This window comes from Ananas comosus, linkage group 16 (assembly GCF_001540865.1).
Source record: "Ananas comosus cultivar F153 linkage group 16, ASM154086v1, whole genome shotgun sequence".
Lineage (NCBI taxonomy): Eukaryota > Viridiplantae > Streptophyta > Magnoliopsida > Poales > Bromeliaceae > Ananas > Ananas comosus.
In genome coordinates, this window is record NC_033636.1 from 8,055,254 (window position 1) to 8,125,976 (window position 70,723).

Genomic DNA, 70,723 nt, shown 5'->3' on the forward strand with positions numbered 1-70,723 from the left:
CGATGTGTGGGTCCCTCCTGCTTTTGGGGTTTCCGACGTGGGTCCGACAGTTTGGTGTGGTTGGCGTTCGGTTTCTTGGGCAACGTAAAAACGGTGGGCCCACGGAGTCCACGATACCCTTCCGTGCGTCGGTGCCGATTTGGGAAATGGAAACATTAATTATTAATTAATGAGTAAACTTAGAATACCATTTATTTGTGGGGCAAAAATTATATGAGTATCGTCCTCCAAACTAACCAACTATCAGTTTGGGGATGATGCCGATGGGCGCCGCGTAGTCCATCCTCACCCTCCATTCCTCTCCATCACCTTTTCCTCTCTCTTTCTGAAAAAATCACGCCGACAAAATTTTTTTTCCCTTTTCTCCCGTTTTCGGCCGTGCGATGGGTGTGCGCGGACCACACGGCGCCCAGCGGCATCATCCCCAAATTGATAATTGGGGACGACGCCCATACAATTTTTGTCTTTATTTATGTGGTTTCGTATTTTCTCACTTTAGCATCTTGTAGTTTAAAGTGTATCAATTTAGTACCCTGTGATTTTATTTTTCTCTTTTCGTCAGCTTCATCGTTAATATTTCGTTAAATTATATAAAAAAATCACTTCACATACCCCACCTAAGTTTATCGAATATTCACTTTAGTTTCTTTTCGTTTTAACTTTATCACTGATTTAACGAAAAGAATTAGTGAAGAGAATAATAAAAAGAGAAAAATAAAATTACGGGGTATTAAATTGACACATTTTAAACCACAGGGTATTTAAATAAAAAAATGCGAAACCACAGAGGTGATATTTAAAATTTTTTCTTAATTAATTAATATATATTTATAATAAAATAAAGTAAAATAAAAATATAAAACATACAATACTTACTATCTATTTTTTTAATTTATTTAATTTAGATTAGTCAGTAGTACTTTAATTTGTTAATCTAAATTAATTATTTATTTTAATCATAAATATATAGTTACGAAAATGGTATGAAATATACTAACTAAACCTGAAAAGGCAAACGGCATATTTAAATTTTAAAATTAAAGTACTATTGTTTGACTCAAATTAAACAGATTCAAGTAATAAAATTAATATTTCAAAGATTGGATAGGCTGTTTAAAATGATTTCTAATTAAGATAAATTATGTATATTTTTATCTTGAATAAATTATTGTGGGTTTCATAAATAGAATTTGTGTCTCTAACTTTTTGAGTTTATTATTATTGCTTATATACATTTATATGGAAACAAAAAAAAAAAAAAACAGAAGAAGAATGAGGGGTGATTGAGATTAGCTTTTTTTTTTCCTTTAAAAATCTAGGTAAGTCGCAATGTATGCACTTATNACATTAATTATTAATTAACGAGTAAACCTCCAATACCATTTATTTGTGGGGGCAAAAATCAATGAGTCTTGTCCTCCAAACTAACAAACTATCAGTTTGGGGATGATGCAGATGGGCGCCGCGTAGCCCATCCTCACCCTCCATTCCTCTCCATCACCTTTTTCTCTCTCTTTCTAAAAAAATCACGCCGACAAAATTTTTTTTTCCCTTTTCTCCCGTTTTCGGCCGTGCGATGGGTGTGCGCGGACCACACGGCGCCCATCGGCATCATCCCCAAATTGATAATTTGGGGACCACGCCCATACAATTTTTGTCCTTATTTATGTGGTTTCGTACTTTCTCACTTTACCATTTTTGTAGTTTAAAGTGTATCAATTTAGTACCCTGTGATTTTATTTTTCTCTTTTCGTCAGCTCTATCGTTAACATTTCGTTAAATTATATAAAAAAACCCTTCAAATACCTCACCTAAGTTTATCGAATATTCACTTTAGTATCCTTTAATTTTAACTTTGTCGCTGATTTAACAAAAAAAAAATAATAAACTTCAAATATCACTCTTGCGGTCTCGCACTTTCTCACTTTAGTACCCTGGGGTTTGAACTGTATCAAAATAGTACCCTGTGATTTAAAGTGTTCTCAATCACTCTTTAAGCCCATAGAAAGCCGAAGCCGGACGGACCACAAATGAGTACATGACCCAACATCATCATTGTAGAACATGATTTGAAAATAACATTGATTAATAAAGGCAAAAACGTAGGAATAAGAAGGGAATATGAATAATTGGAACTCAACGAGTTGCAGAGAGAATGTCTTGGGTAAACTTCAAATATCACTCTTGCGGTCTCGCACTTTCTCACTTTAGTACCCTGGGGTTTGAACTGTATCAAAATAGTACCCTGTGATTTAAAGTGTTCTCAATCACTCTTTAAGCCCATAGAAAGCCGAAGCCGGACGGACCACAAATGAGTACATGACCCAACATCATCATTGTAGAACATGATTTGAAAATAACATTGATTAATAAAGGCAAAAACGTAGGAATAAGAAGGGAATATGAATAATTGGAACTCAACGAGTTGCAGAGAGAATGTCTTGGGTAAACTTCAAATATCACTCTTGCGGTCTCGCACTTTCTCACTTTAGTACCCTGGGGTTTGAACTGTATCAAAATAGTACCCTGTGATTTAAAGTGTTCTCAATCACTCTTTAAGCCCATAGAAAGCCGAAGCCGGACGGACCACAAATGAGTACATGACCCAACATCATCATTGTAGAACATGATTTGAAAATAACATTGATTAATAAAGGCAAAAACGTAGGAATAAGAAGGGAATATGAATAATTGGAACTCAACGAGTTGCAGAGAGAATGTCTTGGGTAAACTTCAAATATCACTCTTGCGGTCTCGCACTTTCTCACTTTAGTACCCTGGGGTTTGAACTGTATCAAAATAGTACCCTGTGATTTAAAGTGTTCTCAATCACTCTTTAAGCCCATAGAAAGCCGAAGCCGGACGGACCACAAATGAGTACATGACCCAACATCATCATTGTAGAACATGATTTGAAAATAACATTGATTAATAAAGGCAAAAACGTAGGAATAAGAAGGGAATATGAATAATTGGAACTCAACGAGTTGCAGAGAGAATGTCTTGGGTAAACTTCAAATATCACTCTTGCGGTCTCGCACTTTCTCACTTTAGTACCCTGGGGTTTGAACTGTATCAAAATAGTACCCTGTGATTTTATTTTTCTCTTTTCGTCAGCTTCATCGTTAATATTTCGTTAAATTCAAATCTATAATTTATTCTAGAATTAATTATAAATTAATATTTAAATTTAAATATTAATTTATAATTAATTCTAGAATAAATTATAGATTTGAATTTAACGAAATATTAACAGAAGAGCCGATGAAAAGAGAAAAATGAAACCATAGGGTACTAACTTGATATACTTTAAACCACAGGGTGTGCAAAACTACATAAATGGTATTTGAAGTTTATCCAAAAAAAAAAAAAGGAATACAGCAAAGTTTAAGGTGGGATTGCGCTTAGGAATTATGTTAAGGTGGACTCTTATCTTGTTCTCACACNTTAGCTGGATGGCAAAATCCTTGGAGTGATCGTACTCAACTAAATAACTTATATTTCAATTAGCTGGATGGCAAAATCCTTGGAGCGATCGCACTCAACTAAAAAACTTATATTTCTATTTTTGCTAAACTTAATTTATCGTTGAATTATAACGAGGCCAAACGAAATGCCCTCTCAATTTAACAATAGCTAGACCATGTTCACAAATAGCATCTACGTGGCAAGAACGAAAAATCTAGAATTTAACGAACAGAAGATCTGCATTGATTGGTACTTTCGTTACAGCTGTAACTAGAAAATAAATATAGAATCTTATAAGGACTTTTGTTTATTTATTTCTGCCTATTATTCAAAATTTTTAATTTTATTTTAAAATTATTAAAATATTCTCCTAAACTTAAATTCTATTTTAGTAAACTCTACACAGGTTTGAAAATATTTGCAGAATTTTAATTTATCAAAAATAAGATATTTTTAAAATTTTAAAGAATATATTATATGTTATTTTATGTTTTCTTAATAAGAGTTTGGATTTCGAAATTTAGCTAAAGCTACAGAGAGTTAGCTACAGAAAAAAAAAAAAACTGTCAAAATACTTTTTCGTACAGTTCTTTTCATCGATAAGTGTGCCTCACCATACTGTGTAAATTTACCATTATACCCGTGGAATTTTGAGTGAGGTGCATTTTAAAAGGGTAGTACACTTATTAGGGGTGTTCACCAATCACTTTCCATATAATTTTTTTTTTCAGGGAACTAAATTTGTGGCACCGAATGCGGAGTCCACAACTTAATTAGAAGAGCAAATCACGCTTGTTGATTCTAACAAAAGTTGGCGTGCAATTAATTACTTATATTATATACTGAGTTGCACAAAAGTGCCCTTCAAACTAGTGCTTCTCCAACAAGCACTTTTTCAAAGAGAAATAAGACAACGTTTGGAATTACGGAAAGATTATGTTACGTATAATGAGAAAGTACGATGGCAATAAAAAAATATCTTATTTTTTTTTCCGTCGTACGTAATATTATGTTCCGCATATTACAATGAGTCAGTTAGATATATTTTCTACGGTTTCATCGGAGAACGTAGAAGCATATTCTTATATACTTTTATCCCAATTTCATTTTACCTAATAGTGTCATATGGGCCTCAATACCAAACTAAGGCTTCGTTTGGGATTGCAGGGAGATTGCGTTACTTGCGATGAGAAAGTACATAATATTGCGTTCCGCATATCGCGATTAGTCGGTTACGATATATTTTTTGCGGGCCCACCGGAGAACGCAGAAGTATATTTCTATATGTTTTTACCCTAACTCCATTTTATTTAATTGCTTTAGATATATTTCAATATGAAACCAAGCCTAAGCCTAAAAAAAGAAAGATGCTTCATCCCATGAGATCTGATTTTTCTTTTTTTAAAAGAAAAAATCTCATTCTTCCTCCCCATGATACTCAGTAATTTTTATTAAATTAATTTTTTCGAGTAATATGATATCAAAGTCAATTCTAAGCACACTATTTAGTAACCATCCCGAACACAATTATAACTTACACATTTATTTAATAAATGTGGCGGATACAGATCACGTCCGACAATTTTAATTTTGAATTTGAGGTTTCTATGATCAAACATTTATAATTGTATAAAAAATGTGTGACTAATTAGAAGTCATTGATCTTTACTATTTACTGAGTGGAAATATTAAACTTTGCCATCATTATTGTGGAGATTTCTAATTAAATGCCATTTAAGTTTTTATTTATTGTTTTTCTTTTAACTTCTCCCTTTCAAGCCCAAATTGTAGCCTAGAGCCCTAATGGGCTGGGCCACAAGGAGCCTTGGGCCAAAATTCTAACAAAATTTCTAATGTTGTATTGGTAGATAAAAAACTAGGGATGTCAGGATTCATAATGGATTTTCCAAAATCCAAACCCGAACCCGACTACCAAACCTGAAACCCGAACACGACTGCCAAACCTGAAACCCGAACACAAACTCAAATCCGACGAATTTTAAAAATCCATATCCAAACGCGATTACGCGAACACGACCAGCTATCCAAAACCCAAACCCGAATCCAAAATAATTATTTCTCTTTACCATATTTCAAGGCATATTATATTAAATCTAAAATTTTAAAATACAAATTAAAATATAACATCAAACATTTATATATACTTCTACACCATTAAACATGTAAACGGCACACATCAATCATTAAAAATTGTTAATTCTGAACCCTTTCGATTACTAGGTAATGATATCGAAAAATCATAAAATTTATTTTCTAGATACTTCACATGCGCTAGATCAAATCTAATAGAGCTGATCGTCAATTAGAAAGTTCTATCATTGAAAATAACTTAGGAGCAAGAAGGCCTCCGTACTCCTAATAGGTCACAAGTCCTACTCTATATATATCTGTGTGTTATATAATATAAAATCAATTCGAGTTCAGGTTGGGGTCAGGTTCGGACAAGATCTATATCCGAATCTCAATTCTATCGGATTTACATTTTTTATATCCGTATCTAAAGCTATATCCGTTTAGCATTAAATAAATCCACTCCTTTTGGGTTCAGGTTCGGATAAAATTTCGGGTACCCGTAGCCCTTGACATCCCCTAATGAAAACTCTAATTTTTTTGCACCAAGTAGATTCTATATTGTATAGTTTCTGAAGCTCATCAGATGGAGAGGTTAAAAGTAGCTCCTACTTATAACATTAACAATGTTCTCCACACAAGATAGAGAGTTCAATCAGAATTCAAGCACACACACAATTCTACATCCATCCAATGCACAAATGCAAAACATACAATTAGGAAAATGTCATCTTTCTCTATCCTGTCATTATACTCTTCTGTTCTTCTCTGTTCCCCTTTTCCCTCCTTTATCTCTCTTCTCTCACACGGCGGCAGCAGACTGCATGCTCTCCTCCTCTCCTCCTTTACCATAATCTTTACAAACCCTCAACATATCAAACTGACATGGTTGACTCATGCAAGACAGCAGAAACTAACTGAAGGAACACAAATACCACGAATTTGTGCCACTGATGGCTAATAAGCGCGCTTCTGTAACTTTAGGTGTCATTTATATTGGCTTAAATGGATCGGCATCCCGCCCTGTGGTGGGGAGGCCATGTTAGGCCGAGTCATGTTCAAAATGACGTGAGACTGGGTAAGCCGAGTCATGTTCGAAGTGGCGTGAGGCTGGTTGGGCCGAGTCACAATCGAGACCCGTGGGCGCTGTATCTGTACGCTTAAAGTGAATTAATTACGTATTTCTAACGGCGCGAGCTTTTGGGATTAATGGTTAGCGCCAATGATTCGACAAGTGATATCAGAGGGAGAGGTCATAGGTTCGATTCTCACATGCTGCAAATGTATGCAGGTGCTGGAGGAGGGATTATTGGCTTAAATGGGTCAGCATCCTGCCCTGTGGCGGGGAGGCCATGCTGGGCCGAGTCATGTTTGAAATAGCGTGAGGCTGGGTGGGCCGAATCATGTTCGAACTGGCGTGAGGCTGGTTGGGCCGAGTCACAATCGAGACCCGTAGGCGCTGTACCTGTACGCATTAAGTGAATTGGTTGCGTATTTCTAACAACTCGAGCTTTTGGGATTAATGGTTAGCGCCAACGATCCGACAATTTACTGATTAAGTCAATCAATCCTACTACTTTGTCTGCGCTTCGTGCAAGGACAAAATGCTTGTGAACAAGTAATGCGAAAAAGAAACTTTTTTATACTTCAAAAGATCGGTTCACTCAACGGAGAAAGATACTATAAGGCAACTGGCAAATAAGAATCAAATGAGAATATATATATTTTTGAAAAAAAACAAGGAGAGTTTTGAGGGAACATACCTGTGCATGATGCAAACAAGTTACTCGCCTTGCAGATAAATTGTACAGCATATATGTGTGTAGAAACAGTAAGTAATCAAAAGTACATATTACCATTTACTTGCGCCTCCCTTATAATTGCACCACTCAAGTGAAAAAGACCAAAATTTCTTCATGATCCTTGCATGTTCCATACTATAGAAGGACCCCTTCTTTCAAATTTGCATGGCCGGACCTTGTTCATCACTTTTCCCATCATCGCCAATGCCCCGATGCTCGGAAGTTGCCTCTCGTTGAGAAGGTCACGAACATTATTAGATTTTTCTGAATTGCTTTTAAAGCACCATCTTCCGATCCAAGATTGCATAGTCTTTGTCGATACCTCGGAAGATTTCTGACAGTTGTTCGGCACCTGCACCGCTTTGTCGAGCAGCTGATGCTCTTCAAGATATTTCAACATATCGGAGTTGGACTTGTTGTAGTGAAGCACTTTGTTGAATAAGCTACACATTTCTCCATTTGAAGAGCATTCTCCGGTTTTCAGTCTCTTGGGGCTGGAAGGAAGATTTTCTGAAAGGTCTTTTCTGAGGCGCTTAACCCATCGACCGTTTGGTTCAATACATAATGGGGTTTCCGATCGAATGGGGAGATTTGGATCTTTCGGTTCTTGTAAATGGGAAAGTATGCAATTGGCATCCATGGTTGCTGCTCTTGATGTGCTCAGTTCTTTTGTTCTGGAGTCTGTTCTCTTCGAAGAATTGAAATGTTCTGTATCTCTGCTAATAGTGTGCTCAACTGGGCCTGATTTTCTCGAGTTTGGGCATGTGATGTCCTGGGGAATCAATAGTTAGTTATGAGTAAATAATGCAGGAAATGATATAATAAGAACGAGGATGCAGTGCGAAGAAAATGAAAGCGTTTATGTAAAGCAGGCATATTTGGTGTCAAAGGAAGTAAACAACATAGGAAGACAGGTGAAATTCCTTTTCTACTGAAGATGCTTATTCTCAGGGGCTCCACCAATTCTTCTTCTAATTAATATTCTTCAGACCCATAACAGACTATGTAAAAGCAATTTGTTCCAAAAAGATTCTTTTAGATCAGCTTCCTTTGCACAGCTTACATCACACCGCTGTATTCGTTAGATATCATTGGAAGAATTAAGCTTCCTGCATCTACCTTCGCTGATCTACTCAATATGAATTCTTTGTTTATGGTGCTAAAATTGGCTCAAACATGCTGACCGAGAAATCAATGATGATAGCAGATGTAGAAATACCAGCTAAGCTAGTTGTTAAAAATCGGCAAGAGAACGAGTAAATGAAATACGATTGTTCAATGAGAAAGACGAGACAGCTAAAGTGACAGCTTCTATGCAAATGGGCACATTAAATTAAATACCAAAATGCAAAAATCCTATAGGGGAAAGAGAGTATTCTGGGACAACTGTGCATAACAAGGAAAGCAAAAAAAACTGTAAAACATATCTAACCATTTAAGAACTAACAAGGATACAACATTACATGAACGAAGATCTGCCTGATTAAAATATAACATTATTGCCTTTGTGAGAGAAAAATTCATACATAAAGTAAGTATCTTGTCGCTTTTTGTAATAATATGAATAGCAACAATTTAGGTTTTTTTTTGGGGGGGTTTTCAAAGATGTATTTTGAGGATATAGGGATGATATTTCAACTTGTCTAACAAGATCTCATTTGGACTCTATAAGAGAAAACTGGCACTTGATTATGGCTTATTTGAAGATAACTTGATGCGCTATCGGATATAAAGGTGCAGTCCAGAGTGATGTATTAAAATGCTGCAATATTGTGAACCGTATATTTGTGTAGCTTTTGTACCTTCAGAATAATTATATGAAAAATGAGTAGTAGCCATATGAAAAAGGAGATGTGACATGTAAGGCTACGGAGAGGTAAAGCACCTAAGAACTCAAATGATTTCACACCCAAGAACAGATGCAGTTGCAAATTTTCAATTCATAAAGGATAAGAATACTTCTATAATGTCACTTCACCTAACTAATTGACCATATCATGAAAATGAATATAGGAATCATAGAAACTATACCTTCCGGGTTCCAGAAGAGCCTATACCTGTAAAGCACAAAAAAAAAAAGGAAAATCAATCAGGGAAGAGAAACACCTTAGTTTAATTACAATATTAACATTGATGCGACTGTGCTTTTTTTTTTTTTTTGCTAGCTTTCGGCACACATGATCAACTGATAAAACTAGAAAAGCATCTTGCCATATTACTATAGCTGATTTTCCTATTAGTTAATCTCATATATAATCATATAACTACTCATACCTGTGAAGGAACTTGGTGCCTGGAGATCAGCAATTTCCATAGTTCTATTTCTAACTGATGATTTACTCTGTGCTTTCAACAGCTGATCATGTGTGCCAATTCTACCATTGCCATACACCTCACAAATCTTTGATTTCTGGGGACGTTGTGAATCTTCATTTTGCGCGTCATGTGATGCAGCAGGTAATGTTAGCATTTCAAACAAGGAAGGTCTTTTGCCATTACCAAAATCTGTTGAGCCCACAATCAACCGCTTCCGATGAGACGAATCATTGGTTAAAGTCTTTTCCGTCAACAAAAGTTCAGTTTCATTTGACAAATTGATAGATCCTCCTCTTTCACTGTCCATAGAATTCATTTCCTGTGTCTCAAAAGAATGAAGAGACGAGAAAGGATTGTTCTTCTTAATTGAATCATTTAATATCTCTGTATCACTTTCACTAGATATCGATGGAAGAGAAATTTCACCATTCATTCGTGACCACCGACTCCTAAAACTACTGGCTACAACTTTGTTGTCACTTCTCATCCCCGAAAAGGAAAATTTACGATGGCCAGAGCCACTATTTAATTCATGTTTCAAGTTAGTGAAATTAGTGTTGATAGAGTGTTCTCGCACTAAATGTTGCGAACTTGATGAGATGTTCTCCTCGCAGCAAGAATAAGCCTTCATTTTTGATCCATGACCATTAAATCTACTAGGATCCACCTCTTCATTAGCTTTTTCTGTCGACCTCTGGGCTCGAAACTTATATCTTTCTGATGCAAATGCAATTAGATGGGAAGATGACATGGTTTCATTCAGCTCGGCAATTCTGTCATGTACAGAACCATTCCCAGACTTCCTTTTTGGATTTAAGATACTATCGATCTTCCGATTGATATCCAACATCGGGAAATGATTCCACTCAGAGTCTAAATTCTCGGAACTCGAAAAGTGGTAAGTATTAACATTTTCCCAATTCACAGAAGAACCTGGCAGTTTATGGACTGATACGGTATTTGATACTACTGCCTTAGCATGAAACAAGTTCACATCTTTCTGCGTCATGGAATTGTTCAAGAATTTGTTACCTTTTTCGCCTTTCTCAGTTCCAACTGACTGTTGAACATCATATACCACATCCAACACATTAGTGTTGCATCGCCATACATTCTTTGAACAGGTCCTTTCATGATTCTTAATTGCGCTTATAAATTCCCGTCCTTTAACATATTCTGCTTCGTTGCTTTCATCAGAGGCAGTAATGTTTTTACAACCTTGGGTCGAAATGCTGCTTTCTTTCATCCAATGTGCCATCCACGGCAAATGGCATTGACGATGAGATTTCCCATTGTTTCCGTTGTGCAATATAAGTTGCACGTCTTCCCTATTTTCATATTTATGCGCAAAGTGTTCTGACATGATCCTATATTCCAATATAAAGAGAATTCGCAAGGGGTGATCTTCGCACTCAAATGTGGTTTATTTTTAGCAGCAAACTTTCTGCGATATTAAACAAAACTCAACTTAATTCTCATAGAGAACAGCAAATCAACTGTAAAATCTCATAGGTAAAAACTAAAGATAGCTTTTCCTGCGAGAAGAAGCAAATACTAAAAGACAGCAATTTCTATAAATATTGAAATATGTTGTGAGACAGCAATCTGATCATCACAAAGCTTCAGCTAATTAAAAACGGAAAAGGATGATATAAGACAAGAGCGACTAAGTTCCTTTCTTTCTTGGGAAAGGAAGTGATCTGGAAAACAATATATTTAGCTTCCTCACTAACAGAAAACGTCATCCATTTATACCTTATCTTTCTGTTTGTTGTCGAGCTTGCATGGAAAGATGGCTCATATGGATGAAATGTGTCAAAATAATCATGACTGCACTTCGCTGCATAAATCAATATTGATTTTCTTAGATAGGTCATGATGTACAAAATTATTGGTCTGAAAGAGAGACCCTGGAGGTTCAAAATCATCATAATTTCATAAGCAAATCAATTTCAAAAAAAAAAAAAAAAGAGGATGCCACTAGGAAGAGTTGATTTAACTGATTGCCAACTTGAAAAAGTAACACCAAAATCCTCATGAAGGGCTTACCACAAAATTGTATAAGCATATTGGTACTTAGAGTTTTATCTGAATTGATTAGAGAAATTTCCACATATGAAATTCCTCTTAATCATTGCAATTTGCCATAATTATGAAGGTAAGAAAGTTCAACAAAGAATACACTATCTAACTGAGAATTACCATTCTTAACCATGTTTCTAGTGTTTCATCCCCTAGAGAAATTCTATCCAAGGTGGATTACTTGGAAAAAAAAAAAAAAAAAGCGTGAAAGAAAATTACTGTTGCATAGTCCATCATATCCTTTTCTTTTTTCTTTTTTATCTAAACGTGAAATCCATCATATCATCATATACCATTAATCATCATCACATCTAATAAAAACAATGATGTATATTCATCACCAGGTTTAGTAGCAGGAATAGGGTGATCTTAAAGATATGAAAAACATCTTCATTATTTGGCTAAGACCACCTTTGTAACAACTGAGAACCACACCGCAGCTGCAGCATTTCAAAATTAAGCAATCTTTGAGACAGTCGATAAATCTTGCACGACAAGGCTCTAACACCACCACCGTAAGCCAAAAAACCAAAATTTGCACCAGCTCTGAAAACGAAATACCTCCAAGTTGAGATGTTCGAAGAACAACAAGTTCTTTATAAATACCTCCAGCAGCTTCTCGTAGTTGTTCTTTTAGGGCCTAGATGCTCATTTCAGCTTTCAACAATAGCAAAATCTACATACTTTTGTTTGTCAAGCAACTATTGCTCCTCAGACTTGAGAAGCAACTTCGAAGCGACGCCAACAGGCATTGCCTGCCTGCTTTTGAGGTGTGAAAACCAGTACTAGATTCTAGTTCATTTGTACGTAACAATATACAAGCGCAATTGAAACCCGTAACTTGAAAACTAAACATAACTAGGATTCAAAAAAAAAAAAAAGAAAAAAAAAAGAAGGAAAAACAGCAGCAAGATATCATGAATAAGATTCGGTCCCATAATTCAACCTTTAAAACAAAAGGAAAAGAAAAAAATCAGATCTGTATCGATTATTAAGATAAAACAAGTGTAAAATGCCGACCATGAATGGAGAACAGGGGACTAAGAACAGTGGAAACTTGAATGTAAGAGATGAGAGATCATAAACTAACCATTCTCTATGCTTCATACCGAGCGTAAATGGCGAAAGCACCATTTTTTCGTAGCTCAAAGCTTTAAGAGACAATCACCAAATCACGCGGTATCAGAGCAAGAGATCCGAAGTTTGAATCTTTTCGACTCCTAATCTCATCCAATTTCCTTCCATTTGCATCAAAAACTCTACTTTTAGAAACAAAGTGTTGTTTCACAATTTGGTCTACTACACATACTTCAAGAGCTCTGCTCCACCAACATCTAAACACTAGTAGCTATTTTAGATCGCCAGTTAAAGCTTATTCCCTATTTTATTCACCTAAAACATCAAACAAAAAAACACACTAGATCATAGTAAAAGTTACCCATTTCCAAAATAAAAAAATAAAAAAGAAATCTTTTTAGGAACTCATAAATAGATCAAAAATTGGCAACAAAACAGTATCTAAAATTGCAACCCAGCTAAAAGTATCTCCCTCCAAGAAAAAAAAAAAAAAAACCTAGATCTGTGACCTAATAAAAGAGGAATTAAACCAAAAGAACTAAAATTGGAGCTCAAATCGAGCTCGAAAAGTAGCAAATCAAATCAAAACAAAAAACTAAATCGATTTTAATACAAAATAATCGAATTATAGCACACACAAAAAAAAAATCTGAAACTCACCAACTCAAAACCCTATTAGGCTCCACCGAGGAATCGATTGTGCTCCACCGCTAAGGAGGAATCGAATTGGGATTAATGAGGCGGCGGGGGTTCTCTATATATGTGGACTCCATTTTTTTAAAAAAATTTTTAGGCTACAAAATTACGAATTTATACTCGCAAAAATATCCGATTGTTTTATTTATTTTTATTTATTTATGTTGCAGCAAAAAGGAGAAACTTTGGGCGCACCCGGTTCACCGTGTGACCATGCACCGTACCATAAATTCGCCTTATTTCTCATTATTCATATTTTTATTTCCAAATTAAAATTCTAAGTGCTAGTATATATATATATATTATATATGCATTAATTGAATTCATGTGGAAACAAAAAATGAAAAAATAATTTTTTTGGGCATATGACTCGGCATATACGAGTCTACAATCTACACAACTATGTGTATATATATATAGGTGCACGAAAATTTTCATACACCGGGAGTACCTATTAAGCAGAAAGAAAAAGCGCAGGGCTACGTTGTATCCTGTGAGCCACGTAATCAAAGTGGGGGATTATTATTTTTTAATTAATTTTCGTGAGAATCTCGAGATGTGATTGGTGGGGAGGTGGAATTAAAGTAAACTTTTAAAATTAAAAAATTAAAAAGGGCTAGAAAATATCTCAGGACCCGTTGCACTTTTGCAGCCTCGGGAGATGACGTGGCCTCATCGGCGTTACTCCTCTTTTTTCGTCCCAAAAAATATCTAGGGTTAATTGCACTACTAGCCCTTAACCTTTACCGTAATTATATTTTCATCCTTAACGTTTTTTTTTTTCTATTTGGAGCAATTTCAAATACGCCCTTGTAAGCTTCAATATTTCATAGTTGCCCCTTCAATATCTAAAATATCACATATACACCCCTCAAAACATATAAATTTATCACATATGCTCCTTCTATCAACTTTTGTAATTTTATCGGGATGAAAAGAGATTTAAATACTTGTTAAATTAATAACATATATTATACAGGGTGTTTTTTAATTTTTTTTATTTAAGATATACTTTAGATTGTATAGTTTATATTGCATGAATCTTCAATTCCTTATTAAGTGTGTGATCTATCATTTTTATTTGATTATTTTAAAAAAAAAAATTGGTAAAATTATGAAAGTTGCATTCTTATTAATCCATCAAATTTTGCACAAAATTTTATATGTAGGGTCTTTGGAAATATATCTGATATTTATCATAAAATTACTGATATTTTAAACTTTGAATGGATCAGCAATAGGCACGACATCCACGTTCGATGTCACTTGTCGCCGACACTCCTCACACACGATTGATTATGTGATTTGACTTCTGCTTCAAACGAAATTATTAGATGCGTATGTTGTTGGATGATACTTTTCACATCGTACAAACTGTCCGATTCAATTTCTCACATCAAAAAGGATTATTGCATGCGCGTGTTGTGGCCTACAAGCATTAATTCTAAAAAAATACAACTTATAATGAAGACATCAACCAATCAAGTTCACTCTTTTGAAACAAAAAAGTATAATAATTTTTTTTAAAAAAATTATGATAGGATGTGTGAACCCTAGAGTACATGCGCGATGTGGTGTCATAGCCACATTTTGGACTTTTTTCTTAAAGTGTGACAGCATATTAGAAGATTTATCTAAGATTTAAATGGGGAATGTTGATAAAGATCAAAAAATATTTCAACATTAAAAAAAAAAAAACTAAATGTTAAAAAATAGAGTACTGTTCATGATAATTTGGAGTTGAATATTTTAGGTTTGGAAGTTTATGGAGGTTCAAAAGCACTTTAATTAGGTGCACATGAATTGGAAAAAAAAAAAAAAAAACTTTCACAAAAATGTACTAATTAAAATAGGTGGAACATAATTTGTTGTAGCAACCACCAATTGATTGGACATCCCAACTCCCTAAATGATTATCCCATATTTTTGAGAAATTAGTGCTTCACCTACTAGTGTTGTACTAATGTTTTATAATTACTAACTTAATTAACATTCATTCCAATGAATATGATATGTACTATCCAAAAATCTATGTATAAAAAAATAATAAAATTTAAAGACATATTAGTAAGGCATTAAGCAATTTCAATAATCAACAATGAAGAAAAAGTTATTGTTTAATTTGCCAGAAATTAATATTTAAATTTTTGGTTTTTGATGTGTAGGACATTTTAAATCTCATAAAATACACTAAAATGGTTTAATTTGAAATTTTATATTTCTATTATTAGATTATAGAAGTAATTATATATGGATGTGCTTATACATGGGATCGATTGAACAATCCAACATCATTGGAAAATATGAAAAAAAAAAAAAATTAACCCTTCATTTGGATGTGATGTACAAAAATGGAAGGATTTTCTATAAATCCCTTTGAATTATTAGTATTTTTTTTAAAAAATTAACTTTTTCATTTTGAAGGTGTAAGAATAGGTGAAAATATATGGATATTTTTTTTTATTGAGATTAGCTTAACTTCTGATTCTTTAAATTTAAATATTTTAGCCAAAAAATTAGAAATTTTATCAAATCAGTTGGCAATTTTACTAAATTTAATAATGTTATTTATTTTTCAGCAAATAAAACTAAACCAATTAATGAGATATATATATATATAAAACTATTTCAAAACAGCCTATAATTAAGGGTGTTTTGGTACATCTTTTATGGTACAATTAATATGGGAGACAAGGAGAGAACGTTGGTGGCTAGATCCATTCATGTTTTCTATTTTACTTGATTGATTTGACATCATTGTAACCTTTATTTATTTATTTATTTAGTTGGTTCTTGGAGATTTTATTGCCTAGACCAGGTCCACCACATCAGATATGGATTATTTGCGTTCATTGGGACTTAAAAGAGTTTATCCGTTTCACCAATTTGTAATATTTCAAAAATTCTTTATATTTTTTATTCATCTTAAGTATATATAAGCATTCCATCGAGAGAGTGAGTTAGGGCTGGTGATTTTGGTTGGTGAGTTTTATTCGCATTTGCTAATTTGGGTAGTCAATTCAACTTAAAAATCGTGACTAAATCATTTTAAAACTTCATTTAAAATATTCAAAACACAATTTTTGTGATAATTGAGTTAGTCAGGTTAGGTAAATTCGTGCAATATTGATTTCAGGCTTCTCTCAAAGATTTTGTGTTGTGTTCGAGTAGCATTCCTAAGTCTTGTCTCGAATTGACAATTCTAATCAGATATTATGTGCAATAATATTTTACATAAAAAAATATTATATATAACAAGTAGGGTAACGGTTATCTTTTTACTCTCGCTATTGTTATTCTTTATATTTAATTTAGCACAATTAGTGAAACTTGTTATGACATCAAGCTAATTAAAAGAAAACAAACATTACAAATGATCAAGCTAATCTTAGATAACAAACATTACAAATGATCAAGCTAATCTTAGATCGCATCCAAATGTACACGATCAATATGCTATAAGTTATTATACAAAAATCAAAATGATACTACTTAAAATAAAGGTAAAAACGTATAGAACTTACCTGCATTATGAATCATTTTGATTTGACTATTCAATCTTTCGAAATTTCAATTTTATTATCAAATCTTTCAATTTGTTTGATATGAGACAGCCAGCGATATTATAATTGCATGAAGTATAATAATTGAATCTGTAAAGATAAAGAACACATGCAAATTTTGAAGGTAAAGTGTCGTTAACTGGCTCAAATCAAACAAATTGAAAGATTGTACAATAAAATCGAAGTTCTATAAAAGATTGGATATTTAATTCAAAATGATCCATAGTTCAGGTAAACTTTATACGTTTTTACCTAAAATAAATTGTGGGACTCTCCGAATTCGCATCCCACGTCCCCGCCTCCCTCACATACTCCAGGTACCTCAAGAATTCCGGTTTAGACACGGCCTTCTTCGACTGAGCTTCCAGTATCTTCATAACAGGGTGAGAAATTTTGGTATCCTTGCTGTTGCTCAATCTCTTAGTTTTGCTCGCGGTCGCCTTCTTCTCGTCGCTACTCTTTTCTGACCAGTTGAAGGAGAACTGCTGCGAGAGGAGGCGGCGATACCCTCTCCTGCTTCTCTGCGTAGATGAAGCTCCGGACATAGTCGCAAACAAGGAAGAGGAAGAAGAAGAAGATGATGATGATGAGAATATTTGCATGTTTGAGTTCTCTTGTGAAGGCTTAAAATGTAGTTGGTGTTGGCTATAAGATTGATCTTGGAATATTTAAGTGTAGGTAGCTCTGTACATTGTTGAAATGGTCACTCATGAATATTTAAGTGGAGGTAGCTCCATACATGTTGAAATGGTCACTCATGCATGCTTTGTGGCTAAATTATCGATCCCTTTTCATCGATCCTCGAACAATAAGGCATGCGATACTTAATTTGGCTCTCAAACTTTAATATGTATAATTTTAGATTCGGATTTTGTAAATTACTATAATCAAGTCTCACTATCTAGATTAGTTGACTAAATATTCATATATGTTACTGATGTGAAAGTAATATGACATTTTAATTATTATCGTGTAATCAATCACACCGCTGTTATATTATTTCATATTAGCGACAAATCCATATTTAATTAGCCAATGAAATTGTATGACTTAGCTGCAATAATTCAAAAAAATCGAACTAGATATTATAATAAATTAAGTTGTAAAGATCTAAGCGTCATACACCTCATATTGTTCTTGGAATATTTAAGTATAGGTAGCTCTAAGGATGTTGAAATGGTCATATTTGCGTCCGTTTTATTTGACATTATCACATATTACTCAACCTATCTAACATGTATCTATTTAAATATATATATGCATATTAGTTGGGCTTGGCTTTTTCTTCTTTGTAATTTTATAATCTCATGGCTTACACAAATGTTACGTGAAAAGGAAACTTTGCTATATCGAAGAGATCGATGATAACGCATTAAAGTGTTAGTTTCTTCGCATTTCTAAGTAAACGCGTTATTGAAATGATACCCAAAGTTTAGTTAATGTGGAATATAATTTGAATGAAAAGAAGTGGAAAACATATTATTCTTTGAATTAGGAAACTAGTTTAGCACTTGTAATGGTAAAGATAATTTTGGAATGCACATCTCGTGGATCTGCAAGTGCGGGCGTTTGGATGCGACGAGCAGAGTCAAAGATTGAAAGCTGAAAGCCATTGGAGGTGTACGAATTGTGAGTACCGATTACGATTTCGTGTAAGGTCTTTTTTTAAAAAAAGAAATAGGTAGCATATTATCTGTTTCGTTTATTTTATTCTTAAAAATAAATTTAGCTGAAAATGTGAATCAACTCAGAGAAATCACTTTTCAAGAATGTGTTTAGTAGAAATTGGGCCTTGAAATTAACAAAAATCCGACCTTACCCGGCCCATTAAGAGAGTCCAATTCAACATCCAAAGAATCTCATGATTCAAACCCTTTCCTCTTGGGGCTTGTTTAGTATTGAGGTTTAGGCTTCGTTTGGAATTACGAGGAGATTACGTGCAGTGAGAAAATACGATGAAAAAAATTTTTGTTTGTTCCCGTACGTAATATTATGTTCAGTATCGCAATAAGTTGGTTAAGATATATTTTCTACGATCGCACTGAAAAACGCAGAAGCATATCTTTATATACTTTAATCCTAATTTCATTTTATTTAATAGCGTCAACTGGGCTTCAAAACCAAACTGAGCCTTAGATACCAGACATAACGGAGTTGAAAGAAAACTTATATATAAATAATATATTTTCTAATATTCTGATTACATTTAGAGATGTCAATGGGTCAGATTTGGGGCGAATTTTCAAAAACCCGAACCCGAACCCGACTCCAAACCCGAGACCCGAACCCGACGGATTTTAAAAATCCATAGTCAAACCCGAACCCGACAAAAAATCCGAAACCCGAACCCAAACCCGAACCCGAAAATTTGAACCCAAAACAATTATTTCTTTTTTCAATATTTCAAAATATATTATATTAAATCTAAATTTTTAAAATACAAATTCAAATATAACATCAAATTTATATATATATATATATATATATAGAATTAGGTTACTTTACTATCTATAGTACCGGAGCTCCGGTACTATAGTCATGTTTTCGATCTTAGGGTGTTCAAATTAACGATCCACACTATTAAATATAATATAGGGTATATATATATATATATATATATGAAGTTATTAGGAATAAAATTTTAGTTTTTTTCGACATCGTTTAATTAGTAAATAAATTATGTCAAAATAGAAAGTGAAAATTGAATAATCTTTAAAATATGAGTATAGGGCTTTAAATTCAAGATCAAGAACGTTAACTTTAATCTAGATAGTTTAAAGTATTTTCTATCAAAATTTAAAAAAATTTAGATTCTTCTACACCGTTAAACTCCAAACTCGCTAAAGTAGCCATTGAAAATTGACAATTTTGAAATAGTTTGATCATAAAGTAAACTATGTCCAAAAAATATAAAATTTTATTTCTAAAAACTTTAAATACCCTAGATCAGTTTTAACGGTGTGGATCGTTAATTTGAACACCCTTAGATCGAAAACGAGACTATAGTACCGGAGCCCCGGTACTATAGATAATATAGGAGACTAGCTATATATATATATATATATATATATTCNAAGTGGAGGTAGCTCCATACTTGTTGAAATGGTCACTCATGCATGCTTTGTGGCTAAATTATCGATCCCTTTTCATCGATCCTTGAACTATGAGGCATGCGATACTTTGGTGCTTAAATTTTAATATGTATAATTTTAGATTCGGATTTTGTAAATTACTATAATCAAGTCTCATTATCCAGATTAGTTGACTAAATATTCATATGTGTCACTGATGTAAAAATGATGTGACATTTTAATTATGTAATCAATCACACCGTTGTTATGTCACTTTCACATTAGCGACACATTCATATTTAGTCAATAAAATTGTATGACTTAACTGCAATAATTCAAAAAAATCAAACTAGAAATTATAATAAATTAATTTTAAAGATCTAATTGTCATACACCTCATATTGTTCTTGGAATATTTAAGTATAGGTAGCTCTAAACATGTTGAAATGGTCATATTTGCGTGGATTTTATTTGACATCATCACATATTACTCAACCTATCTAACATATATTTATATGCAACTAGTTGGGCTTGGCTTTTTCTTCTTTGAAATTTTATAATCTCTTGGCTTACACGAATGTAAAGGTGTCCGTGGACCGGATCGGATTTGGATAGTTGATATATTAAACTCGTACCCTAAAAAGAAATTGATACAAAAAAAAAAAACTATACCCTACCCATTTAACTTCGGATCGGATCCGGTTCTAAATACTTAAGTTAATAATATACCTATCGGGTCTATTTGAGCGGGTCTGGATAGTGACTACCCGTATACTATCTTCTTAGAAACGGATATGGATCGAGTACGGATCGGGTCTAGATCGGATATGGGTACCCGTATGCATATATTTTTTATAAATTTTATTAAACAGTTTATTGACAAATTATAAACCTATTACTATAAAAAATTCACGTTCTAATTAGTTGCAGCCAGTCTAATAAAATCCGTTCAAGAGGAAGATTCAAACAATAAACAACTAGAATTAAACAAAAAGAGTAAAATAAAAATTTAAAAAATGAGTAAACAAAGAGACTAGGATTTTCACTAGAATGAAAATATACAGAGATCCTTCATTTACAAGTCCTATTGAAATTGATCTCTCAACTTCACTTTTTTTTATTTACTATTGGGTACTTCACCGGGCCCAGTTCTGAGTCCAGTTCCGAGTCCGAATTTGAAAACTCTTCTAGACCCTACCCATTAAAAGTTCGAGTTCGGATCGGGTCCAAGTCAAGTATGAATATAAAGTATCCGAATTCATACCCGAAACTTTAATGGACATATTTTTTTTACCCGTATACTATCCATTTATTATCGGATCCAGTTCGGGTCTAGATAGGGTCCGGATTGGATATGGTATATCGGGTATTTTGGACAGCTTTACACAAATGTTACGTGAAAAGGATACTCTGCTATATCGAAGGGATCGATGATATAACGCATTAAAATATTAGTTTCTTTTAATTTCTAAGTAAACGCGTTATTGAAATGATACCCAAAGTTTAGTTAATGTGGAATATAATTTGAATGAAAAGAAGTGGAAAACATATTATTATTTGAATTAGGAAACTAGTTTAGCACTTGTAAAGGTAAAGATAAAGATAAAGATATTATTATTTGAATTAGGAAACTAGCTTATTTTATTTTTAAAAATAAATTTAGCTGAAAATGTGAATCAAAACTTAGAGGAATCACTTTACAAGAATGTGTTTAGTAGAAACTGGGCCTGAAATTAAGAAAAACCATACCCAGTCCATTAAGAGAGACCAATTCAACATCCGATGAATCTCATGATCCAAACCCTTTTCTTTTTTAGGGCTTGTTTACTATTAAGGTTTAGGTTTAGTTTGGAATTACATAACAATTGCATGCAGTAAGAAAATACGATGAAAAAATATTATATTTATTTTCGTACGTAATATTACGTTCAGTATCGCAGTAAGTCGGTTACGATATATTTTCTATAGTCCCACCGAAAAATACAGAAGTGTAGTCTTATATGCTTTAATCCCAATTTCATTTTATCTAATAGAGTTAAATAAGCCTCAGTACCAAACTAAGCCTTAGATACTAGACATAATGGAGTTGAAAGAAAAATTATATATAAATAATATATTTTTTGATATTCTAGTGATATTATAAAATATATATATATATATCATAACTAATTATTTGCAATATGACCAATGATTATATTGAGAAATGATTCGGTACTTTATACTTTAAAAAAAAAAAAAAAAGATTTGAACCGTTGATTAATAGAGGGTAAAATATAATTTAATACTTAGCAGGTAAAAGAATTATTTTATTTCAAGGTTAGTTTAGTAATTAAACATACAACATTTAAAAAAACTTTTAAATTTGAGTCCTAAATTTACGCATTAATTAGCACTAATTTAGGAAATTAATTGATTAACCAAATTTATGTAATTATTTAGGCATTAATTTAGACATCTACTTTAAATGTTTTAGTGTTTTTAAAATTATGCATTAATTTAAATTATAGAAATTTTAGAAATAGTTTTATTTCTAAATACGATGAAATTTAAATTTTTAAAATTAGGCGTACTTAAAATTTAAAAGTGAAATAAATTAGAGAAATTTCATATTATCTCTTATTCGGAAATTTAAATAATGTTTTAGAAACAATTATCTCTATTCCGAATAGAGATAATAGTTTTAAATTAATTTTCTAGTTAAAACTTCAGTGACAAATTAGAGGAATTTCTATTACTCTATTTGGAAGTTTAAATTAAAATAAGAAAATTTGTGACAAATAAAGAGAAACACTAAAACACTAAGTTAATGTTTCTAGTCAACATATTTAATATGTTTTAAAAAAATTTAAGGAATTTTTTCTAATTTAGATACTAATTCTTTATCACTATTTTAAAAATTTAAACAAATAAAACAAATAACAAATTTTGTGAAAATTAAAAGATCATATTGTTCAAATCATTTGAAATTTTTCCTTATATGAAATGCCAAATTATGAAAGGAAAGATTACAGAGAGAAAAAGGAAACAGAGAGAAAATAAAAATTTTGAAAATATAGTAGATATAAAATGACTAAATTGCCTTTGTATTAAAAGACAAAGAGAATTATTTTTTAAGATACCTGGTAACGGTAACTTTTCAAAGTGACCTGCTATTGGCAGATCACCCATTTTAAAAAAACTAAATCTCAGCCTTTGAATACTGCGTGATGGAATGGTAACAAAAAAAAAAAAAAGGTATAGAAGCATTACGTCTATGGGTGATTTCCGTTATGAGATAAATAATATACTTTTAACTTTTTTTAACTATACATAACGTAATTTTTCTGTAATCCCAAATAGAGTCATAAAATTTGATCAAAACCATTTCTCAATTTGGTTCAAACATCTGAGTCCAAGTCATCTAAAACATTAAAAAGAAGAACATAAAATTTATTTTATTTTGGGCGAAAAATATTTTTTCATGGAAAATTATAATATTTCATTCGTCACGAATCTTAAAGCTGAGTGAACGATTAACTTATATATATATTTTTATTTTTATTTCCCCGAACCTCCCCCTTCTCGCCGCCTATTCCCCTCGCCGCTCCCCCGAAACCCTACGTAACCCCCTCGCCCCTCCACCTCCAAAACCCTAGCTTTTCCCAGAAGAGCTTCTCCGGATCGCGGCGCCCATGGGGAAGGCGAAGGGGAAGCAGCGCAAGGACAAGTACTACCACCTCGCCCGGGAGAAGGGCTACCGCTCCCGCGCGGCGTTCAAGCTGCTGCAGCTCGACGCGAGCTACCGCTTCCTCTCCACGGCGCGCTCCGTGCTCGACCTCTGCGCCGCCCCGGGGGGCTGGCTCCAGGTCGCCGTCGCCCACGCCCCCGTCGGCGCCCTCGTCGTCGGCGTCGACCTCTGCCCCATCCGCCCCGTGCGCGGCGCCCTCGCCCTCGCCGAGGACATCACCACCCAGCGCTGCCGCGCCGAGATCCAGCGCGTCATGAACCAGCGCGGCTGCGCCGCCTTCGACGTCGTGCTCCACGACGGCTCCCCCAACGTCGGCGGCGCCTGGGCGCAGGAGGCCACCTCGCAGTCGGCGCTCGTCGTCGACGCCGTCCGCCTCGCCACCGCCTTCTTGGTCCCCAAGGGCACCTTCGTCACCAAAGTATGATAATTAACCCCCTTTTTCCTACCTTGTTGACCACAATTGGTCCATAATTGTCGCCCACAGATCGAAAGTTCCCATTTTTTATTCTCAATCATCGTGAATTGGTTCATAATTGTCACCCAGAGATCAAAAGTTCGTTTTTATTTTCTTCTTAATATATCATCTTATATTGACCAATGGTCGTAAGTAAGCGAATAATTTTATTTGTTCTGAGGGTAATATAAGCAGAAGAGAAATTGGTTATTGTTGTCATCAGGAGAAGAAAAGGTTCTCTTTTTTTTTTTTTCATTCTTAATCATCTTAGATTGATGAATTGTAGTAAGTGACTGAATAATTTTAGTTGTTCTAAGGTAATGCAATCCCCTTTCTTACTTAGGTAAGTACAATTGTGCTATTGTTGTCACACGGAGAAGAAAAGAAGGTTATCTAATTCTCTTTTTTAAGTAATCATCTTATATTGATCAATGGCAGTAAGTGACAGCATGCTTTTAATTGTTTGAAGGTAATATAACCCTTCTTCTTACTTTTGGTAGCTCGAATTGATTCATTGTTGTCACCTAGAGAAGATAATGTTCTTTTTTTTTTTTGGGTTCTTTATTATGTCATATTGTTAGAGTATTTCATTGCTGTGGTGTTTCTCGTTAATTTCATGTGTAATTGATTAGTTTGTTGATTAGCTTATATACTCTGTTGTGTCAATTCGACCATTTTCCCTTAAGGACGATCTTATCGCTGAGGTTTATTCTTTCACAAGTACTTGTAAATCTTACATAGTTCTATCATTTTTAATAGAATTTAGTTGATTTAGTTCCATTTTCTCTTAGAATTTACTTGCCATTTTTTTTTTTTCTGTAATAGGTTTTCAGGTCACAGGACTATAGTGCGATCATCTACTGTCTCAAACAGGTACATTTGAACTTTCAAGATTCACAAATCATAAACCTTGTACAGGAAGATTATTCATGTGTTTTTCTATGTAATTGCAATGACAGCTTTTCGAGAAAGTTGAGGCAACTAAACCAGTGGCCAGTCGTTCCACATCTGCTGAAATCTACGTTATCTGTCAGAAATATAAAGCACCAGCAAAGATCGACCCTCGCCTTCTTGATGTCAAGTACCTATTCCAGGGGGCTTTCGAACGGCCCAAGGTATGAGGGTTCTGGGCTTTCATATCCAATGGGTTATCTTTCTGAAGTCCGCTATTTTTTCTTTCTTCCTTTGTTCCTTTTTCCCGATATCATTATTTGTACTGATGGTGCAGGTTGTGGATGTGCTTCATGGGTCAAAGCAGAAGAGAAATCGTGAAGGGTAAGCGTTTCCAGCATAGAGCCATGTCTTTTTAGTGCCTAGAGGTTATGTCTATTAATGGCAAGAGTGTCTTCGCAAAATGGACAAATAATTGTGTAGCATGAACCAAGAAAAGAAAAGCTGGATTTTATTGTGTGTTGAACTCTCAATAGGGTGCAACCTGAGTGTAGCCTTAAGCCTTGAATTTATATTGTTTAGTCATATATAAGCTGGCCTACAGTAAGTTACTGCAAGTAGAAGCAAGAAACTTTGTTTTTCTACTCTCAATAGGGTTTTACCGTTTTAGACAGATGTCTCGAACTGTTTGCTCTCACATTAAAGCAACTCAGTCTGCGCTTATGCCCTGTAATTTGACTGCTTTTTCTCTTTACCCCTGCTTTTGGTCTATTTTTTTTGTTGTAGAAGGTCATTTAGTAACACTCCTATCCGATAGGTTTTAGCATTGCACTTGAAGATTTTCTTGGCTGCGTGTCTTTTGTCCTGTTAGATTCTTGGTATGGGGCATATCTTAATTAGCATCAGTAACATAACTTGGCGCGCTGTACTAATGTGCTTATATATGGCCCATTAGTCTTATGGCTTGGCTTTTTTGGATAGGTATGAGGATGGGAACACGACATTATGGAAAGTAGGTTTAGCATCGGATTTTGTGTGGTCTGAAACGCCACTGGAGTTTCTTGGTTCATTCAATGCAATTTCCTTTGAGGATCCGGCATGTTTATCTATCAAGAACCATGAATTAACTACAGATGAGGTAATTCTATTATCCTACTTCTGGCTATTAAGTAATCCAATTTTCTTTTCTAACTGAGGGTTGTCAATTGAATATCAGGTTAAGTCTCTGTGCGAAGACTTGTATGTAATAGACAAGAATAGCTTCAAGCATCTACTGAAGTAAGTTTATTTTTGCATTCTGACTATTACGACTCATCTGTTCTGCACTAATTTATTGGTTGCTTTGTGTCATGCAATCTATTAAAGTACAATTTGTGTCGCCTAAATGAAAGTGATTTTTTGTTCATCCTTTTGACCATAGGTGGCGATTGAAATTGAGAAAAGCCTTGTCGTCTGCTCAGAAGGTAACCCCAAAAGCTGCTGATGGTGATCAGGAAGCAAAAGACAATGAGGATGACCAGCTATTAAATGAAATGGAAGAGTTAACAAATGTTCTAGATCGGAAGAAAAAGAGAGCAAAGAAGCTTCTTGCAAAGCGCCGTGCAAAGGTGAACCTTTATTAATAACTTTGCATGTGCAGAGTATATTTCTGTAGATTTTATCGTGATCTTTTAAAAATTTCAGGACAAAGCACGCAAGGCATTTGGACAAATTGATGCTACAGAAGATAGTTACTTTGACCGTGAATTGTTTTCTCTTTCGTCTATAAAGGTCTGCCTTGCTTCTTATTCCACTATGGAGAACTTCTAACATTAGAGAGTAATTATCAGTGTTGTGATTTTTTAATTTATTATTATCATCATGTTGTTGCTGCGAGTACACTGTTGGAGTTTGATGAAATCTTCAATCCGGAGAGGCATATGTTTAATATTGTAGTTTAACGACAAGCGTACAACCATTTTCTGAAGGGTATAATTAGGCAAAAGGCCTTAACATCACGTTCAGTTTTGAGAACAAATTGAGGTTTTTTTCACTCTGTGTGACCATATCACGAGGAATTAGGCCCTTCTTTATCCGCACTATTTTTGTAAATTTCTGGATCATCGCCAGTGATGAGTGTGTTATATTTGCTATTTTTCAATTTAGCATCTTTTACTTCATTTCCTGCATTTAACCTAGAGCCAAATTAAATAGTAAGTGCTTTTTGCTTGAGCTGGTCCAATGTTAATAGTATTTGTATCCAGCTGTTGTCAGCAGAATTACTAGGAAAATAGATTGGAATATCGTCTTCTGTTTAAATAATCTTGGTTATGAGAGAATTAAATTGATCGGGAACCTCTGCCAAACATGACTTCATTTATTTTGAAGCAATGCTGGTTATTTCGTAATCTGTTTCTTCCTTTCATCGTCTTTGTTTTTCCTGCAATTCCACCTTGTTTTTCTTCCTTGTCATTTCAGCTTGACATGCATCAATTTCAAGTCTTTTTCATCATTTCCGTAGGCTTCAGCTTGGTATCTTAATGGTTTGTTTATTCTATTCAAAAATATTTTACTTGATTACTCCTCCTGCCTCACGTAGGGTAAGAAAGAGTTGCAAGCTGTTGAATCCAATGAGCTTAGTGAAAAAGAAGATGCCGATCGTAACCTTGGAGATAGTGACAGCGAAGAAGCTGATGCTGTAGCTGATGGAGATTCTCCTGAGGAAGTGGATACTGATGAAGAACAACAACGGTATTGTTTAAATTCGTTTTTGAAATAGTAGTGATAAGTTTATAATTCTTTGAGTTATTAACTGCTGGATATGCTTCTTTCTTCATCAACTAATGCGCGTACTGCATATAAAAAACTACTCCCTAAACAGGTATAATGACCAACTTGAGGATATGCTTGATGAGGCTTATGAGCGATATTTGAATAGAAAGGGGGGAGGTACAAAACAATACAAACGCGCAAAACGGATTGATCCGAATGCTGACGAGGACTTGTTGGAGGTACTCGGCATATTGTCTAGGAAGGCAATATATCAGTTGTTTCGTTTTCTTTCTGAGTTTCATATGCTTGATATTTGCCTTTTTAGAACAACGTTGAAGTTAAGAGGGTGATTTCATATCTCGCAAAAACAGCTCTATTCATCAAATTTCGTTTTCTTTTTTTTTTTTTCTCTCCCTCTTTCATGCAATAATCAGTTAATTGATGTTTCCTAGTATTACAATGTCATAATTTCATTCTTAATGCTTCGTAGGGAGGTGAAGAGGATGACAACCTCATTGAAGCTGATCATGACGCCGATCAAGACCAGGAGAAAGAATTGAACCCCCTTATGATACCTCTGGATGAAAGGAGCCAGCCAACGAAAGAGCAAATTATGGAACAATGGTACAGCCAAGTTGTCTTTGCTGAAGCTGCCGAAGATGGCACGCTGCTCAAAAGCGACAGCGAAGGTGAAGAAAGAGAAGAGAAATCGCTTAAACTCTCAAAAAAAGCAGGAAACAATGTTGTTGTCCAGCAAAAAGAGTCTAAACCAGCTAAACCTGCACGTCCACAAGCAGATGATTTCGAAATCGTACCCCAAGATCCTGTTGCAGCGGAAACGAGCGACGATTCATCCTCGGATGAATCTGAGGAAGAAGAATATGACGACTACACGAAAGCCGAAATCTTGGCCTACGCAAAGAAAATGTTGAGGAAGAAGCAGAGGGAGCAGATACTTGATGATGCCTACAACAAGTACATGTTCGACGATGAGGGTTTACCTAAATGGTTTGCAGAGGAGGAGAAGAAGCACTGTCAGTCCATTAAGCCCGTGACGAAGGAAGAGGTGGCTGCGATGAGGGCCCAGTTCAGGGAGATTGACGCCCGGCCCGCGAAGAAGGTGGCGGAAGCCAAAGCCCGGAAGAAGCGGGCCGCGATGAAAAAGTTAGAGAAGGCCAGGCAGAAGGCAGATTCTATTGCAGATCAGACGGATATATCTGAGCGGTCGAAGAGTAAGATGATTGACCAGCTTTACAAGAAGGCGATGCCAAAGAGGCCGAACAAGGAGTATGTGGTGGCGAAGAAGGGGGTTAGCGTCAAAGCCGGGAAAGGGAAGGTGCTGGTGGATAGGAGGATGAAGAAGGATGCGAGGGTTCGCGGGATGGGGAAGAATGGCAAGGGAGGGGGTAGGAAGGGGAAAGCGGCGAAAGGAAAGGGTAAGGGCCAGAAAGGTAAGAAGGGCGCATATGTCGCTGGGAGAAAGGCGGGTAAAGGGAACAAGAGGAGCAAAGCTAGCATGCAGGATTAAAATTGAGATGCCGCTATGACCTAACCCTTTACTTGCTTGCTTCTTTTTTCTTTTGTTTGTTTCACGGGATGGTTGCTAAGACAAATTTTCCAATTTTGGTCGCGGAAGATGATGAGAAGCAGATAGGTTTTTGCTCAGTAGGGTTTTATGGCTTGTTTATTTCTCTTTAGTTCCTCTTTATGCTAAGCTTGTAACCGCATATCCGAAAGAGAATAATCTCAGAGAGCCTGCGGTATTGACTATTAAGTTATAGACTTTGCAAATGCTATTTGTGAGCAAAGAATGTCCAAGTGCTCCATAATGCTTATATATATATGTATTGTTTTTGCTGCCGACAGCATTTTGTCGAAGGAGTTTCGCCACTTGAATTTTCTTTTATTTTTTTTTTCTTTTTGTGTGTGAATGATAAACTAACTTAACTCGAGCAATCTTATTAATCAGAATCATCTTAGGTTGGCTTATTAGTTGAAAGAAAATTTTGACAACTCAGGTGATTGATGAAGCATATTGGGGTGATGATGGAGTTGCTTTTTACAATAAATCAATGAACTGCTTTATATTGAGATACTGGTACTGACAAGACGTTTGCAGGAAACTCTAATAAAAAGCTGAAAGAGGCTTGAAATTCTGCTTTCAAGAAGTTGCATCTCTCAAGAACATGTGCTGGTGCAGTGACTAAACCATGGGTAATCCTTCTCCCTTGTTACCCGATGAAAACAAAGTGAATCACTTCTAATAAATTCGTGGAGAATGATTCTGAACTATTTCATAACCTGGTCAGCTTACGGCATCAAAGATATGCATTTGAGACTTGCGAGACTCGCAGACCCAGGCAACTCTCAGACCAAATCAGGAGCAGTGAAAACATTCAGTTTGGCTTCTTCAGGATAAGCTGCTTCTGATAATCCATCTACAATACAAGGCAACACTGAGAAAGTTTTCTGTGTCGCATTTACACTACGTCAGTAATATACAGCAGTCGAATAAATACTTCCTTTTGAGAGAAAAAAATATAACAAAATTAACTTTTTATCAACCATGGCAGGATGAATGATCCCGTACCAGACAATTGTGATTGGTTAGACCCCGCCGCAGCGCATGTCGGATTATCTCCTCACATTACATTAAAATTCAAAAATACTTTACTTACAAACAATTGAATTTCAATCTTGAAATTATAGAGAATTTTGGCCATTGCGCTTTGCAATGCAGGATTTTGGATTCAAGGGCAGTTCTTTTGCAGAGATTTATTGGGGTTAAGGTGGCAGAGATATTTGCTTACATTAAAAAAAAAAACAAAAACAGCTCTCAGTGAAAATTTAAATATGATCCCTTGAACTTGAATTTTCTTTTCTAATTTACACATTTCCATTTTTTAATCATTTTTATTTTAGTAGTTCTCTATTATGCGAGTTCTTAGTTGCACATAAAATAAATTGCATCAATGATTAACAATAAAAATAACTTAAACCAATTTGAATAAAAGTTGAAGAATACCAACGAAGAAGATTAAAAAGTTCGGAGGTCTAATTCATAGTAGCCTCTGAACATGGTATGTAAAATAAATCGGGCACAGTAACAACACATATAGCTTCTTTTTTAAAAAAAAAAAAAAAAAAAAAAAACTTTTTTGAAAAGGAAAAATAAATCAGTAAAGAGGAGGTGCTCAGAGTATGTGTTGTGAAAGGATTTGATGGTGTCCTCATATTAATGAGAAAATCGGATTAACGAGAATACCATCATCGCAACCTCCTCTGTGCCCTAAGAAAAAGAGAGAGAGAGAGAGAGAGAGAGAGAGAGATCCCACCTCAGAAACCCTAGAAAAGTTTTTAGGGTTACGGGGGAGTTTTATAGTAGAATCTGCCCGTGAGAAACGGGTGGGTACAGCCTATCGGATCCGAATCCAACTCATGCCAGAGATAGATTTATTATTGGACGTTCACTTACCCGGAAGTGTTATCGGATCCGAATCCAACTCCTGTAGCTTATCAGATCTAATGTCATTTGGTCGTGCTATCGAATTTAGTACGAAAAGACATGGCCTTGTCACCTTTTCTTTGCTTTACATCTTGAGAACAATCTCCATACGAAGAAAAAGTACTACTTATTGAGGAACTAGACTACTATACAATTTATAGCACAAAGTTACTAATGCTATTAGATTTTTAATTTTTGGATTAAAGAATATGCGATAAGAATAATAATATTTTTTTAGGATTAAGTGAACAATTAGTTGAATAGTATGATTTAACAGTGAAAATGATTAAAAAGATAAATCTAATTGTAAAAAATTTAATAGCATTAAATGCTTAGTGTTATTAATAGTATAATAGCCGGACTCAGCTTATTTAGTACTATCAGGAGAAAAGCTTCAAAAAAATTTTAACAATTTCACATCGTACTAAAATCAAGAACTACAACCAGTTTGAGTGCTAGCGACAGCCATACTTCAAGCGGTTAGGCCAGATGATCCATTTTGACAGAGGCCGCAAGCCACACAGACTGACCGTCAGAAGCTCTATATTGAAGCTTCTGCTCTAGATGATCCATTTTGACTGAACCACCAGCCACACAGACAGACCCTCAGAAGCTCTACATTGAAGCTTCTGCTGTTGAGGCTCAAAATCTAAATTTCAGTCAGAAACTCCATCTTGTGCAAAAGGCCAAGTTGATACTTGCAAGAACAACATCATTGCCAAAAATTGGCAAGCTCAATTTGCTTACTGAATATGTCGAAGATCAATATGATGTTACATTAACATATAAGTCGAATCTACACTGGAAACTTTGATGCTTCTCCAAAACACAAAAAAAAACCACCAAAAATGAACACAAGTGTCAACACATTCCAAGTCAAATAAACTTCCGACTTATACTGACATCTTCTGGTCTAGCCATCTAGGTATTCTTCATGACAAAAACTGCCTATGGAGGGCTTCCACGAATCGCGTTCACGGATGGAAGAGCCGCTTTTCCGGTAATTGATGGCCATCAATGCTATCTAAGAGTCGAGTAGGTGATGAATTCCCTCGAAGTGAAATGAAATGGTTGGCGAGGCACAGGGTTTCTGTAAAACAGCACGAGAAGATGGAAGTCAGTTTGGATTGTTGAAGTTTGTCAGAGAAATATTCTAATAAAACTTGACTTACGGTCGAGGCCCAAATATTTTGATCTGGCGAACGTGCGTGTCCCTCCCATTCAAGTGATTGGACAGTATGGCAAGTTGGAGCATAAAGGTGTGAATAAATGTTTCGCTGTAAGATCAAACAAAACACAAAGAAGAATTGTAAAATTTACGGTTTTTGAGGAGGCATACAATGCAAAAAAGAAAAAAAAACATTTTTCTCAAACCAAATATAACTATATCGTCTATCTCGTGAACTAGGACTTAAAAGTAGATACTCAATCAGTAAAGCCGTCAAAGAGCTAACTCGCTACTAAATAGAGTCACTTTAAGAAGCCGTTAATACTTCGATCTTTCATCAGCATTGAGTTATCACATGCTAGTAATAATAGCAAAGATCCGCAGGAGGGGAGGCCAAAGGCACTACGGGCTTATTTGGTTTATCTATTGTAGACTCTAGAATTAAAATGAGACTCACTAATTCTGATAGTTATTGCGCATTTTGCAGGAATCTGATTCTGATTCTGATTCCACTCCGAAATGGGAACATGACCCCCAATCTGGCTTTAAATCCTGAATCGGCCCATTCCGTAGTAAACCGCTCAAAACCCTCTCTAGCAAACACCTTGCCCTCCTATCCCTTCACCAATCTCCTCTTTTTCAACCAAAAACTCTTTCTCAAAATCCTAGGTATCCATTTCGATTTCCACTCTAATAATGAACCAAACATTTTTAAATGATTCGTCATTTCAGTTCTCATTCTAATACAATCCAATTATATTCTTCATTCTCATTTCAATCACGAACCAAACATGCCCTAAAAAGAAAGGCGCATGTGCGCCGGAGGGAAATTCTTATGATTAGGAATAAAAGGGACTCTCTGCAAACAAGAACCGACGAGATAGTTATCGCGAGCATGCTACTATGATGAAAGAAGATATCGAGAGCTCTAAGCATAGGGAGAGACACGATATTCTTAACTGCGAGTCTACAAGCGAAAGAGTAACGCAACCGATTTATCGCCTACTGATTTGAAAAGCAGCTGTTAAACACACGCGCAGCGCTACACAGCCAATTAGATTGTTTACCGAGTATCACCAGAAGCTCAGCTAAAATAATATCGAAAAAATAGGCAATGTTCGACACAGAGGTACATCCACTCGGACTAAAGACGCACCGCGGATCAGTTCCGGACAAAGATATATGCACCCATCCGACCGGCTTAACGAGCTCCACGGTCTTTATTTCCTACAATTGCAAAAGAAGCAAATTACTTATTATTATCGTACTTAATCAGCTTGAAACGAGATTTCTAACTCATGAAATAGAGAGATTGGACCGGCCTTCAAATTGTGGAAGCTGTCGCCGGCGCGGACGGAGATCTTGCTAGGCGTGTAGCTCTCGTCGAGCTTGAAATCGACGTACAGAACCACAAGCTGAAGCGAAACCGCGTGAAAAAGAAAAGAAGATGAGCATTTGTTACTGATTCTAATAGATGAAAACGATCAAAGTGAGTGAATGGGGAAGTACTTGCAACTTGAGCTTCCTCTGGAATTGGATGTTCACCAGATGGGGCTGTGCTCCATCCGATCTAAATCAAAACAACAAAAAAAAAAGGGGGGGTAAAAAATGTATGTATGGTTGTAGTATGGTTGGGATTAGGGTTTGAAAAGGGTTTTTGAGGGGGGGGATGGATTACTGCCAGTAGGTGTCGAGGTTGTCGTCGCGGAGGGCGACGACGCCGTTGCCGGGCTTGCAGGAGCTGACGCTCCAGGCTGCCTTCTTCGCCATCTCCCGCAGATCGCCGCCGTCCACCGCCAGCTGCGGGCTGCCCGTCAGCTTCCCCCCAACCCCTGCCGCCGCCGTCTCCTCCTCCCCCTCCGACTCCGTCGCCATCCCAAAAAAATTTTCCCCTCTTTCTTTTTCTTTTTCTCTTTCTCTCTCTCTCTCTCTCTCTCTCTCTCTCTCTCTCTCGCCGTGTGTGTTTTGGGAGGACTCTTTCTACAAAATAACTCACTAAAATTTTATAATTTAGAAACAACATGTGAAATTTATATTTGGCAAATTAATCCTCTCATCGCCACGGAGGTTTTTCTCTCAATCGCGTACTGCATTCTGAAAGTCTCTCTCATAAAAACGGTGAATTATTCATTGCATTCATTAAGACAGTTAATAATTCACCGTCTTTATTAGAATTACACATAGAAAAAAAAAATTGTTAGAATTATACGTGAATTATTAAAATTTTTATTTAATTTTTATAATTATATGGATAAATTATTAGAATTTTTATAGGATTAATTATCTAATTAGAAAATTTTATAGTGTGGTTTTGAAAAAAAATCTGTTTTTGGACGGCCCAAGGGAACCTTTTTTTTTTTTTTGGAGTTTGGATAATCTGGTTTCGCATTTTCTCATTTTAATACCCAACAGTTTAAAGTATATCGCTTTAGGACTACATAATTTTATTTTTATTTTTCCGTCTGCACCTCCATTAACTTTCCGTCAAATCGTATACAAAAAATTTCGAATACCTCATCTATGATTTATCGAATATTCACTTTATTACCCTATAGTTTAACGAATTTTTATTTTAGTATCATATGATTTTAACTTTGTCACTGATTTAACAAAAAAATTAATAGAAGAGATAGCGAAAAAAAAAAAAAAAACTATAGGATACAAAAATGATATATTTTAAATCAAATGATACTAAAGAGAGAAATCATAAAATTACATGGATAGTATTTGATTTTTTTTTTTTTTTGAGTAAAACCTAATATACTCTGAAATGTTTTTTGAAAAAAATCTAATATGCACATATTTTTTAAAATTGTCGTCCTTATTTTAAACTTATTCCCAAAAATATCAAATATAAACGAATGCTTGAATTTTCAAAAAGTATTTGAAAAATAGAGGGTAAGTTTGGTGGGTTGTAATAGCAAGGGGATATTATAAATAATTGCCCACCATAAAGGAGATTTCAAATCTTACACCCCCCCCTTGTTTTACTATTTTTTTAAAACTAAAATATAAGAATTTATGTGATCCGAGATACATGCAGTATAAAATTTATACTTGTATCAAGATCTTAAGTGCCCGTCGACACGGGACGTATCCACCGTACCGTACCGTGCCAACAAGATACTGGCATGATACAGATCCCGTGCCGATGGTATAGCTCAAAGCCCTCTATTTTTTAAATTAGTAAGCAATTTCCTTAATAAGTTCCAAAAACGTGATAAATAGACATAATAAATAGTTAGATATTTTGTTGCTAAAGAAAATAAATATTTTATGCTATTATGTATTGGCACATAAGAATTTTTTTGACCGGCATGCATCGACACGACTCGGTACACACCGTACCGTACTGTGTCGTGCCGGCAAGTTTTCGGCACAATCTCATGCCACAGTACTTAAATCCTTAACTTGTATACAGATACACAGGTAGTATTTTTCTTATTATTTTTTATTATTAGTTGTGGTGGTATTATTTTTGAGGGATTTTTCTTCAAGTTTTGAGCAACCTGGGACAGTTCCAAATGCAAAGAACTAGGCGAGATCTTAAGTGGGCTTTAGCCTGAACCAGGCCCAGAAAAAGTTCTCATTTTTCGGTACGGGAGTTGCGTGAAGAGTTTTTAGTTTTAAGATCTGGACTGAACACCGACTGTCCCTAGAGCAAGTGGCAAAAGGCTTGGTGGTTGGTACCCGATATCTAAATTCAAATCCTAGTTAATTCACATTTCTAGCTAAGTTTATTTTTAAATGAAATAAACGAAGCGGGTAGCGTGCTATCTATCTCTCTAAAAAAAAAAAAAAGGAGGATCTAAGCTGAACCCCAGAATTGAGCAATAATATTTATAGCGTCAGAGAATGAAAGATTGAAAACACTTTCGAATTTTGAGGGTATTTCGAATTATAAAAATAGTGCTTTTAACCGTAATATAAGTATATAACCCACTTCAATCATTTCTTTTCTAAGCACGTGCCGATATCTATCACGCGTATGAGAAAATTATGAGGTAGATGATCAATCATTACATTGTTGCAAAATAATTACGATTCATTATTTTGTCGTCCTTCAAAATAAAACTTGCCATTCGTTCCTCATATAATTTCGAGATTTAAAAGCAAAAAAAGATCACTTTACAACTTCTAATATTAAATTATATGAAATAATTGATTTTTTTTGAAAGATTAAGCTATTAGAGAACATTATTTTTAATATTTATATTTAACATTTGCGCTCACGTTCCGGCTCAAAACGGTTTAATAATAGTCCCAAAATGCAGGCTTAATTTAAATGACAGGACTTGAACTTAAATCCACTTATTTTTTATATTATGTTAAATTAAATGAAATAATTATTATTTTTCAAAAGTTGAAGCTACTAAAGAACAATATTTTATATTTGGATAAGTTACAAAAAACTTTCTTGTCAAAAATCCGATTTTTCACTTTTCCCTCCTGTCATTTAAAAATTTACACTTTGTCTCTTTATAAAATAAAAAATGTTCACTTCATCTCCTTACCGTTGGTAATCTGTTAGGGTTTCGTTTATAAAATATTATTATATATTTTTTTATGTCAAAAATGCCCTCAACTTTCTGTCCTGTTGCCAAAAATGATGAGGGGCAAAATAGTCATTTTGTCATCACAGTTTACACCGTATCTCTTGTGACCATTTTTTATTTTATAAGGGGGCAAAGTGTAGGTTTTAAAGGACATGAGGGAAAGGTAAAAAATCAGATTTTGACAGAAAAATTTTATATAATTTAGCCATTATATTTTTATATTCAACATCCAGACTACAGCAGCAACGAAGCCCTTAAGGAGAGGGAAACAAAATGTAAAATTTTTCATGCAATGCTTTATCAAACAGTATTATGCTGTACAGCAGGTTTAAGCATGGTTAGTTAATTCGCGAATTATTTGTGAATTTTTGAATAACCGAATTAAACGCTCGTATACGTATTTTTTCGAAAAATTTGAAAAAATATGCCTTTTTTTTCGTCAAAAATAATTATCCGCGAATCATTCGCGATTCGCGAATGATTCGCCCAAAAAAAGGGTAGTGTCGTCGTCGCTCTCGTCACCGAAGTGTAGTCGTTGTCGTCCTCCTTCGCCGCTCTCGTCGCAGAAATCGCGATTGTTCGGATCCCAGTAAAACCCCTCCGAAAAAAAAATTTCGGTTGAAAATTTTTTTTCCCATGTTCCATTGTCCGTAAAATTTTGTTTCGAAAAGCTATTTTATAAAATTTGGAGAAAATTTGGAGAAAAAATCGTGTCACCGTCCGCGGAAACGAAAAGGTGGAAATGGCACGGCGTTTGGAAGGCTTTGTTCGCGCGCGGTCCACGAGGCCACATGAGAGGGACGGTGGACCTCCCTCTCATTATATATATATATATATATATATATATATATATATATATATATATATATATATATATATATAGTCCGGCTATGGTGCTTGTAAAAGTACCAAGTATTTGGTGCTTATAAATTTTTTACCGTTATATATATATAACTAGGCTGGAATACTATCAATAGCACAAAGCTATTGGTGCTATTGATTTTTTAGCCCTTAAATTGAGAAATGGGTGGTTAGGATGATGTGGACCCTCGAGGGTTGAGTGAGTGATTAGTTGAATAGTATAATCTAACGGATAAAAATAATCAAAGGGTTAAATCTAACGGTGAAAACTCGATAGCACCAAATCCTTGGTACTATCGATAGTACCTCAGCCGGACTCATATATATATATATATATATATATATATAATATTTTATTTATAAGCATAATATAGTTTGTTATTTTTTTTACTTAATTAGTCTAATTTTGTAGTTTTTTATTTTTATATTTTTAAAAAATATGAGTATTTATGCTAATAGTATAAATCTTGAGAGAAAAAAACTTAATTTAATAGTCGAATTTTTAATTGGTGAACATATAATATCCGTATAAATCACGTATCCGAATAATTACCGAATCCGTTTTTTAACCGTATTTTTTAACGAATTTAAAAATTAAAAGATAAATTTTATCCGAATTATACTCGTACCGAATTTTTGTCCGAATCCGAATTAACTAACTATGGGTCTAAGTAAAACCTCAGTGCAAGAGAAACAAAAAAAAAAAAAAAAAAAAAAAAAAAAAACTAGCAGAATCTGTATCTGAAGATTTGCTTTTGGGCATTACAAATCTCAAAGTGCAAATTGTCAAAAGGGGGTCCCCTTGTTTCAGTGGATCTAAACATTCCACATCTATGACATCACAAATAGAACGCCTTTTATGATTTTGTGTGATGGTTTTTAGTAGATTACTACATCCATTGCTTAATGAGACAAATTCCCCTCCAAAGCTATTGGAGATGAAGGACCTTTTACTTTGGAATCAAACCATATATATATATATATATAGTCCGGCTATGGTATTTGTAAAAGCACCAAGCATTTGGTGCTTGTAAATTTTTTACCGTTAGATCTACATCTTTGATCATTTTCATCCGTTAGATCATACTATTAAATCAACCACCCACTCAACCCTAGGGAGCCTACATTATCCTAACCGCACATTCCTTAATCCAAGGGCCGAAAACTTACAAGTACCAATGACTTGGTACTTTTAAAATATAGGAGCTCAATTTTATATATATATATATATATATATATATATATATATATATATATGATGGTAGTGGAAAAGTTGAGGAAAAGATGCATGTAATTATGTAAGGTGATTGAGGGATAAATACCTGGGGAAAATTCCTTACCCACTCACATAATTCGCAAACATTAAAATTTGGATAAACTTCAAATATCACCTATTTGGTTTCGTGCTTTTTACTTTAATATTCTATGGTTTTAAATGAATGATTTTAGTATTCCGTGAGTTTATTTTTCTTTTTTCGTCGGTACCTTCGTTAAATCATACAAAAAAACTTAAGATATCTCACATATGGTTTACCGAATTTTTACTTTAGTATCATGTGGTTTACTGAATTTTTTATTTTAGTACCCTGTGGTTTTAATTTTGTCACTAATTTAACAAAAAAATCAATATAAAAAAATAAAACTATAGATTATTATTAAACGCCATATGATTCCACCTTTCTCATGAAGCACACCATCTTTTGTTAAAAAAAAAAAAACCCCCCATATAATTATCCACTTGTAAATTTTATATTTTAAAAATTTTGACCACCGATACAGTTCTTCTAAAATGTTGCTTTTAGAGCATATATTATATTTGGCTATGATTTAAATTTTTGTTATTCTGACCACTCGTACTAACATAATTTGTCTGATTTTGAATGAAAGAAATCGAATCTCTATTAATAAAAGGTCGTTTGATTTTGACAGTACATTTTATATTTGCTTGATAAATTTTATTGTAACTTTCTATTCAATTTTCATATATTTTCAATATTATAAATTATATTTAATGGTATAAACTATTCGATTCGGAAGCTGTATCATTCATTTAAAAATAATTTGCGAGTATGAAAATCACGGTGTTTATGAAATTATAGTTGATTTGTACACCTCCAGCTAAATTTTTTTTGTTTATTTTGTTTATTTTTTTTTTTAATTTTTTTTTTTTTCTATTGATGGATTCTGAAGCGCATTGAAGCCACAGGTCCCTGTTTTATAACATTTCCTTTTTTTTTTTTCTCACTGCAACAAAAGCTACAATATATTATTATTATCATATTATTATTAGAGTGAGGCTACTATGTTATCGGAAGCACGGAGCCTTCCGTGCTTCCAGCTCGTTTTCGATTTGCGACTTTCGAATCGTCGATCGGCTCCGTTAAACTTGATCTAGAGTATTTGAAATACCTAGAAAATAAATTTTATGATTTTATGATATCATTTACCTAGTGAACGAAGGGGTTCAAAATAAACTGTAAGCACGGAAGGTTCCGTGCTTCCGATAGCATAGTAGCCTCACTCTTATTATTATGTACATGAGAAAATGCTATACTAGGAAAGAGACGAGGTAATTTGACCGATTTACCCCTACCCTCTGACGAGGAGACAATAAAGTTTGACCGAGTCTAGGCAGGGCAGTTTTGTCTTTTTCCCTAAGAAGGGAGAAAAGGCCAACTAAGTGTTCTATTTAATTTTTTCCTTTTGTACTCTTCTCATAAATGGATATCCTTTAAGCCCTCATCACGGGTCTTACAATCTCATCAGCTCACTAACCAACTCTTAACTTTTCTGAGAAAAGGAAAGGAGCTAATTAGTACTAAATTGTCACAAAATAGCTGGCTTTTCCTTAATATTTTATATAAATTAATCATACTATATACATATTATATTATATAATTTGTGTGGAGTACTATTAATAGTATGAAAATAATATTTACTGTCGATTTTTTTCTCATTCTGTGCATATCTAGAGTTTAATGGAGATTGATGGAACAGTAATAACTAAAGAATGAAAAAGTTGATATAAATAAAACCAGAGAAAATTATTGAGATATTTATTAAATATATGCCAAAATTAACGGTGAAGAGGAGGCGGTGGTGTTAGTTGTTAGAGAAAAACGATTATTTCAAATTAATTAACTTAACATGGTATTAGAGTAGTAGTTCCTAAGCTCATTAATCGAGTCCTATCATGCTCTTTATGTTATTTAAATTTCTACTATTTAATTCGGTTTCATCTTTTGACCATCAAAATAATCTCGAGCTCGGACGTGAGAAGGGGATATTACATATAAATATTGAAAATACTGTTCCTTGATAACTTAAACTTAGTTTGGTTCGGGTATAAGCAAGAACTAGCTATTACAGGGATAGATACAAGTATGGGGATAAGAAAAATAGCGTTTGGATGAAAATTGGGTCGTTTTCGGGGATAAAAAAAATATTAGATAGTTTTATATAAAAAATAAAAGTGTTGGTGGGGATAACTGAGAACTACTATTCTCGGGTAAAAAATTAGCGTTTGGATATAAAAGAGGGATAAGGGCCTATTTCTATCCCTATCCCCTAACCAAACGCTGAGAACAAAATTAACAGCGAGAGGAAGACGTCTTCTACTACTACTACTGCTGCTGCTGCTGCTGCCGCTGCTAGCTTAGATAGCTATAGATTTTCATTCATCCCTTTGGGAAGGCAGATTCTCAATATATTTGGTGCCCAGTAACTTTCTGGTGCTCAATAATGTAATCATTCATCCAAAATGCGAGATGCATCTCAATAAATGGGGACGACTCCTATGCTTTGCCAAGTGGATGAGATGCCACCCCTATATTCAGATGTACGATTAAATCAATCAGCTGTTTTACTTATATTGTGTATTAAAATATGTAATTAAAGAATCTACGCGATCCGATGTTCTCCTACATCATTTCCCCTTTTTAGACAAATTGCGAAGTATCAATTCCCTTAACTGGATTCACCAATTAGACCACCACAACCCCCCAGAAAACTAACCCCCTCCTCCCCTCCTGCATATAAAAAGTAGAAACAGCAGTACTCCAAAACAACACAATATCCAATTCGATCTGCAGCTCACATCTCTCTTTCTCATCAATGGCTTCTGGGTCGAAATGGACGTACTCGCAGAACAAGCGGTTCGAGGATGTGCTGGCGGAGTACGCCGAGGACACGCCGGACCGGTGGCACAACGTCGCGCGGGCCGTCGGCGGGGGGATGACGGCGGAGGAAGCCAAGTGGCGCTACGAGCTGCTCGTCAAGGACGTCGAGCTCATCGAGTCCGGCCGCGTCCCGTTCCCCAAGTACGGTACCCCGCCGGGCGAGGCGGCCGCAGCAAAAGCGGCGGCGCGGACGGGGAGGAGAGGTAAGGAGAACTCATTCCAGTAAAATCCTATTATACATAGCTGCTCCATTCATGTCTCGCATAGTGACGAGTTTAGACGCACTCCCAGCGAGAAAATTTTATGTACAGTCGATGAGCCAGATTTTTTTTTTTTTTTTTTAATAAAAGCGGGATAACTCTTATTTAAATTTCAACTTTAACAACTTAAGCAAATTATTTTACTTTATGATTTGGATTGGAGCCCTCAAAATATATCTTTTTCTATTGAGACTCAACTTCTGATTTTTTTAGAATTTTTATACGTAATTAAGTTTGAAGTTTTATCAAATTATTAAGTATTATCTGTTTAGTTCAATTTGCTACAAAGTGATTACAATATTTAGCAAAATTACTGATTAATTCCATAGATTTCATAAATTTTTAGACTAATATCGCTTAATTTAAAAACAATCTAAAATTAAAAAGGTATCAACAAAAAGAACAAAGAAACTGAGGGGGTCACCATAAACTTTTACCTATATAATATCATAAATTATTAAAAATTTGATTGTTAATTCTACTTTTGGTTTATTTTTTGTACCCAAAGCATTGGACTTCTTAAAACAAGTAAGAAATCAATCGTACTCGCAGTGCAGTTGGCTAAAGACTTGATAGTTAGTACTTTAAATTTTAAATTTGAAACTTAATTGTTTCATCACTACAACAAAATTAGATTATAAAAATATATTTTTTAGACACTTTTATGTAAATATTCTATTTATGCTAAAACATTTTTAAAAAATCTACAAACAAAAAGTTATTCTACTCAACCAACCAAACTCAGCCCACTCGGTCCGATTACAAATAAAAAAGAAAAAAAAAAAGTTGATCATCATCTCCCTTTATCCTCCTCCGTCGCCGCAGCCGACGAGGTAGGGTTCCGGCGGCTGGAGTTCAACCACGAGGATCTCGCAGGGACCGTAGAGGGCTACGATTGTCACATATACCTCCGCCAGAAGTCACTGGAGGAGTGGGTGCCAAATATCAAGGCGGCCCTACCTATACCGACTCTACATATAGCAACACGTTTAAAAAGTGTCGATAATTTAGCAACATTACTTTTTTTGACCTGTACTGACATTTAAAAATATCATTATTTATTGTAGTGCATATTTCTAGCTATTTAAAAAAAAAAAAAAAAAAAAAANTTGCAACTTTTCTAAGGAAAAAAAAAAAAGGTACAGCACATTACTGATTAGGAGTAATTATTTATCATGTTTCTATTTATTTCAAAAATTGTAGCTATATAAGAAATAACTAAGAATAGTTTATTTCTAAACAGAATGGTACCTAATGGATCTTACAAGTGATCACATGAAATCTAATCTTGGTGGATTATATCATGCTTTAAAAGGAAAGCCTGACCTTCCAAACTTATGGCTGACAGGGCTGCTGGGTATGCCTTTTCAAGTCACTCTCAGCTGTAGCATTTGAAAAGCCACATAATACTTTATTGTGGAAAATAATATAATAAATCTTCATATACTTCCAAAGTTCCAAAATTAGTAAGCTGTAGCACTTATGCCTGATTAATTGTGGTCCACATTTTCAACAACTAGGCTCTGTTTGATTTACACATAAAGTGGGGATAATAAAGATTACTTTTGTTATTCTGCCAAACGAAATATTTTTTAGTCCAAATATTTTATTCCGATCAAATTTTACTATTCTGAGTTATTCCGGAATGGCTTGGTATAAATTATTCTACTTTTTTGGCGTAATACTGTTATTTTAAAATTTAATTCCAATCTTTATTAAAATTATAAATTGAATTAAAATTAAATTTTATAGACATGATATCTAATATATTATAATAATTTTATTATAAAATTATTAATTGTAATATATTAATACATATTATTTATATTTAAATATTATAATAATTTGTTTTATAAATTTATTTTTACAATAGTTATTTTTATATTAAATTTTATTTATTTGTCAAATTCAACCACACTTTTTTTTATTATTCTCTACTATTCATAAATTAAACAAACACATTTTAGTTATTCCTAGAAATAACAGTATTACAAACTAAATATTATTTTAACTTTACTTTTGCTTCCTGGACTATTCTGAAAGTAGTAAACTATCATTGAATTTGATGAAGTGATATTATATATTATATATATATATTATAATATAATATATATATGAGTTCGCAATATTGTGTTTTTAAAGTATCAAATATTTGGTAGTTATAAGTTTTTCATCGTTAGATTTATTCTTTTGATCATTTTTCCCTCAGATTCATATTATTTAATTAACCATTCACTTAACCCTAGAGGATGCACATTTCTTAATCTAAGACCGAAACATTACCAGCATAATGATTGATATTTTTAAAAATATTAGAAACTGTCTTCTCTCTCTCTCTCTCTTCTCTATATATAGATATTATTGGAGTTTTATTTTTAAAGGTTTATATCTTATTGTGTACTTCAATCACTGTAGCTATAAAACCTTTTTTCCCCTATTTTGCGTTGTCTATAATGGTAAAATGTACATATCCTTATTATTGATCTTCATTAACATGCTCTATGAGAGATCATGTGTTACATTATCTTTTTCACGGTTGAAGTATTTAAAGCCCCATTGATGAGAGAGAGAGAGAGAGAGAGAGAGAGAACCACAGCTGTGTTTTATAGGATTAGTTGGTGCAAATTAATTAATGAGGGGAGGTGAAAGTTTCAGTGAGTGTGAATGTGTACATGGTGTAACAAGATCATAATCACTAATCTCTGATATATTTTTTTAAATTTTGTTATGTGATTTTCGTCTTGTAATTAAGTTTTTTATATTATAATATATTATTATATTTATATATAGAGAGAGAGAGATGGGAGAGAGAGAGAGAGAAGAGAGAGATGGAGAGAGAAGAGAGCTAGGCTGCTATACTATCAGGTAGCACGGAGGCCTCGTGCTACCAAGTTGTTTTCAATGATGCGGTTATAATCGACGATCGGCTCCGTTAGACTTGATCTACACTATTGAAGGTATTTGGAACACTAAATTTATAATTTTTCGGCATCATTTACCAATCAAACGAGTAGTCTAAAATGAACGGCTGAAAATGAAAAATCTCATAAAAATAGTGATAAAGAATTCAAAATTCAAATCGGAAGTATTGGTCTTGCTATTGAGTGTTAAGTAGAATTTTTCTATTAATTTTCATCTTAATTTGGATAATTCTTCACTGTTGAACTTTAAAACGCATTATATCTACCATTAAATTAGTTAATTTTGGAACCTTTTGATCCCTAGCAAATAATGTCGAAAAATTTGAAATTTAATCTTCAAATACTTTTAATAGTGTGTAGATCAAGTCTAACGGAGCGATCTATGCGATTTGAACAGCGAATCATTGAACACACTTTACCGGATGCACGAGGCCTCCATTGCTACGATAGTATACCAGCTAGTTTCTATCTCTCTCTCTTCTCTCTTCTCTTCTCTCTCTCTCTCTCTCTCTAAAAATCTTGACATATAAACTACTTATTAGTTTTTCGCTCAGTGAAATTATTGATTACCTAAGAATTGGTATTCCAATAATACTAGGTAAAAATTATGAGTTGTGGATTCGAATTCTGAAAATTACTAAAAAAGAAAGTTTTATTGAAAGCATGAAGTTAGATTATAGTTGAGCATATTGGTTGCTCCTTTGTGGGAAAGAGAATACGAAGATCCACTTATTTTATAGCAATTTTTGTAAGACAAATTATATATGTAAAGAGGTCATTTCCAATGGAAACGGGGGAAATTAGAAACTAATGAAGGAAATTTTATTGAGAAAAGTATTATTATTATTTTTTTCAAACAGTTATATTCAAATTTTTTTCGCAAATTAAAATTTAAACTTGCCCCAATCTAATACAAGCCCGTAACTCAAAGATGTGACATATTTATTATAATTCACATAATCTACCTCAATTCTTTATTTTTTGAGTTTTAAATCAGTGTGGAATTATTCTGTCCTATGAAGAATAGATGAAGACACAACACACAAATCTACAAATGTATTGGATACAAACAATAATTTCTCATAAATATCAAATGATTTAAATTAATCAAAGAAATTTCAAAGTTAGATCATAAAAGCTCACATTTTTTTAAAAAAAAATTAATGGTCCTTTTTACATGACTTATTACTTTCATATGCTATTTTTTTTTCCACCAAAAAGAAAAGAAAAGAATAAGAAATAAAAAAAATGTTTGAGACAGCAAAATCCATAGCCAAGTAGTGTACTTAAAAAAGTTTCAACTCTGTTACCCAAAAAAATTATCTAGTTTGAAACAACTTAAAATTATTTTTAACACTTTTGCTCTTATTCATGATAAATATAAAGAGATGAGGATTTAATCCATTGAATACGTGTGTAAATTTAAGAAAAAACTTCAAATACTACTGATGTGGTTTTGTACTTTCTTACTTTAGTGTCTTGTGATTTAAAGTGTATCAATTTAGTACTCTGTGGTTTTATTTTTATTTTTTATTATCCATTCCACTAATTTTTTTCGTTAAATCAGTGACAAAGTTAAAACTAAAGGGTACGAAAGTGAATGTTCGATAAATCTAGACGGGTATCTAAAATTTATTGTATATAATTTAACGAAATATTAACGAAGGAGCTGACGAAAAGAGAAAAATAAAAGCCACATAATACTAGCTTGATATACTTTAAACCGTAGGATATATACTAAAGTGAGAATGTGTAAAAGCACAGGAGTGATATTTGAAGTTTACCCTAAATTTAATTCAACAGATATCTAAAGGTAAAAATTGAATAATTCAAAATCTCACAAAATAACAAGAGCTTTGGATTGACTCCCATACCATGGCACACCCTTACCCAATAATCTAATTTTAATACCATAGAGATTTATTGAAATTGGATCTCATAAACTAATCCCATTGCTTATTCGTTTCTCTATACATTTGTTTACTCCAAATCTAACAAAATATTTAGCTTAATTATGTTTGGATAAAATTTAAATCTCCATTATTAATTTTTATCTGATGCATTATCATAAGTGTTGGAATATTAACAAAAATCAAAATTTATTAATTAATGCCCCACTAACCAATTGTAGCTACCCACACATTTCTCTATTAATTAGTCTCCCATCTTTTACTAGAAAAAATGTGTGATGTTTATGATTTAGATAAGTATAATAATTAATGTTAACACTTCATAACGTGAACTTAATTAATATCAGGATTACTAATTATTATATATTAATATTTCGTTTGAAGATAAATGTGCATGGCACGTTATGTGGACCACTTGTGAAAGAGAGGTGCGACTAATTCAAAATTTTTTAATCAATTGTTGGATTTGGTGCACCACATCACTTGTAGACCAAATGATTCGCTCTATTTGCGGTGAAAAATTGTAAGAGGTGTTGGTGTGGTGGTGAAATTATTATTCGGAGTTCCGAGTAATTGATTTATTATACCATAATAAGAGATTTTGTAATTTTCATACTTTATGAAAATTATTATGAATTGTCCAATAATAATTAGAATATATTTTCCAATAAATTTTTTTTAAAATTTTTTAGGGTTACTAAGCTAAAAAATTAATATTCAAGTCAACGGTTAACTACCTGAAAGAAAAATAATGCCCGTATCCTTAAATAATTATTTATAAAAGACAATATAAATTTTGATTTTTTTCACTTTCTAACTCTAATTAACCGTTGTTGATTGTGCTAAAAAATAATAAAAATAAAATTAAAGTAATTAAGACAGAGCGGTTAATATGAATACCAGATAACGCAGATTCAATCGCGCCAATAAAAAATAGTTATGAGATGTATTTGTGTCTCACTTCAGATATTTATTATTTTTTAATTAAAATTCTGAATTATCTATTTTTCTGCGTAGTTGTTGGATTATAATTTGAAAGTTAGAGAAATTTTATTAAAATATTCCGCACGTGATTCGAGGGAGATTTTAAAATTGATTCCGACGTGGATCCACGTCGGAATCAAATTTAAAATTGATTCAACTGGTCTCGGTTCACCACGTCAGATTGGTATGACATGAATTCAACTGGTCTCGGTTCACCACGTGAGCTGGACCGGTTCTTTGATTCAAATTAAGTCGTGCTGCAACATTCGTCCACAGTAACTCTCTCTCTCTCTCTCTCTCAATCTTTAATTTAGTTTAGATTTTATAAAAAAATTAATTTTTGAATGAGCGATTAGAGAGGGAGATAAATGGCTAAGATGTTTTACTCTTATTTTACTCTAAAATTTATAAATTTAATTTTTTGAGGTTGTTTTATTTTTTTCCCTCCAAAAGCTATTGGAAAAAAAAAAAGTAATTTAAATACCATACTTTTAACAAATATTCTAGTTTTATAACATTTTTCAAAAAAGCCTAATGGTAGAGTGATATATCAGGTACAACTCTAGCTTTTATCGTGTAGCTTATTTTGAGGTAAATACACCGGAGAATTTATGGTACAAAAAGCCTATAGTTATTGTAAAAATTTTATAGGGTTACTTTTATATAGTTTTTTGTAAATATATCGAATAACAAAATTATATCTCTATAAAATTTAATTTTTCATATTTATTCTTATAAAAGTCTAGCGATATTCATATTTGTCTATTTATTTTGTTACAGTTAAAACATTATTTATTTTTTAATAATAAATAAGTGAAACGATATTTTTTTCGTCACAAATATGTCTCTCCAATAATCTTAACTATTAAAATTATGTAAAAATATTCTTCAAAAAATTTTCAACTGTAATCATCTTTCTTTCTATATTACAAATAATGTAAGAGGAGTAAAATAATTAATTTACTTCATTCAGTAATCAAGATTAAGTATTTTATTTATAATTAACTATATTTTTCTAAGGAATCCTAACTGTAGGAGTATGTTTGAAAATATTAGAACTTCAATATGTTTACATAGAGTTGTATACAATTAACCCGTATACATGTATAAGTGGTGCGGTCCACGTAGGACGTGGTGGACCAGGCTCACTCTCAGCCAGGTCATCACTCTCCGCGGGCCCCGCTACACTGTTCCAACGACCTCTCTCTCTAACTCCCTCTCTCTCTCTCTCTAACCGGTTGAAGGAGAAAAGAAGGGGAAGAAGAAAAGAGGAAGAAGAAAAAGAGAGGAAGAAAAGGAAGGAGAAGAAGGAGAAGAAGGTTTGGGAGCTCTTCTTCACCTCATTCTTGGTTTAGGGCTTGCTTTAGAGCAAACCCTAGAGGTAAGCTCTAACCCTAGTTTTGGATTTCTAAGGTTTGGATGGTTTTTGTTGCTTTTATTGGTTCAAATGGAACCTAATGAGCTTAGAGATGATGGANCTCCCTCTCTCTCTCTCTCTCTCTCTCTCTCTCTCTCTCTCTTCTCTCTCTCGGTTTCTCGTTCTCGCTCCCTACACTCTCGCTTCGTTGTTCCCTCCACCTCCTTTCTCTATCTCTCTCGTCCCTCAGGAGCGAGCTAGGGTTTGATAGAGATCGGAGGAGGAGGAGGAGGAGGAGGAAGACGACGAAGCTGCATACGATGATCACGAGCGGCGGCGGCGGAGGTGGGGACGAGAGCGGCGGGGAGGAGGCGGAGAGGTCGTCGTCGGACCTCCGGCGACCGTTCCTTCACACGGGGAGCTGGTACAAGATGAGCGGCGCGGCGGTGGCGGCGGCGGGGTCGGGGATGGGGTCGGCGCAGTCGAGCCTCATGGGGTCCTCCGCCATGGTGCTCCGCGACTCATCCGTCTCCGTCGTGCTCTGCACCCTCATCGTCGCCCTCGGCCCCATCCAGTTCGGCTTCACCGGGGGCTACTCCTCCCCCACCCAGGACGGCATCATCGCCGATCTCCACCTCTCCCTCTCCGAGGTTCGATCACCATTCCTGATCCCGGATTTTGAATGATTTGGATGTGATTCACGGTCTAATTATGCTGTTTCGGAAGGAATGTAGATGTCGACGAAGAGACAGCACGAGATATTATGAATTAATTATATACATTACTCGAATGATGCAACAATTTAATCAAGTATAATTCAATTACCCGGAAAATAAGGTGATTATGTCAGATATTTTATTTTTTGTATTGTTATGCTGTTTATTTATATTTTTTTAAACCGAATTCTCCCTCTCTAGGGTCCCTTGCCACCATTTCCAACTCCCTGAACAGTTCCTTGTTTTAGATTTTTTTTTTTCGAATTTTTAAAGGAATTGTTTTCCTTTTTTTTTTAGGTCTAATTTTCTCCAGTTATTCACTTGTTTAGATGTTGACAAAGAAAAAGCACAAAAAATTAAGAATAATCTGTCTATATTATTCAAACAATTCAAGTATTTTATTTCATTGGTTATTTGTCTCAATGTTTAAATTTCTTACTGTGACAACGCAAGAAAATGAGATAATTAATTAAAATTGTTTTTAACTATTTTGCTGTGCGTTGATTTTTTTTTTTTTTACTTCTCTTGACATACCGAAAGCACAGGAAATTGATAATTAGCTGGATAACTATTCAAATAGTTCGAGAATTTGTCCAAATTTAGTTTACATCTTACTGTATAATATATACTCTTATTCATGATAGCTTTTGGGTTTTTAGCCCTTCTGAATCAACAAACAGTTGATGTTTTTATTGTCTCTATAACTACTAATAACTATTTCACTCGGACCACAAGAAAAAATAAGGTAATTATATCAGATGTTTTAATTGTTATTTTATATTATGTTTCCATAAAGGGCAAAGCGATCTGATTTTCCAATCTATATCAACGGATTGCTTTTTTGATCATGCTGAACAAACGCGGAATGAGATATTTGTGATCACGCTCTTTTTCTTCCTTTTCTCTAATTGAACTCAAATGTTGGTTATTTGATTGGGTTTGGTTGCGGATTTATGTTTCAGTTTTCGATCTTTGGTTCTCTCTCCAATGTGGGTGCGATGGTTGGGGCCATTGCAAGTGGGCAGATGGCAGAGTATATCGGACGTAAAGGGGTAGAAACTCTCTTGCTATCTCGGCCAATTCTAAATCTAGCCACTGTAAAATAGATTTGATTTTTGATGTGTAATGAATGGAAATGGTACTTGTTTTGCAGTCATTGATGATTGCCTCCATTCCGAATATTATAGGTTGGCTTGCAATATCATTTGCACAAGTGGGTAATTTTTCAAGTTTATATCTTTATTTTTGCTTTCCACTCGTCTGTTTGGATGTCATATTGATTTAGGTACATGGTAAATACAATTTTACCAGGATTCATCATTCTTGTATATGGGGAGGTTGCTGGAAGGATTTGGAGTTGGTATTATCTCCTACACGGTTGGCTAAGATTCCCTTCCCTGTTTAAAAAACCATTTAGAAATTCTTTTTGGCTACTCTTTGATTCTCTTGACCATGCTCTATTATATATATCTAGGTACCTGTATACATAGCAGAGATAGCTCCCCAGAACATGAGAGGAGCCCTCGGCGCTGTAAATCAGGTAGGTTCATTCTTCGCGATAGCAAATCCTTCCTCTTTTTCTTTTGTTCTCTAATAGTGATCATTACAAGTTTTTTTTTTTTTTTTTCCGATCCACTGTTTTCAGCTGTCTATTACAATTGGCGTTTTACTGGCTTACCTACTCGGTATGTTTGTCCCATGGAGACTGCTTGCTGTGATAGGTGAAGTACCTAATTCTTTTGGTATCTTGAGTTGGGATTGGTGATATTTTGGTGATTTATAAGCTGCTTTGACTTTAAAGAAAATTTGCAAGTGGATGCGTACTCTCATTGGGAATGAGACAAAATTAGTTACTTATACAGTCAAGCTTGTTCCTTTTTCATTATCATGCCAAGTAAAAGCGAACTGTTCTCTTGATGCTTGATTAACTGTTCAATGATCTCTGACCTACCATTAATTACAGGCACTTTACCCTGCATAATCCTTGTACCTGGTTTATTCTTTATTCCTGAGTCTCCAAGGTGGCTGGTAAGAGTCATGGTATATTTGCTTGTTGAACAAAAGAGCTGGAACCTACTAAAACCCTTCTTCCCCACTATATCTAGGCAAAGATGGGGTTGATGGAAGATTTTGAGACTTCGTTACAAGTTTTGAGGGGATTTGACACTGACATTTCTCTGGAAATTAATGATATCAAGGTTGGTATTGTCCTTCTTTTCTGAATGTTTATAAATCATTTTCATCACATTAGCTAGCTAGTCACTGGATCACTAGGAGCTTATGTGCCAGGTGATGTGTTCTAACCAAATGTGTCAAACTTACTTATTTGATGGCCTGCTTTTTGGCAGAGAGCAGTAGCATCAGCAAATAAAAGGACAACACTCCATTTGTCGCATCTAAACCAGAAAAGATACCGCACTCCACTTTTGGTAAGTTGATTTCTGTCATTTCTTCAGTTATATTATAACTGGCCAGTAGTTTAGCATGTGAGTATTAATGCCTTGTGCTATAATGTTACAGCTCGGGATCGGCCTGCTTGTGCTGCAGCAGCTAAGTGGAATCAATGGTATCGTATTTTATGCTGGCAACATTTTTAAATCTGCCGGTAAGTTAATCCAGTATTTGGTTTTCTTATTGCTTCACTCTTGCACCGCAGTAAATAACAATTTGTTCAATATATATTAGTTTAGTGCCTTGATTGTATTAATGTTAGTTTTAATATTTTATTTGCCCATTATTCTTGATTTTGTTTTGTTTATTAATGCTTGTTGATTTTCTAATTAAACGCTACTTTTTTAGCAGAACTTCCTCTTTCATCTGCGTATTGTTGCTCATTATGAGGTGTGGTTTTGATAACTCTTAAGATGATAGAGATTATTGTCTTATTAGTCTTCTATGCATCTCTAAGAGTATAAAATATCGATGCAATACCCTCTTGCTAATATCATTAACCATTATATTAGTTACAACAGGGTGTTTACAGAACTCAAGCAACATTGATCCAGTTAACACCTAAATAAAATATTAAAGAAAATTGACTGGTCTAATTATAAGCTGGCTAAATTATGCTACGCTTCCATGTTGTTGTCACAAGTTGATCGTGGTATTTCTCTGCCATGAACTCTCAGTGTCTTTTTTTTTTTTTTTTAGACATGAACTGCCATGAACTCTCAGTGTCTTGATTTTCAATTGCTTCATTTGTGTCCTATACTAGCAGATCATGCCTCGCACTAGCTTATATGCAGTGTAAGTGGTTACAAATGTGTGCAAGTTCGCATACTACTATCTTTAGGAGTTTGTGTGCGCTCACAAACAGGAAACTACTTCTAGCGGTTTTTAGCAATCGGTTTTAATAATCAAATCATCTGATGCGAAGCTGTTAATACTTAAGTTTCCAATAGATATGCTTTTAATTTTCTTTCCCTTCTTTGTAGTTACATTTTGAAATAACTACCGAGGCTGGTGCTTTTATCTTTTGATATCTTATTGCTGGCTTCCATCTTTCCATTTCACATGCCATTTTGCAAATTATTTTCCCATATCATCCTACTCATCCTTCTAGCTTACCTTGTTGCTGTTGGTAACTGAAGCAATATAAGAGTGTAAAAGTTTCTCCAGTTTGATTCTGTTATATTTTCCTACTTTGAACAGGACTAACAGATAGTAACTTAGCCACATGTGGTCTTGGGGCTATTCAGGTAACAATCTTGTTTCTTGACTGGGAACTGGGACATAAAATATCTTTCATCTTGTATTTTGATGTGTCTAATTTACTTATTGAACATATACATTCAGGTTCTCGCCACTGCAGTCACAACCTGGTTTCTTGACAAAGCTGGTCGACGAATTCTCCTTATTGTATGTTGTAGCAGAAACCTTTTCTTCTCTAAGCAGCTTGTATTCAACTATTTGTGAAAGTTTACATTACTTGGTTTCAGATTTCTACTGCGGGAATGACCATCAGTCTGTTTTTTGTTTCTGCTGCATTTTTCCTGGAGGTAGGTATTGTCATAGGCTGCTTAAAATGACATCTCTTAATTCAAGATTATTGGGCGTGACTTACCCTTTGATAATTCATCATCTTCTTGACTTAACTGAATGTTTTCCTTTGCTCTCTTTTATTCTGTTATAACCAGGATATTTTTTCTGAAGATTCTCACATTCATCATGTACTGAGTATCCTCTCATTGGTTGGACTTGTGGTATGTTTTTCATTTGAAATGCTGTTTGCTTGCAGATATTTTCTAAGCTACTTATCTCCTTTGATTATTTGAGCTCTTTCTTTTTATTTCAAAACTTATTCAGGCTAATATAGTTGCATTTTCATTTGGGTTGGGAGCCATTCCATGGATCATAATGTCTGAGGTATGGTACTTAGTCTTGTTACTATTGTATTTAATAACTAGATAGGAACAGATTTGACCTTAAAGAGACAACTTGACGCATGTCATGTGTTTACCTTGTAGAAGCAAGTTCTCTTTTCATGTCCTATGAATGCACCTTTTAAATATGATGTATTTTGGTTATAAATTAATATAAGAATTCCTTTGCATGTTATGCTCGTAAGGAGATACTTTGATACGCCTGTACTGTCTGTATATATATATATATATATATATATATATATATATATATATATATATCTTTTGGCTGTTTGATCTCAGTATATCTATGATATGAACCAATGGATACTTCTTTTGTTTTTCTTGTTTGACATAGCAAAAAATAACAAAAGCAGGTGCTAGACATATTTGTTAGTTCACCTATTGGACACTTTTAGATAAGTGAATTATGATTTTTTGGCAATTCTATTAATGGTTGGTATTGTAGAGGTGGTCAATTTGAAGATAGATGTATATGCTTGAATCATATTTCGGTGGTCCTTTTGGTTGTTAGTTTCCTCTGGTGATCAATATTTTATGGTTCAAATTTAGAGTATATGTTTACTATTGTAGCCTGTTTGGAGGATGCCTCAAAATTAAGGTCGCAGCAGTGAGTTATAGTGAAAATAATTGTGATCTGTGGATGCTGTTACATTTCTGTTCATTATTCTTGTATATGCTTCTCTATGTTTTCGCAAAAAAAAAAGTCTATGTAAATGATATCTCTATTTTCTGTGTGACATAACAAATATTCCTTCTTGGCTATGCTGACATGCATTCTTTTGATATTGATCAACAAGGTGAATTATGATGATTCTTCATTTTGCATATTTTGTATTCGTGTTGTTTTAGATATATTTTTCAACTGATCTTTAGGGTGAATGAATCAGAAGTGTAGCTAGAATAGGAAAAATTATTGAACTTTTAGCTAACAGTTATATTATACCCTTTAATATTAGCCTTGATGAAATTGACGTAACTGGATCTTTGGCTCCTTTTAAGAGATCCCTGTGTTGAATTTTAACCAAAACACATTTTGACCATTTTTATAGATTGTATTGCTATTATTAGACAAGCAGGGCACAAGATCATATTGATTTTCAACCAAACTCATTACTTTGTGTACCTAAGTTGCCGCATACTTTGTTCAGCTTCGCCAATTTGAGAAGCGATTTCTGCTATCAGAAAGAGTGCATTATATCACCAATAAATATTCCTCCCATGCATCAAAAGATAAATATTGCGCCTACTTTAGCTTTCTATGGTAGCAAATTTGTTTCGCTGTCTTTTTCCTTCATCCTTAGACATAATCTCGATGTCAACAGTATTTAGGCTGATCATGTATGATGCCTTTTCAGATACTTCCTGTTAATATCAAGAGCCTTGCTGGTAGCGTCGCAACCCTTGCCAACTGGCTCACATCATTTATAGTTACAATGACCGCAAACTTGTTGCTAAACTGGAGCAATGGAGGTCTCTCTCTCTCCCTCCCTGTAGAAGTTTGTGCGAAGCTTGATCCCATTAAATCTATACCTTTCTTTTGCAGGAACCTTCACCATCTACGCGATCGTTAGCGCCTTCACTCTAGTGTTTGTTATACTTTGGGTGCCCGAAACCAAGGGAAAAACACTTGAGGACATACAGTGGTCTTTCAGATGAGCAGTTTAATTGCCCCATCGACAATCCTCTGCCGAAAATAGCAAATCATTTTCAATTAACTATTCACACCAATTTCATCAAGCAGAAATGATGAGTACACAAAGCATCAGATTTTCGCATTTATGGGGTTTGTCGAGTCACTCCGCGGCATCGAATCACCCCTGAATTTGTTACATTTTTTTTTTTTATTTTTGGGTATTTTAGTCAGCCTGATTTCATTAGCTGGTCAAAGAACAGATTTCATTGTTCTTTTTTCTTCTTTTTTTTTTTTTTTTTGAAAAAGAGAGCTTTTATACGATTAGACAAATAAACATGTAAACCAGACCCCAAATTTAGACATAAATAACAGATTTGTGAGTTTTGTATTCTTGGGAATCTTTGCTGTGTGTTTTGCCTGTTCTGAGCAAGGGGGTCTATTTCTTTGTGCAATGATGTGTAGTAATTGTATAAGAGAATTAAAGAAACAATATTTTACCCTGGTAATATGGCGTTCAAATCCAATCGGAAATTTCTGGTGCCTTTCTTGTTAATTTCGTTACGAGGTATATTTATTTTCGTTTTTGTATACATATGTTAACATGTTTCTCAGATTGTAGCAGTTTTAAAAGTAATATAGAAGTTGAAATTCATGTAGTGGAAACTAGAGATCGATAATGTGTATGACAAATTGGCGACGTGAACACTTTCTTTCATTCATCAAGACGCATTCAATTTCATATAACGATATTCTCATTACAAATCATTTGGTAAGATTGAGTGGGAAATTCCCCCATAAAATTTTCTTCTTTTTTTTTTTCCAACAATTTTGATGGAAGCCATAATCTAAATTTTATATATATATATATATATATATATATATAGAGTAGAGCTCCTGTGCTTTTAAAAGCACAGGAGCTCTTGTGCTTGGGACTTTTTCACCATTGGATCGGCTTCGCCTCGAGATCCGCGCGTAGTTATTGGGTGGAACTAGACGGCAAGGCAAATAAGCGGCGTTACTCTCTCTCTTCTCTCTCTTCTCTCTCTACACGTGAACCCCCTCTCTCTTTTCCCTCTGGCAACCCACCTTCTCTCTCTTTTTCTTTCTCTGACAACCCCCCTCTTTCTCTCCCTCTCTCTCTCTGGTTCCCCCACCAGATCTATTCTTTTCTTTTTTTTCTCCCTCCATCTCTCTTCCTCTTTCCCCTTCTCTACGGTGGTGGTCTCTATCCCCTATCCGACGCTCCGACGACGCCACGACAGTAAGTCGTGCGCACCTCCGCGCCGACGCCTTTCGGGCCGCGGCGCTACAGATTTGATCCCGGACNGTAACAAAATATTCACTTTGAATTTTGAGTGACATTCAAAAGTTTTAATTTTTCTACATGCCCTTACATGATTTTTCGGATAACTACTATTGTTAATTCTTTTAATTTGATTTCATTGTATTTTGTTCTCCTGGAACTTTCGCTTTTATTTTAAAGAAGTTATAAAATAATCTCGTTAAATAGCAGAATATTTTCTTACGTACATTGTATCTTTAAGATTATAAAGGGTCTCATAAAATGTCGAAATAACAATGAAATCAAATTAAAAGTAGGTTAGATAGTAAGATAGTAATAACTAATTAATAGGAGTGTGAACGCATCATACAATATCACTTTAAAGGCATATAATTAAGTGAAAAAGAGAAAAGCCCAGGTATAGCTAGGCTACAACTTAATTCATTAATTGATGAGGGGATTATATCTAATCTAAGTAATTAAACAAGCTCATTAATCAACAACAACATCATCATGCGTTACATCATTTTTCGTTCTAATTATACTGGAAGAGACTAGGCCAGTCCCGGACGTGGAACTGCGGCGCCTGTGCCGCGGCGGCGGCAGCGTTGAGCCGCCACGAGTCGGCCCCATCGTCGCCGTACATCGCGATCGACACCGCGCCCTTTGACGCCGCCGCTGCCGCCCCGTAGCAACCCCATTGCTGCTGCAGCGGCGGCGGCGGTGGCGGCGGCACCGCCGACGATGTCGCGGCGCGCCTCTCTTCCTTCTTGTAGCGGATCCCACACGCGTTACACAGCGACTGCAAAGGATCAAGTGTTTTATGTTTTACATTAGCGACTTTAAAGAAAGGGAAAGTACTGTAAACGAAGTATTATAGTTTGTGAATTACTGCTGTGTATATATACTCGGAGAAATTATCGTTTTAGTTATAATTAATATAATTGGATAGGCTGATAGATGAACTTTTTCATTCTTGTCATTGCTAACTAATTACTTGCCATGCAAACATTCTGTATACAAAAAGCAACTTCAAAACTCTCATTTTTTACCGAATAAGTTATCATTAAATAAATTATTTTGACTCTCACACAGACGAGCACTTGTGACTTTTTCTGGAGGTGTAAAATTGCCAAACCACAATAAAAGATCATATCCAGTGTAAGAAGAGCCCGAAAAACTCCGTTTGGCTCGGGTATAAGCAATAACTGTCTATTGCAGAAATAGGTACAAAGTTTATCCTACAAGTACTAATCTTATCGCTCTCTTTTTCTTTTTTTTTTCTTTAACATACGACTAAAGATGGGTCTGTAAACTTTAGTAACTCTTGGATGAGCGATTGTAGAGATTATAAAATAATACATTTGCGCACGCACCTTGGGCCCCCGTGGGCCGTTCCGCCACAGGGGAGTCGAGGTGGTGTCGCAGTTCGCGCACCTGCGCGGCGCGTCCCCACCGTTCCCTTTCGAAAACCCGCCGCTGCCACCGCCGCCGCCACAGCACTGTTGCTTATTGGGCCGGCCCATTACGTCCCATTGTAAGCTCGACGGGGGCTGGGCCGGGCCGGGCCCACCAAAGCCCGGGCCCGCGCCAGCGTGGCGCGTCGAGGGCGTCCCCAGCGACAGGGTGCAGTCCACGTAGGACGACAATCCCTCTCCCTCGCCACCACTACTAGAACCAGTACTATTACTAGTAGTAGGAGGAGCGTAGGAGGGGAAGAGATTGCTAATGGAGAACGACGACGACGAGGATGACGTGGCGCCTCCTCCACCTCCGCACGTGCCGCCGAGGAGCCCGCACGTGCTCCTCGGGCGCCCGCACTCGTGTAGCATCGATCCTACCATGCACGGGCGTTTTAGAAGAGTGGTGGTTTGCTTTTGTTTTCGAAGGAGTAGGGTGATAATATATGTGTATATATAATGTGGGAGGGGGTGGGTGGTGTGGTGTGGTGTGGGGAATGGAGAAGTCGAGGAGATCGATCGGGATTTGTTTGTTTGTTTGTTTGTTTGTTTGTTTGCTTGCTTGTTTGTTTGTTTTTGCTTAGGCTTGGTACGTAGTAGAGATCGAGAGGTGGGGAATATATGTATTAAACCAACTTTGGGAAATGGAGAAAAATAATAATAATAATAATAACAATTAATGGGTGGAAGTAGTAAGAAGCCGCAGCAATTAACAAATGCGAAAAATAGAAAGATATCCAAGAGACTTGTCACTCCTCACTGGTCGTAGTAATAGTGGTAGTAGTAGTACTACTACTGCTACTACAGCATTGTTGTGTTTGAGTGACAGGTGATGAGTTAGGAGGAGCCAGGAGAGAGAAATTAAGAATGCTCCTTAGGGATGGGTGATGTATAGAAGAGCTCCAACACCTCTTTCTCTCTCTAACCAATACTCTCTCTCTCTCTCTCTCTCTCTCTCTCTAACACACACACACACACACACACACACTATATCTCGTATGAGGAAGGGCACCAAGTTGTTGGGTGGAGCTAAGGGGTGTGGGGGAAATGCACTGGTTCTTATACAACAACGACGTGTGATGAGGAGGGTGTACTACATAATAACACAAGACGAGGAGAGAGAGAGAGAGAGAGATGGGAGAGAGAGAGAGAGGTGGCGCAGGAAACAAAGTGGGTCAGAGGTAGAGAGAAAGGGAGAACAGAGGAAGAAGAGAAGGGGTTGGTCATGGTCATGGTCATATGGGGCGGTCAAAAGAGGCCACGTGACATGAGGAACGGTCTCCCATAATAATCGATCGATCATCTCTCACACACTTCTTATTACTTCCCCGATCACGAGGGGGCGCAGAGAGAGAGAGAGAGAGAGAGAGAGAGAGAGAGAGAGAGTGCATGATCAGTAAAGAGGAGAGAGAGAGAGGAGGGAGAGACACGAGGCGAAACCCGACACGCGAGCCCGAATCCGAACAAAGCCTACCCGGTCCGTAACGTCACAAAATAGGAGGACGGTACGTACGTGGCAAGCTCGATTTATAAGAGAACCCATCGTACGTACGTGGCCTCATTAGCTTGAAATTGCCATGTCACAAAGAAAAAACAACAAAAAAAAAAGAAAAAATCTCTCTTTCGTACGACATTTTTTGTTTTCATCTAACGATTATAACGTAACATATTGTACTAACTCCATAATATTATATGAATTGATTAGACGATAGTCCAATTACAGATATAAATTATCAATTATATTATTTTATTATTATTTTATTTATTTTTAATTGTGCCGTTTTCGATAACTTGAGTTTTGATTGTATTTTTATTACGACGAAATAAATAATAAAATTAACCGTTTACAGCCCGACTTCATTTAGCTCCATTTTCAGAGTTCCACCTAAGCAAGCGGACCCCTATTAGTGCATGTTAAGCCTCACACGTGCCAAACACAGTTTGATCACGTGATTACCTTAGTTGGAGTAGTAACTGGTAAGAAAAAGAAAAGGAAAAGAAAAAAAAAAAAAGGCAAAAACAAAGAAAAAAAGAAAAAGTAGAATATCTAGGAATTATTTGCATGGGTTGTCCTGTGTACGCCATGATTATTAACAACGCTTCCAAAAGGCCGAGCCAAATCATCGGTTCAAAGCCCCATGTCTCAGATAAGTAGATCGCGTCTTTTTACACAATCAAAATATAAAGAGAGAGAGAGAGAGAGAGAGAGAGAGAGAGAGAGAGAGAGAGAGAGGGAGGGGGGGGGCGGAACTTTTGCATGAGCGCGGTGCGTAAGTACATCTATCTGTGTCTCATGCACCATATATATACTTTTAAAATAGAATTTTAACTATTAAATGTGTTTCACAATATAATTTATAGATATTATTTCCATGAACACTACATTTGTGGCTCCCTACTTTTCATGAAGTTATCTATTCTAAGACTACTCTAGTCATAACACATTTAATCCTTTTAATCTCTTGTGCCTAGCCACCGTCTAATATATAATAGCTAAATTAAAAGTTTTAGTCTTATTATACTTTATATATAGAACTATATGAGGTCTCCTAATTTTTTACATCCGTCCTTGAAATGTTCTTTATCGAATCAGAGTGTGTGTGGAGTTGAATTAATTGAATAGAAGGAAATTATATATATATATATATATAGGATGCTATCGATAGCATGAAGGATTTGGTGCTATCAAATTTTCTACCGTTTGATTTACCTCTTTTATCATTTTCATCTGTTTGGTTATATTGTTCAACCAACCACCCACTCAATCCTAGGGAGTTCAAATCATCCTAACCGTACATCTTTTAATCCAAATACAGAAAACTTAATAGCACCAAGTCATTGATGCTATTAAGGGCCCGTTTCGTTCGAGTTATGTAATATTACAAAGTATCTCGACATATCTAGGTATCGTGAATTTCGGCGTGAGATTACTACTGATACTGCATTAGTGTGTTTAGTTTAATACAGTAATATAATACTAGATTACAGTGTTTATAGCATTAATATGTTTGGTTCAGTTTATAAAATTTATACCCAAATTCAAATCTATTAAATTTTTATTTTTAATATCTATATTCGAAATTATTATATATATTTAGTATTGAATAAATATGTTCCGTTCGAATTTGAGTTCAAATAAAATTTCGCGTCAATCGGCATCCCTAGTGTAGGCAACAATTTCTAGAGAGAGAGAGAAGCCAACATAGTTGATTTGTCTCTCCGTACATACTACATGCATGCTCCAATCCATCCCTATCAAAACAGTGAAAAGTAAGAGAGAGAAAGAGAGAGAGAGAGAGAGGGGATGCATGATCTTTTGCTGTATAATAATTTAGCTGGGAAGGTGTGAGTGAGTGTTTGTTTCCCAAGTCAAAGGAGGGTCTCAAATGGTAGATAAAAGAGAAAGCGAAAGCCCCGGGTGGAGCCCATCATTCCATCTGCAGCAGGCCATCATCAGCCAAAAAACGTACGACTCCGCTCGCCGACACGATCCGACGCGGCCCGAACACCAAACAACAAACTTGTTAATTCAGGTCGCATCCAATGACTTCCCTCCACGTGGCACATGAGTATTGTAGCATCCATCTTTCTACGTAACCCTAGTGAAGTTACCGCGCACTGCGGCGTGCTAATACTATAAAGGGAAGTAGATTACTAAGATAAAAATTTTATAATTTTTTGACTTAACATGAGATATCAATAAATACAAATAGTACAAAAAATATATATATATAAAAAGGTCTTATTTTGCTTTTTTTTTTATGAAAGTAATTTATTTATATAGATGATAATAGACCATGTGAACACATTAACTAAAAATAGGCGGATGGAAAGACGAAATATCGGACAGAGATGGAGAGTCGAAGTATCATCAGGGAGTGAGAAAGAAGGAAAAAGTAAGGACAAAGGAGGTACTGTTATGTGGCAAATTTTTTAAAAAAATAATATATAGGTATAGATAAATGATATCAACACAATGTAAGTCCTAAGCTATCTATGTTCCATCGTCTCGTTTGATCTATTAGTAGATCTAATATTATGCATGCAAATGGATCCAGGTTGATGCAGAGCCTTCGTCCCAATTCGTTCTAGATTGAATAGTAAGTGGGGGTCAAAAATAAGGAAAAATAAAAAAACTTTTTCCGAAATCGACTTATATTCAGAAAATAAAGTGAGGGTTAATTTTCTGTCTTTCAACCACCCTTATCTTTATAAAAGCTACTTCAGTAACAATTCATTTGCCAGGAATGTGAACAAGTATTGCATGAATCAATCACCATACCGTAAATCTCTACGCGCCAGTAGTTAATTTACGAGAATCAGTATTTTGATTAAATTTCATACGGTAATATATACTTGCAGCAGTGCACAGTATATAGGTGATTAGATTTCGTGCTTGGTGCTGCAGGCGGAGCAGCGGATTCGTTCGAGAAGATCGTCGTTCAAAAAGTTGCCTCCCGACAAAACCAGAGGCATAGGCCTTGAGATTGCCGTCCAGCCGGCTGGAATTCATGAAACTTGGCATTTATATATATATATATATATATATATATATATATATAGATTAATTTCATATAGATTTCTATAAATATAGCAAATAACAAAAATAGATTCATATAAAATTTAACTTTCATATATTGTTCTTGTAATAATCTTGATATTTTCAAATATGTCATAATGATTTTTACCGTTAGAGAATTATTAGAGAATCATTTATGCTTTTAATTTTGCCATCACAAATATATTTCTCAAAAAATAATAACAGGATAATATAAAAGGATAAAAATGTCAAAAATTAACCAAAGTTAAGTATTTAACTTATGGTTAACTAAAATTTTCTAACGGATTCTAACAACATAAATATATTTGAAAACATAAGGACTTTTTGTAGGGACAACATGTGAAAGTTGAACTTTATAGAAATATATTTATTATTCACTATGTAAGTTGAATTTTGTAGGAATATATTTGTTATTCACTATATTTGTAGGAATATGTATAAAATTAATCCTATATATAGAGGGGAAAACTTCAAATACCACTTCGGTGGTTTTGCACTTTTTTATTTTAGTATCTTGTGATTTAAAATGTATCAATTTAGTACCCCATTATTTTACTTTTCTTTTTTTATTATCTCTTTCACTAAATTTTTTTATTAAATCAATGACAAAATTAAAACTAAAAAGTATTAGATTGAATATTCAATAAATCTATGGGGGTATCTAAAATTTTTTATATATAATTTAATAAAATATTAACGGAGGGACCGGCAGAAAGAAAATATATTGAAATCATAGAATACTAAATTGATACATTTTAAACCAAATAATACTAAAGTGAAAAGTGTGAAATTATAAGAGTGGTATTTAAAATTTTCCCTATATAGAGAGAGAGAATGGCATCTTTTGGAAATCGCCAAATCCAATTACACCTCTCTCTCTCTCTCTCTCTAGATCTATGTGCTCTGCTAATAAAGGCCGATCCAGCTAGCGAAGAACTGCGGGTAAATTAACACCAAACCCCAAAAGGAAAAACAAAAAAAAAAAACATAAAATAAAACAGATTCAAAAATTATTCCCCCTTCTCTTTTTTATTTACCTGTCTCTCTTGAAACCCGAGATCGCTCTCTCTCTCTCTCTCTCTCTCTCTCTCTCTTTTATTGACCGGGATACGAGTGAATCTATGCGCCGTCCTCGGTCTCCGCGCCGGGAACCGCGACGGCCAATCATGGGGCGCCACGTAAGCGGGGCTGCGTTTGGCGGGCTTTTTCGGCTTACGTGGAGGGTTGTTGTTTGCGAAAGCGTACGGAGAAGAGTCGTCGTGACCCATGCATGCGTTTCTTTAAAAGATGCGTCCACACCACACCACACCACACCACACAACCCTGGTGGCCACGTCCATCATGATTCATATAACTTCGAACATGTTACTGTTACTACTGTTACTGTCGTGTAATGCGAGCCATTTAAATATCAAAATAAAATAATTTAATAATAATTCGTTCTGTATAAAGATGTTACGAGCTTTTTTGTCTTGTTTTGTTTTTTTTTTTTTGCTCCTTAAAATATATTGGCATTCGTAATTTGGTACAACATGTTGCTCAGTGTTGGAGGCTAAACGTATTTTTTATTTTAAAAATTTGATCACGCTCTTAATTTTTTTGAGTAAATAAAAAAGGTCAAATAGGACTAGTGCGATTAGGAATAATATTCGTATATTGGATGCAAATGTAATATATTAACCTATAGGGTATTTTAATCTAATAATTTAAGTTTTTGGATTGGACCTGAGCCATTTAATATTGTGTAAGTGCTAAGCGTCGAATCACAGTGGGTTGGGACGGAGAGCTTAAGCTTTTTGGTTGGGCCTCGACAAGCTTTTACATGTTAAGAGATAGTGTTTGGATAGGGTACAAGAGGAGAGATATATAAGGTCTTATTCCCCTCTTGTATCAAAACAATATTTTGGGTGGGTGACCGACTGTTCCTAAAGCAAGTGGCAAAGGGCTTGGTGGTTGGTACTTGAGACCCAAGTTCGAATCCTAGTTGATTCACATTTCTAGTTAAATTTATTTCTAAATGAAATAAACGAAACGGGTAGCGTGCTACCTATCTCTCAAAAAAAAAAAAAAAAAATTGGGTGGGTGGGAAACTATAAGTTCTCATCCATAGAGGGTTATTCTGGAAGATAAAAGAAAAAAGGAGATGGAAGGATGTGGCTGCGAGGGAGAGAAAGGATTTTACTAAGATAAAAAAGAGTAGGAAAAAAATTAGAACAATAGTGGATCCCACTACCCTCAAAAAAAGGTGGTACATTCATATTGGATTTGGTCATGATAAATCATGTATAGGTATAGATAGATATAATAATAAAATTTGTAAAAATAAATGACTCATCAAAATTAAATAAAGTAAAAGATTAGATAGTATAATTTTAAAAGATAAATAGTTAGATCAAATTAAATTACAATCTGTATTTGGAAATAAATTCAGCTAAAATTATGAAATAATTAGGCTTCAAATTTGGAACCTCGGATACTAACTATAAGCCCTTATGAAACAGATAAAGAGCTATTTAGTTGCAAATAGTTGTAACTGTACTGCAATTATAATTACATGCAGAGTCAAATTCGATGTTTTGCTTAACGCAATTAAATCCAACTACTACAGTTGGAACTGCATTAGGAGACTCAATTGCAACAATTATAACTGCATCCAAATTAGTTGTAGTTTCAATTGCAGCAATTAAAAAGAATAATTTTAAATAAAAAATAACCTTATCTCTCTAAGTACTTGTTAAACAAAATTTATTTTTTCATATTGAAAATAATCTCGCCATCCATGCATATGCAAAATGATAAAATTGCGTAAATACATTTCTCAAATATATGCATTAATTTAGTCAAATTATTTATTATTGCATCGTTTTTTACTATCTTCAATCAAACTATATATATAAATACAGTTAAAACTGAATATATTTTTAGATACAGTGCATTTATATTAAGGATTAATTTTATATGGGTCCCTGCACAGATATGAAATAGCAAATATGGTTCTATAAAACTTAAAAAATCAAATTTATCCTTTCACAATTTCTCTAATTTTCAAATATATCTCTCCAAAAGTTCCAGTTCATTCATATATGTCTCCACCTTTTGGTTCATCGCTAGTTTTTTAATGACAAGATCATAAAATGACTATTTATCCTTACAAAATTGTTCATGCAAAAATTATTTTTTCTCTCTCTCCTTGCTTTCACCGTGGCATGTGTAGTGTACCTCATTTTCGCCGCGACCAACGGTCTCGTCTTCAATGTTGCTGCTGTCATAAGTCTTGCCGTCACCATGAATAAAAAGGACATGGTGAGAAAGATGATGGGACTCTAACATTGAAATATAAATTATATATAAGGGGGACAAAAATTATTTTAACTCTTAACTAACCATGGTTAGTATTTTAACTCATGGTTATCTAAATTTTGGCAACAGAACGATATATTTGCAGACGAAAGGACTTTTGGAGGAATAAATCCGATAACTTAAGTTTCGTAGGAATATATTTATTATTCGATATTTTTGCGAGGAGCTATATGTAATTATCCTTTATATTTACGAGCAGCTAAACAGATCCTAATAAGTGTAGTAGATAAAATAAAAAAATTATAGTTTATGGATCAGATAATTTGTACTGGACACATATATGATAATGGCGTGATGTGAAATGAGTGTGAAGTGGGCCCCACGGGCTTCGGCCCACATACCAATCTATTTTCGCACGTATCGACGCCGCCAGCAGCAACGGCTGCTTTCTTTTAGAAAAGAAAAAACGGGCAGATCAAATCTGATCTGAAGCAGAGCCGAAACCGAGATTGACCCGCGCCTCGGGCCGTGGGGAAAGTACTACTGTTAATAGTAAAAAAAAGAAGTGCACGGAGAATGGGTTTGGCGCATCTGGGCTTGGTTTAAGCTTTTTTTTTTTTTGGTAAAAATATATAAAAATTTACTTAAAATATGAACTATTTTGATTTGGCTATACAATTTTAAAAAGTAAAATTAAAATTTTACTTTTCAAATTTTAAATCTGTTTGATTTGGGTCAGTCAACGGTATTTTTTGATTCAAAATTTGTTGAGTATATTTCATGCAATTTATTAAAGTAAGTAATTAGCTTCATTTTGAAGTTAAAATATTGTTGACCGACTTAAATCAAATAAATTGAAATGTTGGATAATAAAATCAAAATTTTGAAACATTGAGTAGTTGATTCAAAATGACTCATATAGTTAAGTTTTGTAAGTTTTTGCTTTAAAATTATCTGTTTTATGTTTCGAAAGGTCTAAAAAGTTTGAAAGTTCTCTCAATCTTTCAATCTTAATATTGTAAAATTTTGTGGGAACTGCCGTCGGAGAATCAATATTATATATACCTCTTGTGCAGTTTGTGTCACAATTTTATAGCGGAGAAGAAAAAACAAAAGTGTTTCTGAATTTTTGTAACCTTAACTTCAAATAAGCCCTTAGAATAGATAAATGTGGACTTTGTACTCTTTCTAGGGTTTATGGACTGGACTTATGTGAACAAGGCCTTTTGTATTGTACTGTAATAAGGGGCTTAGTTTTTATATATTTATTGGATCTTTCAAGGGCCGAGGATGTAGTGCATATTTATCCCTTCTATTGTTGTACCTGGGCGGTGTGTGGGAGTCTCTACGCACAGAGGCCATCGCGCCGCTCATTAGCAGCAGTATGAATTCACAATGTGAACTGTATGAGATTTCGCTACTGATTAATGAGTGGCAATATCAAACCCCTACGAACGGATTCCTACGAGAAAAACCTAAAATGTAGCCCTTTATTGCCAATAACTGGGATCTGATAGGTGGCTTGTTTCTATCTTCTGAATATTTGTAATGGTTGTGTTTGTATCATCAAGCTCTTGATTGAACATGGCCCAGAGCCCCATGGGCTTGTTCTCGAATGAAATTCATGTAAGAGAACAAGAAGATTTAAAAGCTAGCTGTAGAATGCCCACCACTACTAGAGAAGGATTCTAAGATAGGGAGTGTTTGGTTGAACATAAAAAGGTTTTTCGTTAAAATAAAAGTTTCGGTGGAATTTTTTTTTTTTTTTTTATGTTTTGTAGTATTTGATTTGTAGAAAAAAATAATATATATTTTTTTATCAACATTTGTTTGGTGGAAAGAAAAACAAATCTACAATTGTTTGGTTCAGCAAAAAAAATAATGAAAATTTTTTTATGCGGCTTGAGTTTTCGTTTTTCGTCGATTTTTGGCGAAAAATGAAAAAAATCCATTTTTATCAAATCTATAAAAATAGTTTTTTGAAAAAAAAAATTTACGGCTAAACAAACACACGAAAAAAAATTTTCAAGCCAAAAGTAATTTTTAGTATATTTTACGACCAACCAAACACGCTATTGCTAGAATACTACTAGAAGTAAATTAAATATGAAAGGTGTTTACTTTGGCATTGTTTCCGGCGAAGGGGCATCCTAATTGAATTGGCACTATTAAATATTAAATATGATCTATACTACTTGGCATAATAAGACTTCAATTTTCTAATTTTCTGACATCCTTTGTCTCGCGAACAAGTGGTTTCAAATTCAACATATATTAGCCATTAAAAGAAATCAATTTTGAGACCACTTAAATAATAATATTAATTGGCGAGTTCCTGATGCAGTGTCAGCAATTCTAATATTAGTCTTCTAAATAAGGTAAATAAAAAGTTGAAAATTTTTCAGAAACATATAAGCAATTGCCCTTCTAGATAATAGTGTCAGCAGTGTCAGCAAAGCAGTGTCAGCAATTCCTCAAAATAAATATAGAAGAGTAGTCAAACCAGAAAATGTAGCAATTCCTCAAAATAAATGAAGCAAAGCATTTTATTGGATCATATGGGCAAATGATTCACAGTAGTGCTATACTGTACACATGCATGAATATGCTAAGATGTTGTTAGGTGAAGCATAGACTATGGATCTAACCAGTGTGTTCTAAATTCTACCTACAATAGGACTTCCAACATTGCAAAATTAATTAGATAGAAGAAATGAGCTCTTCATAATAATAATGTTACAGTGTTTTCTGCTACTGACCAATTACACTAGACTAATCCTATTTCTTGCTTGACTAGAAAGCCACTTTCTTCTGCATCATACAGAAGCTCAGTTTTTGTGCTCAATAACAGTTGTATCAAAAAATGAAGGATTTGATTAGTAGATAAAGTAATGCCTCTTACATGCACAAAACAGGGAGAGCGAGAAATATTTGAGCAAGAAAATAATCTACATTAGTCATGCCAGGTCAGAACATAAATCAATTGATATATCGTGTGATCGAACTACAAAAATTTGGCTATACACAGATCTATATGCAAACGAATGCATGCAAATTGGTCGTGGCACGGTTCAGCCATATTTGGTAGCCTATAAATCAATGTAAGAAATGCAGATATGACATCCTTATCTAATAAAGATGACATGCAATTACTGTTCTGTTCATTTATATGAATAGCTATCAACAAGTAATATCAAGAAACATTAAATTACATTAACCTCAACTCATTTCATATTTGTTCTCTTTCAGAATAGCAGATGAGACAATTTGATCCGTTTTGAATCCCAATCGAGAAAATGAATACCCAATAAAGAAGAAGAAAACAGCAACAATGGAAATGTGCTGTACACAGGTTTCCATTGCTTTTTTGCAATTTTATAATAACCACTATGATTTAACTAATGGTCATCTTCTATATGACATTAAATGCAGTCAATGGAGTGTATCTTCATTCAAAGGATTATTACACATTAGCTCAAAAACTTCAATAGCATGAGAACATTCCGACAAAAATATCTATATATCTATAGAAGAGTAAATGAGGTTAAATCCAACTGATTTTTGTCTCTATTCATCAAAATAAATTTAGTTCATCAGGCATAAATAGGTCAATCAGAAATTTCTGGGGTCACTTGATAAGTAAATAAGGTTATTCAAGTCTGAATTAACCTCATTTTAGATCGAACTGATATTTCTT

At 34.6% G+C, this 70,723-nt stretch overlaps 7 protein-coding genes and 1 long non-coding RNA gene across 13 annotated transcripts; 3 read left to right on the top strand and 5 right to left on the bottom strand.

The window, feature by feature from the left end:
• LOC109722044 lies at nucleotides 7,257–13,642 on the bottom strand. Of its 4 annotated transcripts, XM_020249899.1 has the most exons (6): nucleotides 13,497–13,639; nucleotides 12,850–13,151; nucleotides 11,433–11,517; nucleotides 9,636–11,121; nucleotides 9,393–9,418; nucleotides 7,257–8,133 (listed from the first exon to the last, which is right to left on the bottom strand). In XM_020249899.1, exons 4-6 carry the CDS (start codon nucleotides 11,038–11,040, stop codon nucleotides 7,474–7,476), a joined length of 2,091 nt encoding a protein of 696 aa, XP_020105488.1. In that variant the 5' UTR covers nucleotides 11,041–11,121; nucleotides 11,433–11,517; nucleotides 12,850–13,151; nucleotides 13,497–13,639; the 3' UTR covers nucleotides 7,257–7,473. The 4 variants fall into 4 exon arrangements, with proteins under 4 accessions (XP_020105488.1, XP_020105487.1, XP_020105489.1 ...); XM_020249898.1 differs by lacking the exon at nucleotides 12,850–13,151 and having other exon boundaries at nucleotides 13,497–13,642; XM_020249900.1 differs by lacking the exons at nucleotides 12,850–13,151; nucleotides 13,497–13,639 and adding an exon at nucleotides 12,171–12,602.
• On the bottom strand, nucleotides 16,893–17,893 carry LOC109722455. Its single transcript, XM_020250520.1, has one exon. It carries the CDS (start codon nucleotides 17,695–17,697, stop codon nucleotides 17,344–17,346), a length of 354 nt encoding a protein of 117 aa, XP_020106109.1. The 5' UTR covers nucleotides 17,698–17,893; the 3' UTR covers nucleotides 16,893–17,343.
• LOC109722181 (putative rRNA methyltransferase) lies at nucleotides 23,717–29,867 on the top strand. Its single transcript, XM_020250103.1, has 11 exons — nucleotides 23,717–24,311; nucleotides 25,173–25,220; nucleotides 25,307–25,462; nucleotides 25,576–25,622; nucleotides 26,220–26,376; nucleotides 26,455–26,516; nucleotides 26,659–26,845; nucleotides 26,922–27,008; nucleotides 27,817–27,968; nucleotides 28,099–28,228; nucleotides 28,480–29,867. Exons 1-11 carry the CDS (start codon nucleotides 23,838–23,840, stop codon nucleotides 29,515–29,517), a joined length of 2,538 nt encoding a protein of 845 aa, XP_020105692.1. The 5' UTR covers nucleotides 23,717–23,837; the 3' UTR covers nucleotides 29,518–29,867.
• Nucleotides 30,009–31,318, bottom strand: LOC109722182. Its single transcript, XR_002219400.1, has 2 exons — nucleotides 30,580–31,318; nucleotides 30,009–30,458 (listed from the first exon to the last, which is right to left on the bottom strand). It is a non-coding gene; the product is annotated as an uncharacterized LOC109722182 (long non-coding RNA).
• Nucleotides 32,190–34,615, bottom strand: LOC109721914 (anaphase-promoting complex subunit 10). Of its 3 annotated transcripts, none has more exons than XM_020249734.1 (6): nucleotides 34,341–34,615; nucleotides 34,172–34,232; nucleotides 33,985–34,077; nucleotides 33,730–33,889; nucleotides 32,667–32,771; nucleotides 32,190–32,584 (listed from the first exon to the last, which is right to left on the bottom strand). In XM_020249734.1, exons 1-5 carry the CDS (start codon nucleotides 34,535–34,537, stop codon nucleotides 32,716–32,718), a joined length of 567 nt encoding a protein of 188 aa, XP_020105323.1. In that variant the 5' UTR covers nucleotides 34,538–34,615; the 3' UTR covers nucleotides 32,190–32,584; nucleotides 32,667–32,715. The 3 variants fall into 3 exon arrangements, with proteins under 3 accessions (XP_020105323.1, XP_020105321.1, XP_020105322.1); XM_020249732.1 differs by having other exon boundaries at nucleotides 32,667–32,778; nucleotides 33,799–33,889; nucleotides 34,341–34,593; XM_020249733.1 differs by having other exon boundaries at nucleotides 33,819–33,889; nucleotides 34,341–34,589.
• Nucleotides 41,899–45,165, top strand: LOC109722452 (protein RADIALIS-like 3). The gene is made up of 2 exons (XM_020250518.1): nucleotides 41,899–42,459; nucleotides 45,052–45,165. The coding sequence occupies exons 1-2, from the start codon at nucleotides 42,193–42,195 to the stop codon at nucleotides 45,055–45,057; spliced, it is 273 nt and encodes a 90-aa protein (XP_020106107.1). The 5' UTR covers nucleotides 41,899–42,192; the 3' UTR covers nucleotides 45,058–45,165.
• On the top strand, nucleotides 49,873–56,811 carry LOC109722371 (sugar transporter ERD6-like 6). Its single transcript, XM_020250420.1, has 17 exons — nucleotides 49,873–50,339; nucleotides 51,368–51,457; nucleotides 51,559–51,618; nucleotides 51,717–51,782; nucleotides 51,880–51,945; nucleotides 52,051–52,126; nucleotides 52,369–52,433; nucleotides 52,511–52,603; nucleotides 52,754–52,834; nucleotides 52,926–53,010; nucleotides 54,057–54,103; nucleotides 54,201–54,263; nucleotides 54,344–54,403; nucleotides 54,542–54,607; nucleotides 54,711–54,770; nucleotides 56,146–56,260; nucleotides 56,334–56,811. Exons 1-17 carry the CDS (start codon nucleotides 50,010–50,012, stop codon nucleotides 56,444–56,446), a joined length of 1,536 nt encoding a protein of 511 aa, XP_020106009.1. The 5' UTR covers nucleotides 49,873–50,009; the 3' UTR covers nucleotides 56,447–56,811.
• Nucleotides 58,167–59,549, bottom strand: LOC109722103 (GATA transcription factor 12-like). Its single transcript, XM_020249987.1, has 2 exons — nucleotides 59,082–59,549; nucleotides 58,167–58,507 (listed from the first exon to the last, which is right to left on the bottom strand). Exons 1-2 carry the CDS (start codon nucleotides 59,547–59,549, stop codon nucleotides 58,241–58,243), a joined length of 735 nt encoding a protein of 244 aa, XP_020105576.1. The 3' UTR covers nucleotides 58,167–58,240.

What these genes read in the sequence shown, in the direction of transcription:
- LOC109722044 (XM_020249898.1), bottom strand. Translation starts at nt 11,040, where the DNA reads ATGTCAGAACACTTTGCGCATAAATATGAAAATAGGGAAGACGTGCAA. An exon ending in GGCACCAAGTTCCTTCACAG is followed by an intron (nt 9,419 to 9,635) that starts GTATGAGTAGTT and finishes TGTGCTTTACAG; the next exon opens with GTATAGGCTCTTCTGGAACC. An exon ending in GCTCTTCTGGAACCCGGAAG is followed by an intron (nt 8,134 to 9,392) that starts GTATAGTTTCTA and finishes TTGATTCCCCAG; the next exon opens with GACATCACATGCCCAAACTC.
- LOC109722455 (XM_020250520.1), bottom strand. Translation starts at nt 17,697, where the DNA reads ATGCAAATATTCTCATCATCATCATCTTCTTCTTCTTCCTCTTCCTTG.
- LOC109722181 (XM_020250103.1), top strand. Translation starts at nt 23,838, where the DNA reads ATGGGGAAGGCGAAGGGGAAGCAGCGCAAGGACAAGTACTACCACCTC. An exon ending in ATGAATTAACTACAGATGAG is followed by an intron (nt 26,377 to 26,454) that starts GTAATTCTATTA and finishes ATTGAATATCAG; the next exon opens with GTTAAGTCTCTGTGCGAAGA. An exon ending in ACTGATGAAGAACAACAACG is followed by an intron (nt 27,969 to 28,098) that starts GTATTGTTTAAA and finishes CTCCCTAAACAG; the next exon opens with GTATAATGACCAACTTGAGG.
- LOC109721914 (XM_020249732.1), bottom strand. Translation starts at nt 34,537, where the DNA reads ATGGCGACGGAGTCGGAGGGGGAGGAGGAGACGGCGGCGGCAGGGGTT. An exon ending in AACCTCGACACCTACTGGCA is followed by an intron (nt 34,233 to 34,340) that starts GTAATCCATCCC and finishes GTTTTGATTTAG; the next exon opens with ATCGGATGGAGCACAGCCCC. An exon ending in ACAGCTTCCACAATTTGAAG is followed by an intron (nt 33,890 to 33,984) that starts GCCGGTCCAATC and finishes TTGCAATTGTAG; the next exon opens with GAAATAAAGACCGTGGAGCT.
- LOC109722452 (XM_020250518.1), top strand. Translation starts at nt 42,193, where the DNA reads ATGGCTTCTGGGTCGAAATGGACGTACTCGCAGAACAAGCGGTTCGAG.
- LOC109722371 (XM_020250420.1), top strand. Translation starts at nt 50,010, where the DNA reads ATGATCACGAGCGGCGGCGGCGGAGGTGGGGACGAGAGCGGCGGGGAG. An exon ending in CTGAGTCTCCAAGGTGGCTG is followed by an intron (nt 52,434 to 52,510) that starts GTAAGAGTCATG and finishes CACTATATCTAG; the next exon opens with GCAAAGATGGGGTTGATGGA. An exon ending in CTGCTGCATTTTTCCTGGAG is followed by an intron (nt 54,404 to 54,541) that starts GTAGGTATTGTC and finishes TGTTATAACCAG; the next exon opens with GATATTTTTTCTGAAGATTC.
- LOC109722103 (XM_020249987.1), bottom strand. Translation starts at nt 59,549, where the DNA reads ATGGTAGGATCGATGCTACACGAGTGCGGGCGCCCGAGGAGCACGTGC. An exon ending in ACGGCCCACGGGGGCCCAAG is followed by an intron (nt 58,508 to 59,081) that starts GTGCGTGCGCAA and finishes GATCCTTTGCAG; the next exon opens with TCGCTGTGTAACGCGTGTGG.